General features: G+C 40.7%; 3 protein-coding genes across 3 annotated transcripts; all 3 read left to right on the forward strand.

Moving 5' to 3' along the window:
- The first annotated feature begins 238 nt into the window (after positions 1-238).
- On the forward strand, positions 239-25,322 carry fstl1b (follistatin-like 1b). The gene is made up of 11 exons (XM_078262061.1): positions 239-354; positions 466-522; positions 15,524-15,625; positions 15,799-15,928; positions 18,039-18,071; positions 18,458-18,588; positions 20,642-20,760; positions 21,152-21,264; positions 21,768-21,878; positions 21,998-22,092; positions 23,887-25,322. The coding sequence occupies exons 1-11, from the start codon at positions 352-354 to the stop codon at positions 23,926-23,928; spliced, it is 936 nt and encodes a 311-aa protein (XP_078118187.1). The 5' UTR covers positions 239-351; the 3' UTR covers positions 23,929-25,322.
- A 1,182-nt stretch (positions 25,323-26,504) lies between these two features.
- On the forward strand, positions 26,505-35,764 carry lrrc58b (leucine rich repeat containing 58b). The gene is made up of 4 exons (XM_078262062.1): positions 26,505-27,216; positions 31,109-31,237; positions 31,374-31,651; positions 33,536-35,764. Exons 1-4 carry the CDS (start codon positions 26,759-26,761, stop codon positions 33,727-33,729), a joined length of 1,059 nt encoding a protein of 352 aa, XP_078118188.1. The 5' UTR covers positions 26,505-26,758; the 3' UTR covers positions 33,730-35,764.
- Positions 35,765-41,456: 5,692 nt separating this feature from the next.
- gpr156 (G protein-coupled receptor 156) lies at positions 41,457-54,434 on the forward strand. The gene is made up of 10 exons (XM_078262063.1): positions 41,457-41,686; positions 44,099-44,254; positions 47,288-47,415; positions 47,513-47,648; positions 47,932-48,042; positions 48,590-48,715; positions 50,452-50,547; positions 50,690-50,926; positions 51,590-51,748; positions 52,519-54,434. Exons 2-10 carry the CDS (start codon positions 44,135-44,137, stop codon positions 53,869-53,871), a joined length of 2,466 nt encoding a protein of 821 aa, XP_078118189.1. The 5' UTR covers positions 41,457-41,686; positions 44,099-44,134; the 3' UTR covers positions 53,872-54,434.
- The last annotated feature ends 62 nt before the right edge of the window (positions 54,435-54,496 follow it).

Raw genomic sequence — 54,496 nt, forward strand, 5'->3', positions numbered from 1 at the left:
GGACTATGGTTTTACTAAGAACACACACACACACACACACACACACACACACACACACACACACACACACACACACACACACACACACACACACACACACACTTTCCTCGGTTCCTCCCCTCTACGCTTGTGTAATTGTCTCGGAGGTCTCTGGGCATTTTGATTGGCCGTGGCGGAAAGAGGAGGAGGCGAGACTGACGGGCTGGCACAAATTCCTCAGCGCTCCTCGAATTTCTTGAAATCACGGATCTCCTGCTCGCCTTCGTCCTGACAAACATCCAGACCAGCTCCCCTCCTCCTCCTCCTCCTCCTCCTCCGTGCACATAACCGAGCCGAGGAGCTTTAACAAAAATGGTAACGTACATTAAAAGTAGCATTTTCCTCAAGTTTCCTTAACCTGCTGAGGAACTGGTGTGGAAACGGATGGAAGTGTTAAACTCTTACTTTTTCTTTTTTCGTGTCCAGATGTTGCGAAGTGTCGCTGTGCTCCTTCTGCTGGCCGTCGCTGTCTCTAACGCTGAGGTAAGTTTAGCATAAACGGCTTTGTTTTTTACTCTTAAACTATGATCCTTTTTTGTGTGGTTTCAAATGTGTACCAAATAATGCCTTAAATATGTACTGAACACTTTTCTGTACGAAGCTATCCGTATGGAGTAACATTAACAGCAGCTTTGTTCACAAAGCTAGACGAGCTAGAAAACATCTGGAAAAGGGTCTGAGTCACTATCATCCGACACACACGGTGCAGGGGTATAAATCAGACATTTACAGATGACTATGCAGAGCCTATAGCTTGTTATAGTATTTCTCTTCTTAAGGAGAACCAATTATGTCATTATTGTTACCACTCATGCGCAATTATGAGCTCCATTGTGGAGACAAATCGACTCCCAGTTTAACTAAATTGCCACTGGGACAGTTTCTTGCAATAGGGATATCATTCTTAATCCTGACAATTATTGTGCAAATTGATGGCAGTTTGATAGGCATGTATATGTTTTTTTCTTTGGCTGTAACCTGAAACAAACACTCACATTTTGCATCCTGCTGGACCACACCAGAAATGCTCCTCCTAGTTAATTTTTTTGTTGTGGAGTTGTGAAGAACACAGCAAAAGCTGCCATAAGAACAACACAAGAGTGACAGACAGCTGTGAAAACAAAAGAAAGGAGCTGCTAGTGTTTGTGAATATCTCACATGCCCTGCTTGCCTTGGGGATTGATGGCCATCATCATCAATATTGTAGGATGCTTTGGTGCCAAACGCCCCGCCGACTGGCAGCTGCTCTAATGGCAAACACCGTGTTTGGGTGGTCAGTCAGAGAGCATGTGTGTTTGTCTGTGTACATTGGGGTGGTGAGTGTTCTCAAGAGTTGTGAGAATACTCACCTCATGGCTCTCACACTGCAGTGCTAAGTAGTCCAACCTCTGAGTAAACACAGAGATAATGTGCTGTTAGATAGGCTGGCTTGATGTCGCAGAGGGATGACCACTTCAGTCTTCTCATCGAACTCTCGGTGAGAAAGCCAATAAATGTGTTTCCCAAAATGTCAAACCATTCCTTTAAGAAAAAGAAACACACACACCAGGTGGTGGTTGATGGTCTTAACCTCACCAGACACAGCTGTTGAACACCTGGCTCTGTGTTGACTCCGCTGTTGACCTGAACAACAGTTGCATGCTGAGGAAATAAAAAGGGGGAATAGCTGTAGCCTAGAGGATAGATTTTTTTAAACAGCTATGCCAAATGTGAAACACAAGATAAACCAATTGTCTGCTGTCTAGTCTATCTTTATAGCCTTACGCAGATGGACATTAGTGACTCAACAGCCACAACATCACTCATAGCCTGACATGTGGGTCCTCCCTGCTGACCTTTCCCTACATTTGCCCGCTGGCTAGAAAATGTGCCATTGTGTGTGCCTTTATTGGATTCATGGTCGTGATCTGTGAGGTATGGCATGGTGGAGACAGAGCACACAACAGTGTCTATTGAGTGTACCCACGAAGTTAATGGGGAGGCATTAGAAAGGCATCTATTCTCAAAAGGTAATTACCCTGATAATATATGTCCTGTTGTCGTGGGAAGGGCCTGAACTGGAATTCCAGTGTACTGTCTAAAGGAGGTCAACAAGTTGGAGCAAAGCTGGAGCCTGCAGGGTGTGTATTTAGGTTATGTATAGGTGTTAGATTTACTGCATAAAAGAGCTAGAAAAACTGATGAAAACAGGAGTGTGTGTGTCTGTGTGTGTCTGTGTGTGTGTGTGTGTGTGTGTGTGTGTGTGTGTGTGTGTGTGTGTGAGAACTAATGTGTTTATTCTCTGGCGTGAGTGCAGGGTATTAAAATCTGGACACTAACTCCTGATTTATTATGAAGGAGAATGTCTGTGTGCTTCCAGAGGTGACAAATTTCGGCATTTGATGACAAGCCGCTCAGAGACGTTGTGCGGCCACGGTCTGGTGTGTGTGTGTGTGTGTGTGTGTGAGAGAGAGAGAGAGAGAGAGAGAGAGAGAGAGAGAGAGAGAGAGAGAGAGAGAGAGAGAAGACAGGAAAGAGAAATGCATCTTGTGAATAAAATGTTGATGTTTTACTCAAACATACCGGGAGCTTTAATATAAAGGAGGTCGAGATGCAGACGTAGTGAAAGTCATAAGAGTTTGCAGCCTCTGGGGACGTGTGCACACACTTGCATATAAACACAGAGAGAGAGAAGTGTTTATATTTCTGTTTTTATGGCATGCAGTATTATTGTTTATATACTGCATCATTCGCTGTGTCAGGGTGGAATGACACAGTGGTTAATTTAGTTATCTGCAGTAGCTCTGGATCTTAAAAAGCACAAATGTCAAGCGCAAGTCATTTCAACAAGGCAGCTAGACAAGCTCTCCTCTCCTTAAAGACAGTCCTAGAGTTGAGAGGAAGACAGATTGAAGAGGAGAAAAAGAAGAAGACGCCGGTACCCCTGTTGAGGTACTGGATCTGTAGCCGACCCTGATTGAGCCATAGCCTCTCTTGAACCTCGCCACGTTGCCATGTTGATGCCTGTTCTCCCTCATTCAAGGTGGGCTAAAAATATCTGCCCAGGTGGAGGGAACATGAGCATGAGGGGACGCTGTGTCCTCTGTCTGTATCAGCCTGCTCTAATTACTGTAGCCCAACATCCAGTCATGGATCCTGCGCAGGGATTGTTGAGGGCGGTGAGATAGAGTGATGTAAAACCGAAAGGAGATGGAGCCACAGTCATGCAATTATAGCAGGGGAGATTGGGGGTGAGGTAAGACTTGTGTAGTCAGACAGAAAGCGCGGGGTGTACTGTGTTTCATGTCCCTGCAGTGTGTTCTCTTCATTCTTGGCTTGGCTTAAAAGGAGTCCTCATTTAGCTTACCAGCTGTACTGGTGTCTTATCATTACCAGCACTGTGTACTCAAAGGCACTACACACATAAATTAACACACACACACACACACACACACACACACACACACACACACACACAAATGACAAAGAGCAGCACGAAAGTATACTCAAGGGGTTGTTAGTAAGACATAATGAATATGTAACATACTAAAAGTTAAAACATACGTATAGGTGCGGAGGTTTGAATCAGTTCACTCAGGAAAAGAGGCCTTCTGAATGCAGGTTATAAAGGGTGACCATTTACCATTGTTTCCCTCTTTGTAGCTCATGGCCAAAGGCAATAAATCCACAACTTTAGTGTGATATGTTAAATAATTGTTTGACACTCTGTTTTAGTTCCTTTTTAAAATTGCCTTTACAGTTTACTGATACGATAAATTGTCAAAAACGTATACTACCCATTTGCTTCCACCAGACATTGTCCTGTATCCAGCAGCTTGTGTAGAGGTTGCACCTTGAGATCAGGCCCTGCATCTGAAATGCAGTTTGCTTGGTGTAAACGGGGTCACTGTGGGATGAGATATTATTCTGTTCTCTCCAAATGTCACTGTTACATGTCTTTTACCATTAACACGACAACTGCTGTAGCTTTTAACTATGAAGGGGTTCATGTAACAAATTTAATTTTCATGTGATCTGAGATGTGTGCTATAACACAGCAGACATGCAGGAAGAATGTAAGTTAACTCACCATGTGTGTGTTGTGTAACAGACTTTTACAACAAACTGCACTACACCTGATATAATGTTTCAGTTGGTGAGTGATTTAATAATGTTGGGTACCCTTTCAGTCTTAGAGCTGAAACAATTAGTTGATTGAGTCTGTTTTGATAATCAATTAACGTTCCCTTGTTCAGCCTCCAAATTGTGAGGATTTGCTGCTTTTCTTTGTCCTGTATGATAGTGGTGGAAGAAGAACTTTGCTACTTTTAACCTTTACTTAAGTAAAAGTCGCAATAGCACGATGTACAACATTACAAGTAATAGTCTTGCATTGACAAAGTTTGTTAAGTAAAAGTGCACACGTATTATTAGCAAGATGTATCAAAAATAATAGTACTTAAAATTCAGAAAAATAGCCCCTGTGATTCAAGTCAGACTTGTGTTGGCTGGGGATCATTATTTCATACACCACATTTAGTTTCCCTCTCAAACTATTTCATTGTTTGAGCATGGAGGTTCAATCCTGACCTTTGAGAACAGTAACACAATAAGCAAAGCTCAAAGCTTCACTTACTAGCTTATGTGAGCTTTCAACCACATATCGTTGTCTTTATTTAGCGAATGGAGCTGCCTCAGATGTCTTGTTTATGAGAAATTCTAAGTAGAAGTACCAAAAATAAATGATTTAATAATATGATCAACACACAAGGTACACACATTAATATGATTACTGAGTGCTTAGGCACAATTGACACTGAATTTAGGATTGCAACCAACGAATAACTGATTCATCTTTTTGTCTGTAAATGTAAAAAGAAATAGTAAGAAATGTTCATTGTTTCCCATCTCCCAGAGGTGGCATCTTCAGTCCAAAACCTACCATATATTCAGTTTATTGCACACAACAAAGAAAAGCAACAAACCCTCATGCTTTATCCAGGAAATTTAGCATTTTTGCTGGAAAAACTGTTAATCGATTATCAAAATAGTTGCCGATTAATTATCTGTCCATCCACCAATTATTAAATAATTAATTGACTAAACGTTTTAGCTCTAATTAAATCCTGACTTTTTTGTCCATCTCATGCTTATTTGTCAAAGTTGAACCATGCATACGGGACTATGGGACAAATTAAGATACAGATTAAGGTGTATGGATCTATCATCATGGCCCCACTGACCGTCTGACATGATGAAGGTTGAAGTCTCAGAACAGATTTTAAATGGCATCACACACTAAACACATTCTCCAGTCGGTAAATGAGCCTTTTCCTTCGATAAACATGTTCCAGCCGTTAGCCCCAATACTGGCCTCAAAGAGGGCAGGGAATCTACTCATTCCCTTGGCCTTAGCCTAGCGTGGGCCCTCCCTCCCTTCCTCTCTCCTTTCCTGGCAGTGGAAAAATGCCCAGAACAGAGCAGGGGTGGGAAAGAGGGAAGGGAAAGTTGGCGAAGTGAACGGAGAGAAAAAGAGGGCAAAAGAATTTGGGGGAAATTAGGTAAGATTAGGTAGAACAGAAGAGAAAAGAAGAAAAAAAAAGCACAGTCGGTACTTTATGCAGGAAATGATAACGAGAGAGAAATAGATGTTTAGAGGATTGGATGGATAAAGGTGGGATATTTATGTATGGGATTGCCGTGGGTCAGGTGGTGGAGACATGGGACACTTTTGTCCCAGCAGTGTGACAACAGGGTGCACAGGGGAGGGGAGGCTGGGGGTGGTGCTGTGTTCATAGCATTTTATGTTCTCCGCTGACATTTTAACTGCTAGCAGATGTGTCTCTGCCCAGAATGTGACTTATTTCCTGCCTTTCTTTCGTCTCTCTCTATCTCTCTCACTTTCTCAGTTTTCTCTCTCTCTTTCTCCCTTCTTGTTTTTCTGTCAGTCTCTTTCTGTCTATCTATCTTTCTTCCTTTCATTTCTTCTTCTTTTTCTTCTTGGTTCTTTCAGGGTATAGTTGGTACATTTCACCTCTTGAATTATGGGGCCTGTGGGTGTAAAATAAGAGGCTGCAGACTGGGGTGACATCATCCTGTCCGTTGGTGCATTCCTTTCACACTGAATAAGAAACGGGGAATAATAACAGGCAGATCAGTGTAAACTGGTTTTTACTAAGGGTCCCTTTGTTTCTGCAGGTTTAATCTCAGACTTGGCTCCCCAGAGAGTGTTTGAGACCACCCATAGAGCTCTTACAAAGAGCTCATATCTTTATTACACACTCAAATTAGTCTTACTTTGGCCTCATTTTTCCAAGGACACATCATGCCAGTTCCACTATCCGCTTATTGTCATATAAATCCATGAAATTCTAAGCAGACAGTTCAAAGGAAGCATGTCATGTTGGGGTGTTGAATAAGTGTTTTTGTATGTCTGGTCTCAAGAGGCTGTCAAGTACAAGAAGAAATGAGACTCACTGAATCCGGTTTGATATGTACAAAGTGTAGCGTTGAATAGATTCAGATGGAAGAAAATGCAAGAAATTTGAGAATGGAGGCCTAAATATTGAGGGCAAATGCTATAGTAATGATTCAAAACCGGAGACGATGATAGTCTGTTATGTTTCTCCCCTGTGCGATGGATTTAGACACAAGCTTGTATTGAATTCCTTAAAGGACACTTCTCTTCTGGTAAGGCCTGGTTAGAGGGTAAAGAGACGTAGGAGGAAGGTCTTCATGGGTAGACGGAGACAAGCTTTTTGGTTTGAGCCCTCCTTGTCCGCTCGTTGCTCCTGGCATGAGTCCATGTCTCATTAAGCTGACAAGCATTGGACAATCTAGATAATCTAGAGCTGGAGAGGCAACACGGGGGGAGAGCGGGAAATGCTGGGGATGGGGGAGAGCAGGGGCACCTCTCTGACCTAGATACTGAGGAGATTTTTGGCTCAAGACGAATTCTGTCGGACCCCAGCTGAGGCCAAACAAAGCTGAGGAATGTACACCCTCTACCTCTTGATTCTGTCTCTCGTCTACATCCTTCACCTTCACATTTTATTTCACCTCCTTTACACGTTTGTCAAACAGTAGGCTGCATTTTGAGGCTGTGAGGGAGAAGTCGCCATGCTGTGCATGCATTTGTCTGTCCATCTGTCAGTCTGAGACTCTGTGTCGCGGTAGTGAAGTACGTGCTGTAGGAAATGGAATCAGTGTAATGTAGGTAAAAAACAAACACTATTAGTGTTTTGCTTTCAGCCACATGAAGTTTCTCACACACATATACCTTCTAAAAGGTGTTTATAAACTCAAACGTTTGAGGTTGTTAGAGCTTAAATATTTGGAGTAAATAAACTCAAGCCAACTCAAATATTATCAGTATACGCAACTCGAACATATCAAATTAACTTAACTGAATCATTTTAGGTATAAAAACTCAGTATTTCATATTCACTAAACTCAATATTTATTGATTTCTTGTTCAGTCATTTAATTAACTGTAACTCAACAACATCGACTTCAAAAAATAAGAGTTTACTAAACTCAACAGATAGTAGGCTATATGCTACTGGCACTCAACAGTTTTAAGTAAGTAGAACCTCTTGACAAATTTTAAGTTTACAGTACTTATTCTAATTAATTATTTTGAGCATTCGGGTTTACAGTGTACATGTGTATTCTCAAGACAAACTGCACACAACTTAAACAAATAGTTCAACATTTTGGTGAAACAGTTTTTTGGAGAACATTGATACCACAGTCATGTCCGTATGCTTTATAGAGCCAGGCTAGTTGATTTAGCCGCTTTATTGTTTCCAGGTTTTATGATAAGCTACGCTCCTAGCTGTAGCTTCATATTAACATTCATGAAAGTGGTATTGATATTCACAACTTTCTGCAAGTGAATACATGCATCTCCCAAAATATCAAACTATTCCTTTCATGCCTTATGTACATAATATCCCAGTAGCTGTAAAGACAACCATATGAAATAGTGTTCAGTATTATAATTCAGTTTTAAGCACAAAGCTTTGCTGATTATAAATGCCAGCTAGAAAAATCTCTAAATTGAGACAGACTGATGCCTTCAGGACACAGTTGGGAGCTTTCCTGCCTCATCTGCTCATGTCAGCATCATTGTTGCAACTCTCTAATGATTTCTGAAATATAATTTCTTTGATGAATAACTGTGAGTTTTGGGGGGTAAGCTACCACGTAAAACATCTGAGCAGTTTGCATTTAGTTGGTATAAAATTAAAACATGATTAACTGCTTCCATTCAGATTGTTGCTCTTTAGTCAGTTACAAAACTGAGGGAGAAGCAGTTCTGAGTGTAACAACGGAAAGGCTTTTTTCTCGGGTTTATGCTAGTGACCAGAATGAATAGAAACCGCATTACTTGTCCATATTCTTGCATCCTTCTGGGACCATTTTATTTTAATATTTCAAGTAGTCAAATAGCATAATATTTTATTCATAAAAACACTTACCAGGCTTGCTCTACCTTAGGGGAAAGAGGAAAATGTTTTGTCAAACTTATCTTTTACACTGAGCTGCCAGTTTACTAGATACATCTAGCTGCATTCAGTGAATCCAATAAAAAAGCCCTGCAACAAATCCTATCTTTATAAAGCTTATTATATTCAGTTATTGTTGAAATTGTGTCATAGGGAGACTGATGCTACGCAAGCTGAACCACCTTTCACCTTTTCATAATGCAGTACAATTCAACAGCACTGGAAAGTACACCCTCCACAATAAGCATAGCGCTGAATCAACATCTCTCTAATGCAGTCTCAAGAAATGCTCAATATGAACAGGATTTACTGCTGGGCTGTTGTATCGGATTGCATTAAATGAAGCTCTGTGTGCCCAGTAAGCCGATCGAGCTGATTAAACTGATCTTGATTGCTATAGAAAGTCATATTGTTTAGGGCTGCAACTAACGATTATTTTAATAATCGATTAATCTGTCGATTATTTTTTCGATTAATCGATGAATCGGATAAAAAAACAAAAAAGCATTAATTTACATCAACTCAATACATTTTTACTTACATACATACTTGTTGTTTTAGTTAATAGTTGTGTAAAGGTAAGTAACCCAAAGAGCAGATACAGACAACACACACACACACACACACACACACACACACACACACACACACACACACACGTTCACTTGAAGCTTATTCATTAAATTATTACCATCATTGTAGTAAGTGCAAGTTAAGTTGCACCACATTTAAACACAGCTTAAGATGACCAAGTGCTATAAAAGAACTTTAAAATTAAATTAAAAAGTACAACACACACATATATATGTCAACAATAACTGATATGGGACAAAACACAGAATATATACATGACAATAGATTGAAAAATGAATGAGCCACAAAAGGCGAGTGAATAAAAACGTGTCTTTAGTCTTGCAAATTATACCACCCCTGCTTTACTACTGTTATTAACGAGCTAACGCTAGCTTGTCATGCTTGTCAAGCTGGATAACGAGTAAATACCACACCAGCACCAGAAGAGCTACTGGAGGGACGTTACGTTCCTCACTTCAAAACGGAACAAAAGTAGGATTCTGTAGTGACTTTACCCTGCTGTTGAACTCCCTTCCGCCGCATCAAGGACTCAACATGTTTACGTTTTAGGAGGTGCTGAATCATCACCGTGGTGCGCCTGTGCCATGCCATGTCGCTTTTGCTTATCTTGCAATTAACACGTTTTCGATTTATGTAGTGTGAAATGCTCCCACACCTTGGATGACTTAGGTCATACTGATTTCTCTGCCTGTGTTTCAGAACAACGTTACGGGTCTCTCTGGTCTCTCTCCGTATTTCCTCTACCCAGCTCTGCTCTTTTTTCTTTTCTTTCACTCTGCGCCGCTCCGCATGGCACTCAACTCAATTGCTTTTATCTCCACGACTGAGTGACGAATCGATAATGAAATTTGTTGCCAACTTTTTTAATAATCGAATTTCATCGATTTTATCGATTTGTTGTTGCAGCCCTAATATTGTTGTATAATTCATTAACAGTAAAGGTTAAATGCAATATTTAATGTAGTTATTTTTTCAAGTAACATCCATTAGTCCATTGTCACTGTAGGTATATCCACGTCAGGGTGTTAACAATCCATAAATCAATGTTTTCTATGTTAATGAGGGGCAGGTGTCATTGTGGGAATGGATTCACAATGGCTCTAAAGTGACACCCACAGGAAAAAAAAAGCTGGCCTGCTAGATCAATGGAGCATCACAGACACACACACACACACACACACACACATACACATACACACACACACACACACACACACACACACACACACACACACACACGCACACAAAACACAAAACATACACTTAAGGGCGGATAAGCTCTATTACTCTACTGTTGTGTGTGCTGTATGAACAGATGCAGAAAGACATGCAAATAGATCTAATGTGTTTTCCATGTGTTAGTGTGTGCAGATTTAGCCTTGCTGCTGTTGTACTGCCTGCACCCTTATCAGCAGTAGAAGATGAAATAGGCTTTTTAATTTTTTAACTGAAGCGACAACACATTGCCCTTTACCTCCAGTCTGCCTCAGCATGAAGCCATTCAACACAGTGTAGGGGAGAAATTGACTTCAGAGCGCACACAACCCCTGTCTCTCCTCTTGTATTTTCCCCATCTACCTGTTTCTTAGTAATAGTCAGACTCTCTGTACATCTTTCTCATCCTCTTCTTCCTCTCTCTGCTCACATTTTTCCTTTATCTAGCTCTGCAAAACTGGTCTTGGATCACTGACGTGTCTTGCAGCCGTAAAAGGGCATGGCACTGAGAATAAGATGACAAGACAGGGAGAATTACAGCAGAGGAGAAATAAAAGTACACTAGACTTGAATTGAGAGGCACCACACTGAGATAGGGGAATTCAATTATGTGCTTAAGGGTTTTGAGAAATATCACGCAAAATCTTTTTATCTTCTTTAAACATTTAAATAAGTTTAATCTCCTTACTGAAAATGTGAAAGAAAAGGGCCAAGAGTCGAGGAAAATGAACAATCAGTTTTATGCTTGAGGCAGCTTTCTGTATGAAAGTCTCTGCCTAATCTGTTATGATTCACCAGTTACTTATCAGAGCTCTGGCTCCTGTGATTGGTTTTAAATGGGAGAGAAATAAATAATGGCGTCATTTGTTGGCTGTAATGAAAAATTGATAGTTGATTGTTAATTGAAGTAGGACACCCACAGCGAGTTTGTTTGTTTTCGTTTGTGCTGAGTTTGTACATTTTTTGTCTTCTCTGATGGTGATTCGGTTAATGGGTGTGTTTACATGTGCTTAAGCATCCCAGTCATGGTCGGGTTTGTGGAGAATCCTGGTTATGTGTTTATGTGTCATGTAAACATCATCATTATCATCTTAATTTCTGACACCCAAATAACCCCATATCTTGGTTTTGAGGCACCTGAATATGTTGTTAGTATGATATAAACTGGGATACTGTGGTGTTTAAACACCTTACAGTATCTAGTACTAATGACTGTATGCCATGGGTGAATGAGCGTTCATTTCTAAAACTGGTAATCTTAAATTAATACTTTAATATTTTGGTAAATGCACTTATTTGCTTTCCTGCCAAGAGAAAATTGATACCACTCGTGACTGTACTAAATATGAAGCTACCACTAGCAGTCGGTTAGCTTAGCTTAGCATAAAGACTATAAACATGGGAACAGCTGGTCTGAGTCTATCTAACACTAACAAATCTGCCTACCAGCACCTCTAAAAGTGTTAATGTAACTGTGATGTCACCAGACAACCAGCAGAGACTCCAGGAAGTCACTGCTCCCGACAAATAGTGTGGCACATAACCCCCCTAACTGCAAATTGTGGTTTACTTTTTACTTTTTTATGGACTAACATAAGCAGAGCTTGACATTCGAGCCAGGGGGGGCAAAAAAAAAAAAAAACTCATTGTGGCCTACCACTTGAGGAACACAGCACGAGCACATATGGACAAAACAAACATGCTAAATAAACATATGTTTATTTTTAAAGAAGATTTTAAATTACATTGTAACAATTTAACAACTCGCCCTTATGAAATCCAATCGCGGCACGGCTGTCTTGGAATGCAATAGACAGACGGTGGCAAACTGCCCCGACACTTCAATTCAACTAAAATGTAACAGTGAACAATCAGTGTTGGAGCTCCAGTCTGTTGAGACGGCTCACCAAACGCAGAAACCAAGCGCTCAGCGATCAGGAGATCCACTTCGCCGTTTAAATAATGTGGAATAAAACGTCTAAAAGTCCAAATCTACACAAAACGCGCAATCAATTAGTAAGTTGACAGCAAATGTATATACATGGCATTTAGGAAACCTTTATTACAACGTTGGCATGGTAAGATGTCCAGACTAGTGCAACAGTAATTTTCATTTTTTTGCATCCTGCATATGCGTCGACAAAAAAATGCGCCCTGAAAAAATATTTTTTTTACTAAAGCAGTAGGCCTATATGAAATGAGATGCATTACCTACCACTATTTAGTTGTTTTGTGTTATTTAAAATATTTATAAAATATTTGGTCATGCCATTAAACAATGCAATTACCCGCTTCAGCCACCAGGAGGGGCAGTGCTCCCCCTGCCCCCCCAAACTCCATGTATGACTAATCAAACTAAATATCATTAGTGAGCTTTAGAGGTGCTGGTAGATTTCTTTTAGGACAGAACCAGGCTAGCTGGTTCCCCCTATTTCCAGCCTTAATGCTAAACAAAGCTAACTTGATGTTGGCTTTAGCTTCATATTTAGCGAACAGATCTGAGAGTGGTAAGAAATTCTCATCTAACTCTCAGCAAGAAACGTAATAAAAGTGTTTCCCAAAATGTCAAAGCCTTTTTTTGTTTTTGTGACCATGATATGTACTGAGTGGAACAACTGGTCAGTGCTCTCTGGTGGATAAACTATATATATTGTAGGGGTTACATTGTGTCTTAATCACCTAAAACATACCTTTTTCATTCCCGTATTGCTATTTCTTGTTACTTTTTAGCCATCATATACAAAAATACAAATGCCTAACATTTAATAGCTAATATTTCTACTGTTCTAGCTCCCGGAATGAGTGGCAAGGATATGTCAGAGTTAGACGACCAGAAACCTGGATATAGTTAGAATGATATATACAGCGAGACAGCTTTTACCAGTTTCATCTAGGTTCCATGTAAAGGCCATATCCCGATTTATAATCTAAACCAGGTTAATGTACTCAATGATGATGCATAGCTGCACCGTCCTCTTCATCGTAACAATGAAGGCTCCTTGCAGGCATGATTTATGACCACATAAGGCATTCTCCTGTCCCTGGTTTGTTGAAGGTTGGTTGGGTGTCATTACAGTCGCTTTGTCGGTTGTTTTCTACAGTCTGTGTCAATCATAATTGAGTGATCTCATTATGGGGCTTGGTTCCATTTCCCTCTTTTGATTGACACCTCTGTGATCTTGCCACAACAGGAGCCTGTACATGCTCTCACCATAGCAACAATCCACTTGAATCATCTGGAAAAACAGAGCTAAATGTCAGGGATCCTCTGCTGGTTCTACTCGGAGAGAGATGGACAGACAGAGCTCTACGTTTATATCAGATTCACCAAAACAGCGCATCCATTATTCATGTTCTCATCGGAAGTTTCTACAGGTTTTAACAGGCTCCTAGCCCAGCTGTGTCTAACAAACTGAATTGTCCAACATGCTCAAAGCCACAGGGATTGCTTTGAAGATTTTCATGACCTCAACTTTGGAGTGCAAGTGTGTGTGTGTCTTTAAAGCATGCATAGAAATAAACCAAAACCCTCTCCTCTCACCACTTCGGGTTAAAGCAGCTGCACTGTGATGCTTGCATGTGACTGCCTCCCCTCTCCCAGTCCTGCATCCATCTTGTTATATTCTATCATTGGTGAGCTTATGAGAGTTAGGTCACAAGAATACAGCATCAGTTTAACCTAAATACCAGACCTTGAACTCACAAACACACACAGCAGCTTGAAAGCCAGCTCACATGCACTCGCACAGAGGGCCAACTTTCGGTCCGCTCTTACAGGAAACAGCGGGTTAAAGAGGAGGAGGGGAGTCTAGAAAAACAGGGAGGAGAAAAGATTTCAGAGCATGGGAATGGGCCCAAAGGAAAACACAGCTCAGACTCCAGATGTGGAAACACCCTGTACAGACGCAAACACAAACCCACACACACACACACACACACTTATACAAAGACATACACATAAGAAAAGGAGGAGGTAATGAGGGTCATAAAGCAGCTCTTGGAGCTCCGCTTGGCATCTTGTGATTGGTTGGTTTGTAGCTCTAGTGAACTCCATGTTTGGCAAGTCCTCTGGCAATATCTTTCAACAAACAAACAAAAGACAAAGAAACAAAGGCAAGTGTCAACAACAGAAAATGAGACTGACTAAATGTACTGGAAAAACTACAGTTTGATTGTAGTCCTGTAAGGTCTCATCATGCTTACATCATGTCTTTGTTTCCCTTAGCACACTTACACACAGAGATAATACTGTTGTCAACCCTACAGCTGTTTTAATTTGAAGCATTGCCTTGTGTAATCCACTCTAAAGACATCAGCTTTTCTAAGTGGAGTATGGTCAGCTCTCACTTCTTAGTCTGCAACATTAGTGGCAACATAAGTGGGTCTCCAGAGACCTTAATTAAAAGGGCATGCAATTAAACATGAACAGGGATAAGGCATTTACTGGAAAGCATAATAATCATAATAATCTGTTACTTTAACAACAGAAATGTTTAGATTTTAAAATGTGCAACTTGATCCAGATCTAAATTGAAATACACAATAATAGGTAAGGTAAAAATAGATAGGTAAGACCGTAGCCCTATTTTTTAGAGAATCTAAAGTCAAGCTCAAGAATATTCAGACTTTGCACAAGGATGCAATGTGTTTCAAGTGAGTCAAAGGCATAGACCACAAAGTCATGGCCATTTTAATTTATCATGTTGGTGAGGTAGCGCCACCTTGAGGGAAAATGTCATCAATCTTTGAAGGTTGGCTCAGAGTTGACATGTGCATGCATCTTTTAAATTTGCTAAAATTAAACGGTCCAAAAAGCAATTTATATTAAATAGGCCACACTTACAGTTGGATTTGGAGTTATGCAAGTATGTTAAATTATGTACCAAAATAAAAAAAAAATTGGAAAGGAGGAGTGGTGGAAAAGGTGTTGATGTATTTCCAAATGATGGAAATACTGTACATATTTAGGGAGGATATCTATAGATAAATATGTGTTAGACCAAGTAATTCAGGGGGAAATAACACAATTCAGGGGTTATAAGAAAGCAGTTCTTTATGAATGGCAACAAAAATCTAGGCAAACCATCTTTTGCCCCAGGCCTAACTTTCCACTAAATTTCTTTAAAGTCTGTTTTTGAGATATCTTGCTGCAATGGTATTTCAACAATGTGTTTACTTTCTTTCAGGAGCTGCAGAGCAAGAGCAAAGTGTGCGCCAATGTGTTCTGTGGGGCCGGCAGAGAGTGTGCTGTTACAGAGAAAGGGGAGCCCAGCTGTCTGTGTATAGAGGTAAGTGTTTGGGTGTGCAGCTCTACAGAGACTATGTGACATTACTTTCACACAAGAAAGGAGTGGTAATGTAAGAAGAAAAAAAAGACGTGATTAAATTTCCCCCTAGTTTTCACGTCTCTTCCTCCCCTCTCCCTCTCCCTCTCTCTCTCCCTCTCCCTCTCCCTTTCCAGAGTTGTAAGCCCCACAAGAGGTCAGTGTGTGGCAGCAATGGTAAGACCTACAGGAATCACTGTGAGCTCCACAGGGATGCTTGTCTGACTGGCTTGAAGATACAGGTGGCCCATGATGGACACTGCCATGGTACGAGCAGCAGCACATTACATTTTGGTTAAATCATGATAAAACTTCTCTACTAGCAGAACAGCCACCTATACTGTTTATGTAATTCATATGTACTGTATATGTATCATTTTGCAATTAACAAATGGCTCATTCAGCTTCTGTTTCAAATATGGAAAGGCTACACCAGTGCATTTGAGTGCTTCACCATCCATAAATAGCTGGCGGATAGAATGGGACCCCCTCTGGTCACCATGGTTCTCTTGTAACATATGTGTCTGTCACTCTAAGTACTGGATAAACAGATACAAGATATGAGCAAACAAGATGTCACTTTCTCTCACCACAGGGTCCACTAGGAGTTGTTATGAAGCTTTCCATTGTATCACACAATCCTTCTCAGCAGATGGAGTTTGCCCAGTGGTCATTGAATTGTAGATGTCCTTTTTTTTTCCTTCTAATCTATGTTGACCTCAAAGTTTAGATTGAAAGTTCCTTCTCAACCTCTGTAGTAGTTTTATGAGCTGCTGTTCCCATGGTCACTTTTACAATCTCAGTAAATTACACCTCCAAGTGTTATATTATGTGTAATGTTATTAATAATTAAAAAATATATTATTATCAAGGCCAACAAAGTGTTCTGATAGTCAAGGACACTTTATCTAGAGGAGTTGCCACATCTGAATAGGATAGAAGACGAGAGCACCTTGGATGGATATTTTAAACATGTTTTATACGGTGAAGCTAGCTACATTGAATAATTGAGAAACCGTGTAGCGGTTAAAAATACCCTTTTTACTGCTATTGCTTTCTGATTCCTTACCGAAATTGTGTAGTTAGGGTGACAGCAACACAGACTTACAACAACACTTGAGTAGGGACGAAGTTTTTTTCTCCTGATAACCCAGTGACCCAGCACTGATTCAATACCAATGCTCTCTTTTTTCCGAATGTACTATACCTCACTGCATAGAACTCAATAGAATACTTTTTCTGTAAGATAATATACAGACTTCTTTGGAAATAAAAACTGAGGTGGGGGCCTTTCATGACTGAATTGATCTAACTGGTAGTTAGTTACTTACTGGTAGTAACAAATTTTGAATAATTTTTTAAGGCCATTGACCAAGAAACTGCATTTATTGGAAATTGGTCACTGTAAAGGTCAGTATTGACATCAATACCAATATGGCATATCAGATCGGTGCATCCCTCTTCCTCAGTGTTCTGTATTGCGGAGTTGGGGGTCAAATACACGGTGGAAGCTCAAATATTAAAGCCAAACGTTGTTATTGTTTGGTTCTTTCACCAATGGCCCAATGTGGACAGTAAGCTCTTACGTTTATTATCCCATCATGATTTTCTATCATTTTCTATCAGACCACCCTTTAGATTAGATTTAGATTGACCCTGTATAGTGCTGATAATACTGTACACACACCGGTAGACCGGAGGGTTCGGGTGGTTCGAAAGACCCCCCCCCCACTGCCAAAGGTCCATAGTTTAAGTCCGTTTTTTGTTGTTGTTGTAATAAACAAGTGTCTTTTTAAATAACAACTGTCAATAATTCGAATCCCCCCCCCCCAAATAAAAATGATCTAAGCACCATTTCTATAAATGTGTTAACTGGCACACAACACTAAGGTCTAATGTATAAACAATCCACGCAACTAACTTTATGCACTCATAGCAAAATCTGTGAGGCCAAGGACATCAAAATGAAGTATTTGAACCTCATAATCAAATACTAAATGAGGGAAAACTGCAAAAAGGTCTACTTTATGAAAAAAGAACTGGTTGTGTGATCTCTGAACTAGCCAATATTCATTAAACTGATGTGAGGTTAAAAAGTCAACATATAAGGCCACGCACACATCACTGCAGACTCCTGTCCTGGCCTTAACTTATCTATTAATGCATCAAATTTTAGCATCTTATCTTGAGTGAACTTTCAATGTTCCCAGTGGTAGTAGTTATGTCATACTTTCCTCTGCAGACCTTTGGCCAAGTGCTCAGAGACAGCCAGAGTTTATCTCCAATAATCTATATCAAGTCAACAATGTTCAATTGATTTTTTTGTTGTTGTTGCTTCAAATGTTATATTCTTTCTTTCTTGTTTAATCACCTGTAGAGAAGAAAGCAGAGCAGGCAGCTGCCAGCCCAGGTGAGGTGTGTGTGTGTGTGTGTGTGTGTGTGTGTGTGTGTGTGTGTGTGTGTGTGTGTGTGTGTGTGTGTGTGTGTGTGTGTGTGGGTTGTATTGCATATATGTATATATTCATGTTCTGCAGGCTTGAAAGTGCTTACAATTTTAGTGAAACCGTGGATTTGAGCCATGGTTCACAGATGGGTTGTGGGTTGGTGTGGTGTTAAGATTGGTTATTATGATAATAACTGAATTGTACGGTCTAAAGGAAAGGACTTAAGGAAAATGCTAATACTGACGCATGCACAAAATGACGGGTCAATTGTGATATAGCTTGCAAGATAAATTTTACCCTTTGGATTAGTTATTATTACTTTTGACCTATGGATATGTTCCCAACCCTGCAGTGGTTTGCTACGCTGCTGACCGCAATGAGCTGAGGAGTCGTGTGATCCAGTGGCTGCAGACTGAGGTTGTCCCAGACGGCTGGTTTGCCAAGGGATCCAACTTCTCTGACATCCTGCTCAAATACTTCAAGGTGGGCTTCTTTTCTCTGAACAGGACAGAATGGACCCTGGTCTCAATTAGTGCACACAATTGATCCTACACCATTCTTTATACAGAATACCCCAGTGTATTTATTTATATTTATAGGCCTCCTCCAACCACCCTCGTGCTTAAAGCTGTGTCTAATTATTCATGTAGCAGACTTTTTCAAGCGTGTCAGCTGATGGTTCTAATTCAGTTTAATGAGGTCCTGCAGAGGAGGACCCCTGCCGCTCTATGGGCTGACATGAATGCCATTAAAGCAGAAGAGCAGATAGTTTTTTTGAACAGTTTGTGTAAACAGCAGTTTCCCACCATACAAATATGCTGCATATTTTGAGAGTATACTTACCCTTAACTTTATGTAGCATCTCATGGTCTCAAGGTCCAACTATTAGTATAACTATATAAGTATTACTGCCAAACTATTTCAAAAGCCTTGGCTAAAGTAGACCTATTATATACTGTTCAGGTTCATACTTGTACTTTGTGTTTCTACTAGCACATATTTATATGCTTTAATGTTCAACAATACTTTATTTTCTCATACTGCCCATGGCTGCTGCACCTGTATTCACCCTCTATCTGAGACGCTCTGTTAGAGGGCCTGACTTTTTAAGCCCTCCACCCGAAAAAGCCCAGTCTGCTCTGATTAGTCAGCATTTCCAGATCTCCAGAGTCTCCTCTAAAAAGATTTGTACAAAAGATTTGTTCACTGAATCGTTCAGTGCTTGACCAGAGCTCTGACTGTAGTAACCCACTCAATGAACTGAACAATGTCTGAACGTTCAGTTCAGCTCGCTAGTGAACTGGGAACGGAGAGTTTAGTCATGTACCGTTTGCAAACTGTAAGGCATGGAAAGACAGATATGAACAGAGGCAAGGCAAGGCTTTATTTGTATACATTTCAGCAACAGGGCAATTCAAAGTGCTTTACATAAAACATTAAAGAGCAGTTGAAAACAATAAAGAATATAAAAACAGATACAATACAGTGTTATAGAACGCTAGTGTGGAACAATGTATAAGCTGTTGCTCTATACACGTAATCCAACACCAATCCTTGCCGTTCCCAGAGACACCGACTGTGCGTCAAACTGCAGAATGATGAGCTCCACACAATCATTAATATCCTCCGCTCTCGTGTTTCACAGTAAAAAGATATAAATAGAAGACTAGCCGTTTGTAGAGCGGATCTAGGGTGGATAAATGAAACTGAACGTTGTCGGTACCAGTCACAAACAGGCTTGAATTGGGCTATTCAGTTCCAGTTGATTTTAGCTCACAAGGATTTCTTTTAAATACGTTCAACTTTTTATTTGAAGCTTTGGCCACATTGAAAGCTGTGGTAGGCTCTTAATTTTTGGCGCCTTTAGGCAAAAATTCCATAATAATCTTTCAGCATATTGTAATTAAAGTGGTTTGAGAGACCAGACTAGACTTCTGCACCTTCAAAGCCATCAAATTTCAATCACAGGTCATTTTCATTTTCTACTGGCTGTTCTGCGTATGCATTTACTGTGTGACAAAGAGGGGAGATGGAGAGTTGCAGGAAGAGGTCTCACTTTACTTTAAATTCTGGAGTTTTTTGCATTCGACCCACTTGGGCTTTAATATATGCATCCGACATTGTAACATTATAGATATGACGAAAAATACGGAAAACCATAATAGGTCTCCTTTAAGTCGCCTTGCAGAGACAGTATTACAGAGCATTTAGGTTAATAAGCAGCTACAATGTTAATTTAATATGAGCAATGAATATACATTCATATAAAGATGCATGCCAAAAATGACTATATGAATAGAATTCTTCATGTTCCCACACCCATTTGACTGACCTGTCCATCAGAAACAACAAGTAATATTTCCATGCACATGACACAAATCTATCACAATATAGTGGAACCCCTGAAGATGTTTGTGTAATGTTTGTATCAGGCAGTCTAAAAGTTAATTGTGAAATGTTAGTGTTATTGTTCATATTCTACTGTACATACATACCGTTAACCGTGCCTCTCTCATGTCTGTCCATGTTTCTGTAGTCGTATGACAATGGTGATTCTCAGCTGGACTCCTCAGAGCTGCTCAAATTCATCCAGCAGAATGACTCAGTTGTGGAGTTGCAGTCCTACGCAGACCAGGAGAGCAACAAGCTGCTTAGGTCAGTGTGTTTGTTTGTCGTTTTGCATGCTTACAATGGTGTTTTTGAGGGCAGGGTGGAGTAAAAAAGGCTACTGTTTGCATTCTTCCCTTAAACTCTGTGAAAAAAAATCGGTGGTAATGCTTGCACATACAGATCCAAATCTGTGTGCTGCTGTGCTATTTTAAGCTATGCAGCGAAAGTCATTGAACTCTATCTAAACAGTGCAAACTTTACTGAAGGCCTCCTATGGGAGCCTGCGCTGGCATAAACACCTGTGCTCTGTGGGATATAACACTCTAAACCAATTATCATTTCTTCTGTATGCTTATTTTCTCAGCAATGTTCTGTTGCCACTATATGGACCAGCTGATATTTATTCAATGTGTGCATGTATATTTGTGCTTCCCAGGAGCCTGTGTGTGGATGCCCTCATTGAGCTCTCTGATGAAAACGCCGACTGGAAACTGAGCTTTGATGAGTTCCTGAACTGCCTGAAGCCTGGCTTCAATCCACCAGAGAAGAGTGAGTACTTGTTTGTGTACTTTGACGTCACATAAAGTTACACACCGGTGGATATAGTGTATGGATGCATTGACATTAACTCACTCAGGCAATCCCAACACCCAGCAAACTGTGGAAATGCCTCAAATTGCTTTTCATACTAGTCAGTCTGCTCAGTCATGTGATGTCGATATATCTGGGACAACGTTCACAGGAAGCAGAGGCAACTTTTTTACATTTAGCTATGGAGCACTGAACCCTGAATTTATTTATTTATTTTTATCTCTGACACACATGCTTACTGTAAATTCTGCTTAGCGGGGGTTGTTGGTGGATTTGCTGACTTTTGATTAAGCTAAAGCTTGTGACTTTCAAATGAAGCTACTAGACAAATGATGTGGTGTTTTGAAATGCTGACAAGCCTTGGTCATGGATTACAGTGTAATGCTGTTTCTATTATCATTCTGCCAACAGTCTATTATCTGTGGTCTTGGCTGAATATTTTGCCATGTGTCTTTCTGCAGAATGCGCCTTGGAGGATGAGACATATGAGGACGGAGCAGAGACTCAAGTAGAGTGTAACCGATGTGTTTGTGCATGCGGCAACTGGGTCTGCACTGCTATGACCTGCACTGGTGAGTTGAAATACAAGATGTGACCTTTTTGCTATTTATTCTTTCGATCATTCTATTCACACACTCACACATTAAGACAAATGCCCCATGGCCATTTTTGACCATTTCGTTATCTGTAGACAAAACAGCAGCTGTGGATGAGTCAGCAGATGCTGGGGCGGAGATGACTGAGGAGGAGTGGAACCTCCGTGTGGCTGAGCTCAACAAGCACCAGGTCTGTCTTTGCCCTCTGAAAACCCCTGTAAACAATAAAAAAAATTTTAACATACTCATCATATCAGTCAACATAAATCAGAATTAGAAGTACATTCAAGATTTCTCTACAGAAAAGGACAAAACACCTAGACTTAGTCACATCTTTTAAAGTGTATTTCAAAGCTCCGTCACTGCCCACTGCTCATAAGATTCTGCTTGGTTCTGAGATCTATGAAATATCACTGACATGAACAAGTGTCTGTTTTTAGATTCCTTCAGGGTATAACCTTGATTACTTGCGATGTGTTTCTGGACAAAGAGCATTCGAATCAAACTGCTCAGCCAGCACAAAATAATTCACATGGGAATTGGTAGGGGTACATTTTTATGTGACTGTGTGTGTACCAACCTAACATAGCTCGGTGAGCCAGGGTATCAGCAGCTTTATGACTCCTGGCTTGAAAAGTGAAACAGTAAATCCAAAGCTGTGAAATAAAGAAATGTTGTTGTTGTTTTTTTTTTTAAATTAGGTCAATAAAACTATGAAATGGATATGAAATAGAAGGCAGATGGCAGAAAAAATGATCACCAACATTTTCCCTTTTATTTAAAATTTTAGAAAGGGATGTCCTTAACTAAGATTTTGTGTGGATGATTCCGAATCATAACGTATTATATAATCAGTTATTCCTAAGAGTGAATTATGTTACCTGTTGCCATCTTCTTCATGCCTTGTGGCGCATAAGGCCTTAAGAGTGAATTATACATTGCTGGAATTAGGAAAGCCAGCATCTAGCAGTCTTAAAGGGGAACACAAACGACTTTACACATCAAAGTATGCTTACAGGTCTTGTGAAGTACTACTGTGAAAAAAGTTGTATCAAGCCTTTTATGGCTACAAAGGGAGCTGTGTGAAGTCTGATAAATTGGCTGAAGTGATAAGTCAGCTCCGGTTGGGGCTGAAGACTAAAAGTTTGAAAATTAAAAAATCTGGTGGTGTGGAGTTAGAAAGAAGTGAGCTTACCAGACCACTGTAGCCAAACTGTTGATGGTCGAGTTGCATTGTGGGTAATGTCGGCACCAGGTTTTGACAAGTAAGAAGAATGTGTTGAATAACAAAACAATATGTCTGGTTTTGCTGCTTTGATTTTTTTTTTGTTCAATAGTCCATCGTGAGTCCGACAATGTTATAGGAGTGCAATACTAAATCGGTGAAGTATTACATAGCCTATTATGTGGTAGAACAATGATAGTTAAAACAGGCTACATAAAAAGCCTTAAAAAGGGCTTGGTATCACCAGGACATATTGGAATAATGCTGCCAGTGTTCATTCTAGTACCTCTCTAAACAAATTAATAGTGATCTAGAACCTCTCTAGCCCAAAAGTAAAGTTCTAGAACTTATATAGCATATACATTTCTGGAAAATCTACATTCATGATATTTTTGTGGCATGTCTACTCTTGTGTGTATGTGCTTGCTTAAATGTGTGAATTAGAGTATGAGGCTAACAAGGTAGGACTAGGGCTCTGGCTTGAGGCCATGACTGAGTCAGCAAGGCCATGTACTCTGTACTCCAGAAGGGCATGCTTATACTGCTGTTGTAAACAAATGGCTCTGTGGGAACAAGTTTGGGGTGACCAGGTGTACACTAAATTCAGTCATAAGGACCTTGCTTCAAAATACAATGTTGTTTTTAATGGATTAAATATTCAAGTGATATGGGTTCATCGAAAAATGTTAACAAAACAAAAAAGCTTATAGATACTTATACAAATATTTCTGTCAACTCTTTTCATTGTTTGAAATACAGGAAACAGTTCAGAAGATGAAGTCCAGCACAAAGGAGGCCTAAAAAAGGACGCAATGAAGGAGAGGACACGTCATCACCCTTCCTCCATACTTGATTGACCTTGCGGCCATGTGTTGATATTAGACTGACTTTTTCATGTTTCTCTGCTATTTTAATTATTATAAATTTTTTACAATGTTTAAGTGTATGTGTTGATGTTTGTTAGATTCAGGGGCTATCAACGAGTATTATAGGATCCCCTTGTGTTCAGTACTGTCATATTTGATTGTATTACTGCGCCTCTACACTAGCCCTGGGGCTATTTTTACTACAGTCCTTATATTTTTACAGTTATTATGAAAAAAACTGTCAAGTTGTCACTGTTTTGGAATATGGACGTCATTGTTTGAGAAGGTAGTGAAGTAAGGAGCTAGGAGAATCCACCTGTTGAAATGAGAGAGTTGTCGGAGTACAGAGATAGCTGACTACTTGACACCTGGTGCAGCATGTTTTTCCACGCCCTCATAGGTTTCAAGATCAGCAGCTTGGTTAAAGAAGCTGGGATAAGAGGGTATAGCTACTAGTGATTTTGATTTTGTTGCCATTCAGAACTGCCACCGTAGGCCACTACATGACCAATGCACTTCTCTTTTCTTTCTGTCTAGCTTTCTTAGGCTTTAGTTTATCACAAGCCTGAAATGTGTTTGTATCTTACTGCAAAAGTAATAATTTTGCTGCAAAATAGTTTGCTTTTATGTACAGTATGTTTATCTTGAGTTGGAACTCATCTTGTTCCTATGTTATGCTCAGGCAAGTCTCTCTGGTGCTCTGAGACTAAAGACATAGTGGTCCAGCTATCAATGTGGAGCAGCACAACTGCACCCAGATGAGACCTGATCTTTGAATATAGCATGATGAAAACTAAAACCAAAGTCTTGATGAAGTGTTTGAATGATGTACAAAATTCTCCAGGTAAAACATTACTCTGGACCCAGCAACAACACTATACCTGTGCTTTTCAAAATCACTCTTACAGAAGGACTAGCCTCACTGTCAGCTAAAGTAGCGTAGACGCATCAATAACTGAGTGCATTAATTGTGTGTGTGTGTGTGTGTGTGTGTTTTGAGGGTAGTTTGGTTTGTTAAATGTGTTTATTTGTTAAAAATCCTGTATCCTAAATTGGGAGTATTGACAAAAACAAAATCAGTGCCTTAGACCTGCAAAAAGTGTAGGTCTCTACCTTTGCCTGCACGTAGGCTATTATGCCACGTGGCATAGAATGAATGAGTGTGCTTTGCTGAAGTTTAGCAGTAAACTAGTGCTTTGTGACTCTATCCCTGATAAATGTCTGTGTGAAAGTTGCATTAGTAGGTTCAAGCCAAATCTTTATATTTCACTAGAAGTGCAGAGACTGTAAGGAATACGTATGTATGCCAATAAAAACCATACACCACAACACAGCTTTGTGCCTTTGTACGTTTATGCTTTTATCTGCCATTAGAATTCAATATTTTTGTATCAGGCGCTACATGGTGAAGTCTCTGAGTACATTCCTCAATTGTGTACACAAAGTGATTTAAAGTCTCTCCAGTCAGCTAATCAATGTGTACATGATGTTCCCATCCCCTGCTTACAGCTCATTTGTTGTCTTTGCCTCGAAACCCTAAAAGTTTCTCTCACTAATACATTATTAAAATAATTTTTTTAACAAAACTTATCAAGACTCACTTATATTGCCTTGCTTTTTTAACTTAATGTTTTTGCTTATTTTCTGTGTTATTTCTTAATTTTATTTTGTTGCCCCTGTGTGTTTGATATTGTGCTAAATGCTTTGTATTGGGAAGCACTTTAAAATTTTGTTTAGAAAAGTGCTAAATAGATATACATTTAGGCTACATACTTACTCAAGTATTTGTTGTAAGGGTAATGTAAGGGCCAGACAGTGGCATAATGCATTATCAGGTTTATCATGGTAAACTATATAGGCTAGAGATTAAGCTGGTCCAGGTGGCACAAAGCCTATTTCCACATATATAGGCTATCTAGTCGTTTTAACAGTCACAGTGCATTATAAGTATGTGTCATGTTTTGATTATAAAATCTAAGTTTATATTATCTGGTAACTATAGCAGTCAGAACCAGTTCCTCAAAAACTACAGTAGGTCTACTTAAGTAAATCTTACTTCCCCCACCTCTACAATGTGCCCTTATTCTCCTAATGGAGTTACATGAACAGAATAGAGCTGTGACAGGCATATGGATAGATCTGAATACAGTGGGAAGAACCCAGTTATCCTGTAGCCTACCTTTTTTCTCATTCTATGCACATCTTCAGCAGAGTATTGCATAATGCAACAGAAGAGGGGTGTTGCGTAATGGCAGACTGCACTCGGCAGCTGGCATGATGGATCATTGGCCTTTATTCTTCCGTTGTTGCAAGAATGGAAAGCAGCGCAATTAAACATGACAACGTGGTATTGTACAGTTATAAAAAAAAAAGTCAATAAACTATGCCATAAACGTGTTACAAATCTCTTAATTAATACTTTTGTAATATGACGGATTGGGAGACTAACCAATCAACGGTTGCGTGGGCGGGGTTTGTTTTAGAATGAGCCAATCTCTAAACATGGCAGCAAATATTCCCGTCAAAGAACGGCTATGTTGTAGGAGAGTGACACCGTATTCAATGTTCGTACATGTTGCTACAACAGCTTTTCCTTAAATTACTGACCTAGATTTTCACTAGAAATGTGGTTAAATGTTACGGGCGGTTGTATAGAAATTGTTCCCTTCTCCGTGTCAAAAATAGACAAGTCCTGGAGCTAACCTACAGCAAAACTTCTGCAAAGATTTTGTTCAGAGTTTTAATTTCACGCTAAAATTGCCAACATGGAGATTCACGAAGGGGCAGCGGTAGCAAGCGACAGCGTGCTTGACTTTTCCCGTTTGAGTCTGACCACTATCAACGTTAACAGTATCAGCGACGAGAGGAAAAGGGACACCAGACAGCTCTACCTGAACTACAACCGACTAGCCTCGCTACCCTCGTCGGTCAGCCTTTTCTGCAACCTCGAGTTTTTGGACATCAGCAACAATGGACTGTCTGCCATCTGTGAGGGCATTACGCGACTGACGAGGCTGAAAACCCTGATAGCCAAGAACAACCGCCTGGACGAGTTTTCGCTGCCCAAAGAGTTCGGCTCTCTGCAGCTGGAGGTGTTGAACTTAAGTGGGAACCGATTTGAGGAGATCCCACTTCAGTGTATGAAACTGCTGCGTCTGCAGTCGCTTTCATTCGGCGGAAACAGACTGAAAAGTATACCTGAAGAGATAGAAAATCTAACCAGGTAGGTGGTAAGGGGGCACGGTCAATTAATGTCAATGTGTATTTCTACACTCTTTGTAGTTAACGTTATAGTTGGCCTTAATCGACGATATTCCATAACGTTAATACGTTAGCTAGATAATGGACCGGGTGGTCAACGAAGAAGGAAACTAAGCTTCCTTCCGATTCTATTATTGTCCGTATTGGGGCACCTCGGAGTAAATTATCGAGTTTATACCAATGACAATTAACGTTACCGTTATCCAGATTATCTGTAGTCGGTTTAGCTCAGGTTTAGTTGGTGGTACGTTTCAGTCAACTGGTACATAGCATGGAAACCAAGTGATGTTGCAATGGTTACCTTCTTTATGAAATGCATGCATTTACATAAAATGGGGGTAAAAACTGTTGACTGGAACTTTTAACTGGCAACCACCAGCCAATCAGAATATATAACAATGGTATACGTGCAGTTTAGTGTCCCAAATTCCCCATACAATGTCCTTTATTAATTATGAACCTGCTAAACCACCTGTGCTACCCTAACCTATCCCTAACCTTAACCTGTTTCAAATAAGACCCTCATCTTTTGAGACACTCAGTTTTTGGAAAATAATTTGTGACACTAAACTGCACGTAAGCCTATAACAATTTAGACCTTAAACGATTGGTCGATTAATTGATTAGTCAACTCACATAAAATGAATGTGCTGGTTTGATAAGTAATTCATCTGAAGTCATTTGTCAAACAAATTGATTTCCTGCTTTTTCTTTGTCTTATGTAACAATAAACTGTACAGCTGAAATAAGTCAATGAATCGATAAAGCAGATCAACAAAAGGAAATCTTCAACTATTTTGATAATTGATAAATAGTTTTTAATCCCTTTTTATTTGTTTTGCACTGTGCAAAAAAAAGCAATTTAAAGGCAGGAAAATGTGACTGACATTACACATTTCTGACAGTTAATAGACCAAACGATTAATCACATAATTGAGAAAATAATCATCAGATGAAAATAATGGTTAGTTGCAGCACTACATCAACTACAATGTAGGCTAGTTAAAGTAATAAGTCAATGGCATAATGCCTATTCTGAGCATACACTCACACATTCAGTGTTATCCCTCCAGCCATCTCGGCCTGTAACCAAACACTACGTTTGGTACATTGCAAAAGGTCACCCTGGCATTTAAAATGTTTGGTGCATTCTTGGTTTACATTTGCCAGAGTCAGCTTTTATCTGTATGCTGCAGCTCATGCTCCATATGGAAAGCTTTGAATTCCCTTTTGTCAGTTGTCTTGTAGAAAGTACTGTATAACCACTTAAGTCATTCTTAACCTGCTGTTTTGCATGAGTCAAAGGAGTTGACCCACCTGTTTACTGTTCACCTGTGAACTGTTTACAGAACACGTGTCAAACTCAAAGCCCGCGGGCCAAATCCGGCCCCTCGCAGATTTATATCATATCAATTTTGGTTACAATACACTTTGGCCCACCTAGTTTTTGTCGCCTATTATTCGTTTTTGTTGCTTTTTTCAAAGTTTTTGGGCGCTTTCTTCTATGATGGCTAGGAACATTTTTGCTGACTTTTTTAGGACTTTATGTCTACCAAACTGTGAGTGAGAAGACTATACGAGACATGCAATAATACAGTCAAAGATATTTAACTTTTTGGATTAAATAAAAGCATGTCAATAAACCCGTACATGTCTGGTCCTTGATGTGATTCTCATTTTCCAGTGTGGCCCTTAGTGAAACTGAGTTTGACACCCCTGGTTTACAGTATCTATTACACAGTCACACTCGGGCAACCTGTAGAATTGTTTAAAATGTAATTTAAATATAAGTCAGTTTTTCTCTCCCTTTTCAAAATTGTATTATTTCTATGGGTTTAATGGTATTTACCATACCTCTTTTACGTCTATCCGTATGTGTCATGATCATTTCCAGGCAGTCTATCCTGTAAACATCATGATTCATAGTGTGTGTAGGATAATTGTTCACTTAAGCTGTTCCGGTAACCACCGACTGGTTTTGGAGAAACTAACAGTAGTTACTAATGACAGGAAAGTGCAGCCTGTGACAAATTTACCTTTTCCACAGAGGACATATCAGAGTTTTTCTCTCGGTTAGTGTCATAAAGCATACTTATTTTGAATCATAAAAGACTTACTCATACAGTATTCCAAGGCCTAGTCCACACGTATTTTTAAAAACAGGGGTTTCCTTTTTTCTTTATAAAAAAAAAAAAAATCCCGTCCACACATGCACTGTTAAGAAAAGTCTCCGTCCACATAAAAACACAATTGAAGCGCTGTCAAGAGCATGGCCAAGCCAATAGGTTGCGCTATAACCCCAGTCGCACGAAGAAGAAGATGTTGACCAATCATAAGCCTGAAAAAAAGCTGTTACCCGATGACTATCCACCAACTAGAAGTCCAACGCTCCAAGACTAGTGATGTGGCAGTGTTGGATTATGTAGCAGTGACCTCCGTAGCGCATACTGATGCCTCCGTTTCACAATACAATAGAAGAGTAACTATGTGTAAACTTGTACAAAAATCCTGCTAGCAAGCATGTTGCCAGCACTATTTTGGCCACGTCTGCCATTGCAAGAAATGTCGCCTCATTTGTGACGCCTCACAAAGGAGATAACGGCGCACACACTGACGTTACAAGCTTAAAACTCTGTTTTCCCTGTCTTTACGAAAACACACAAACAGCGTTTCTAAAAGACTTCACCCTGGCTGGAGTATTCCAAAACCTCCATTAACAGTGACCTAAAACACATTTTGTGTGTGGACAAAAGGCAAAAATGCATACAAAAAGCAATTAAAAAAAAATACCCATAGACTTGTGGACTAGGCCTAAGCATGGGTGAATACTATATAACTGTACAACATCTACGTGATATAATATGTCTTGATGTGTTTAGAGAAGAAACCTTGACCCAGTGTTTTTTGGGTGGAATGGCCCAGGAAAAAGGCTTAAATTGTGCTTAATTGTGAGCTTTCTATATTGTCCCTGATACACACCGTAACTATCATTTTAATCTCTGGTGGCTGATTTGTGTCAGTGAGGGCAGTGCGCAGACCCTGAATGTCTCAGTTCCCTTTACAGAGGGGGCTTGCTCAGTGCTTAGCCACCAAGGACAGTATAATGGCTTCCTGTCTCGCCGTTGCTGTGTCATCAGTTCCAGCAGGCAGATGGCCTGACAGCTTACTTTTGCTGACCAGCCATCCATTGCTCTCTCCCCGTCTCTCTTTCACTCCCAATTACCACCCTGTGTACTCCATACCTCCATTAACCTACCAGGGTCCTTTTGTTGTCTTAATACAACAAACATGTACATATCGTTTTTTTATTGTCATCTAAAATGTAAATAAGTTTATATTTGTTATAACATTAATCCAAATGCATATATATTGCATATATTATCTTTGCACACTTTGTCCTAAATCAGTGTGTCTACTGTACAAAAAAAAACAACTAAGAATCTAAGATAATTCTGGTCTCTGGGACACCAAGTGCATGCACACAAACTCTTTAGCATGAAACAATGCATCTTTAGCTCCCCCTTGTGGTTTATGTATTAGTTTTAACTTGGGATCACTCAGCTTTGTTGGGCAGAAAATTTCCCCTTTTTAGAACATCTTTACCTCTTATGAATAAACATGGCTACATTGACTCTGACACTGCAGCAAATTGTATTACAAACTGCAAATGTTGAAGCTGAAAAAAAGTATTCCCTTTTTAATTTGATATCCCATAAGATAAGAGCATCCAGAACAATAAAAAGAGTGAAATGGTGTGAAAATCACTTCTGTACTGTACTGTGCGGGATATTCAGTACTTGAGTTAAACATGGCAAACTCAAAATTGACTCTTGTCCTCCCTTTTGTTCTGTTAGTCTGGAGCTGTTGTATCTGGGTGGAAACCTCATCACAGCCATTCCCCCAGAAGTGGCTAACCTGCCCTACCTCAGCTACCTGGTCCTATGTGATAACCGCATCCAAAGTGTCCCCCCGCAGCTCACCAGGTAACTGCACATACACCACCAGTATCTTACCAGTGTAACCTGCAGTAAAAAGCCATATGTTAATGTACATTGAGGATTCCTGTCTGTAGTCATGTTTTTTTTTTGTAGGTGAAAACTTTTCTCTGTCTCACCCCAGGCTCCACTCGCTGCGATCTTTAAGTCTCCACAACAACTTGCTCACGTACCTGCCGAGGGAGATCCTCTGCCTGGTGCACCTGCAAGAGCTCAGTCTCCGTGGCAATCCACTGGTGGTGCGCTTTGTCAAGGAGATGACCTACGACCCCCCGTCACTGCTAGAGTTGGCAGGACGTACCGTCAAGAGCCGAAATATTCCCTACAACCCATACGACCTGCCGTCAAACCTGCTGCGCTACCTAGACCTGGCCAGCAAGTGCCCCAACCCCAAGTGTGCCGGTAAGACCCTTTTTTTTTCACAGTATTTGAAGAGAATGCACAGATTGATGTTATTTTTTTTAATTCTATGATGTTAGGATTTGTCTTCTTTTTTATTTATTTATTTTTTATTTATGTCATTTTTCCACCAATATGTGAAAACACTAACCTGACTCCTGGCAACTTTCCATTGGATAACTTTTGGGAAGGGGCGAAAATACTGGTTAGCTGATTGGATAAACCATCTGTCTATCACCAACATAGACGGGCCAAATCAACCAATCAGATCAACGATATATCAAACTCTTGCCGAAACCAGTCGGGAGAAGAGCAAAAACATCTTTTCCTCCGAGAAAAGCCTCCAGTGCCGTTTTTTGCTCTTCTTTCAATGAAGGAATACGTTCTAATTTGGATAAAACTTGCGCGATAGCTACGCTCATCTCATCCGTGCAAGCCGCCATGTTGTTTAGACTGAACAGTCACTTCTTGTTGCGTTACACCTAAACCCGCCCCAAAACCAACGCTGATTGGTCTGTCGTTTGGTGAACGGCTCCAAATTTTCTGTCTCAAGATGCCAGACTGATCTGCGAGTGGAAAACTGGAGCTCGCGAGATCAGGACGGTCTCATGAGGCTATGAAAAGACATGGGTTCTCAACCTTTTTTGGCTGACCCCATAAAATAAGGAATTCCTCACTTGCGACTAGGCCTGCACGATATTGGAAAAAACTTACATTGCGATATTCTTTTTCCCTGCGATATATATTGTGATATGAAAAAAAGACTAATTTTTACAAGAGGACATAAATAGCCCTATTTAGAAATACTAAATCATTCTCAACTACTGGGGTGATTTTGTAGGGGAATGCATCTACAAAGAAAATAAAAATGAAAAAGGAAATTTTCTTATGGGAACCAGTCTTTGTTGAACTTTAATGCTTTACAAAAACCAAAGCAAGTACGCGCTGCGATTACTCTTCTGAAGTGATTTAGGAGAGGAAAATTAGGAAGAAATACACTGGTTGACTGACATGACACCATTGTATTCATGTAATATCAATCCAGGCTAAAGTGAATGATATTAATAATGCATGCATGTTGCTTCCTCTAAACTTCAGGTTGTGGTCGACTAGCGGGGCCTGCTTTGGTTGTTTGATAAACTGATTAAAATTGATCATGATTGGTGGTTTGCTGTGCATGCAGAGCCTGCATGTCACACTCTTGCAACAAACTGTGTATCCAAGAGCACTTAAATCAGTGTAAATGACATTATATCAGAAACAGACTGCTGTTGTAGATTAGTGTTACGTTTCCAGCGTCGCAGTTCCGAACCATAACGTTAGTTGGGACAGCTGACGCCTTGTTTCTTTAGGCTAACTATGTTAGCTTTAGCCTGGCTGGTAGCAGCTTTCTGCGGTGAAAAATGGCCGGGTTATGTCGTCATCACGTTGCATTAATCAGGTGATTTAGTTTGTCTTTGCAGCGAACATAAAACACTGACTACTGTAGCTTCACTATCCATGGAAAAGCATGTGCATCACTGTGTCAGCGGCAGCTGCCGCTTATGGTACTTTTCTACACACGGGAGAGCCTCACTTCCCATAACATAATTTTTTTTAATGATCTGGCGACACCTTAATTTTGTCTTGTGACCCCTTATAGGGGTCCCTATCCCCAGGTTGAGAACCACTTTGATAACATATCCTGTGTTTGTTTTTCCCTTTACTGTTTCCTACCTGGGTGTACAGCTTACATCTGAGTTTATGACGATGATGTAATGTATGAATATTGTTGTACTATGTTGATAGCATTCATGTGCATACATATATCTACACAAAATAATTTCAGTCACTGACCTGCCACTTGAACCTGGCTTTGTTTTTCCTGTCACTCTCTACTTTCTCCAGGCGTCTACTTTGATTCATGTGTGCGGCAGATCAAATTCGTGGACTTCTGTGGAAAGTACCGGCTGCCCCTCATGCACTACCTGTGCTCCCCAGAGTGCACCTCTCCCTGCAGCTCCAACCCCCAGAGTGACGCGGAGTCTGAGGAAGAGAGCAGCGTGCCTGCTTACCGCCTGCAGAGGGTGCTTCTGGGATAGTATGACGTGGAGGAGCCTTTGACCCTTTGGACAAGCCCAGCCTTGTCAGTCTGTCACTGTGTTCAACATCTATACAGAGATTCAAAGTTGGCTGTCAGACTTTACTACACACATGCCTCATTTGCACTGCATGGTTCGGCTTTACTCCACTAAACTCACTTTTGGTACCAGGTGCTTTTCTCTAATTGTTTTCCACTGCGGGATAGTACCCCCTCAGTCTAGGCAGCATTCTCAGCTGATTGCCATAGCGATGCCGTGTGAAACTAGCCTAGAAATTTAGACGCACCCTATTGTATCCCGTGTAATTTGCAGCCAGGGGGTCTAGCAACTCTCCATTGGCTTGCGAGCTGGAAAAACCAAACTCACCAATCACATTGTGTATGGAGTCGGTGGGCGGGCTTAACATAATGACGGCAGAGTTGCGACGGTTCCACGTGAATTCCCTGCTACTTGGCTGCGACTCTTGAAGACTTGGAGTTAAGCTTTTCTTTGAGAAAAGAACAAAGAACGGCACTGAAGTCATTCTTAAAAAAGGAAGATGTGTACAGAGTTTTGCCGACCGGATACGTTTAATCTATCAACCTGCGTTGCTCTGGTTGGTTGTAGCGCTATCCTATTGCGTGCAGAAAGAATTTGAAAGACCACCGTTTATCCCGCCCATCGGATTGAGCCCTGCCAATGGTGAGTTCCCGGACCCAACATCTTGATGTGGTTCTGGCTTGTCAGGCTAGTGTGAAACTGCCCTGGCCTATCATCTTCAACGCGGCACTCGTGGATGTTTTCATCGGCAACGATGTCTGCACTTCGTCAATTGTACGGCGTTGTGAACATAGTGTACAACGTAGTTTTGTGGGCTGCCATTTTTTAAATCTGGGGTGAGTGAATTAAAAAAAATTGCAGTCGCTATTGACGGTAGCTTGGCTATTTAAAAATGGCGGGTATGTGCTGTTAGTGACAGTTCTCTCTGACCAATCAGTGGTCTGCAGTGTTTTAACTCCACTTTCTAGTATTGGCTCAGTTCACTTGAAATCATACTGAGGTGGTACCAAAAAAGTACCAGGTACTATTCAGAACTTTTGCAAATGGAAAACCAAAAAAGAGCGAGTTGAGTATAGCCGTGCCATACCATGCAATGGAAATGTGGCAAATAAACACACATACACACACAAACCGTAACACTGTTTAACGGTCGGTCAGCCTGTGTGGCTGTATGGAGACTGACTTCCTCCTGGGGTTCTGAAAACACGTTAACTCCCATTTTATGAAACTTTCTCTCACTACACATTACTCACATAACATGAGTAAAGTTAAACTCCTATTTCCCATGTAGCCATGCAAATCCACAGTCCGTCAGTCAAGACTTCATCAAAGTGCTGGTCTCCTGGCCCAGTATAGGGGGGCATTTGAAACTCAGTGAAGACTGATGGAGCGGCAGGGTTCTTTTCCTTTTTCAGGGCAGCTTACTTTGTCTTCCATACCACACTTTGTGCTTCTTAGTAGCAACAGCATTCTCTCAAAGTTTGGATATGAACAATGTTTTTTTTTTTTGTCCAGCTACTGGTGACACACAGTTTCATTTACATTTCTCATACCAGGTGAGCTTCAAAACTGCCATGCCAACTAGGAAAAAAAAAATCATTTTTTAAATATGTATGCAGAAACTATGACGTAGTTTTACACTACAGTGTTCTAAATTGATTCAGTATGATGTGTGAGATGGCCTTATTTACACTGTGGTCCTGCTGGGCAAAGGTTTTGTGCAGTTAAGCTGTCCCGCACAATATTAAAAAATCAAGGTTTATCTGTTTTTGTCTGCACACCAGCCTTACACAGTTTTGCCATGTTGGCATAGTTGTTTAAAATGAATCCAGAAAATGGTTTATGTGAGTATATGGAGGAAAGCCTGTGCAGGCTTAATCACAAAAAGTGGATGTGGGGTGGACCAGGGGAAACCATTCACTGTGTTGGCACTGAAACAATAGCTTTTCAGCAAAACACAGTGGCAGCCTTCATGTTTATGTTCAGGGCTTTCAGTTTTCTCTAGGTATAAGAATGTGTGTGTGAGAATGGAGCCCACAGATATTTTATTTCTGAATTGATTATTTTTAAAGTGCTCATATTATGCGTTTTGGCTTTTTCCCTTTCTTGTATGTATATATATATATATATATATATATATATATATATATATATATATATATATTATTTTTGCACGTTATAGGTTTACAAAATGAAAAAGCCCAAAGTCCACCCCAAAGGCACTTACTATCTCCAACAGAAAACACTGGTCACAAACTGCTCCAAACAGCTCTGTTGTAGTCCAGCCTTCACTTCCATGATGAACGTGCATCTGCTAGCAGTTACAAAGCATGGCATGCCCTCATACTCTGCTTCTGACTGGCTAGTAGTCCTTACCTAGCTACTGCACATGTGCGACTCCCAACAAAGATGGAACAGAAGTGAGATGTCTCACTCTGTAGCTAAAACAGAGAGCAGGGGTGAAAAGAGGAGCTGCAGCAATGTGCAGTTCCAACAAAAATATGGTGCTTTTTGAAACTCAAACCATGTAAACCTATTTTGATATAACATCTAACAATTATGAACCTGAACCTGAAAATGAGCATAATATGAGCACTTTAAGACAGAATCCTTAATTTCTAACTGGAAATGGCTGTTTCTGTTCCTGGTTACACTTCTGCTCTGCTTTCCTTGTTGTGTGGAAAGCTGGGAGATGTCATTAGCCTCCCAGAAAGGTTCTGTCCACGAGTGAGGAGGTAACAACTGGCTTCACATTAGACGTTAATGTTTTTGGCCAGGACACTCTTGAAAAAGAGATTTTTAATCTCAATGAGTCTCTTCCTGGTTAAATAAAGGTAAAAAAAAAAGAAGAAATGTTTAGAAAACAGAAGAACGCTCCTCTATGTTACAGTAACGTCTATACTAGAGCATTTAAGTGCCTTACTAATCGTGACCTCTAACAGAGTGAAACAGAGTATGAAGAAATGTGATATATGCACCCTGAAATGTGACAAGATTAACATTATGAATTAAGTCGTTTTTAATTGATTTTTGTACTCGACTTAACAGTACAAGTCTTTTTTTTTTATATAACAAAATTAAATGCTTTTATAGAAATAATTTTTCAAATGATAAACACTACATATTTAAATGACAGAAAATATATTAAGATATATTAATTGTATTTACTTGTACCCCATTCAGATAATGTAAGTAGATTGTACAGTATATAATAGCAATAATAAAGACAGATTGTAAAATCTTTCAAATGTTTGTATTGTGGCCTTTTGAGATTTGTTTAAAGCCGTAAGTGTTTTAGGAGAATGTAGAAATGATATATATTTTACTGTTTAACCTTTTTTTAAGTTTCCATCGCATTAGAAGTTTTTAATGCCAGTTGCTAAAAGGCAAGATATTTCTGAATAGAATGTGGTTTTTGTGCCCAAAAGATGCACTATTGAATATGATAACTATTGAAGAGTTTGAAGTGTGCTAACCCATAAACCAATCAATCCAACCATTTTGCAGTTTGAATGTCCCCGAGTTTCATGCATATGAAGGTGAGTTCATTCTCGAGGCTGAATACTGAGACCTTTCCTGTAACCCAGAACCAAGAGCTGCCAGGGCGAGTGCATTCTGCTTCGCACAATCTGCTAATCCTTTAACAAGCCACTAACTGCTGTGTTTCTTCTTCTCTCATTTCTTTTCACACTTCCTATCTCAGCATTTCATTCAATTCCTTTGCACCTCACTGTTTCTTTCAGCCTGGCTGGCAAGGACGGTGCTTTGAGTTTCATATATTTTGTTTGTTTTAAATGGTCTTCGACAAAGTCCCAGCTGGGTTCCAGTGTTTTTGCACGGTTTCTTTTCCCTTCTTTTTCACCATCTTTCAAACACATGCATATAGAGCCTGTCACAACAGCAGGCACCTAGGAAACTCGGCACATTGTGTGCACATGCGCTTACACTCTGCATGTTTTTGTATGTTTGACAGGAGGGTGCTTTCACAAATGCAACCCGAGATGCAACCATGATTAACTGGAAGCAATGAGTTGTGACTAGCAGATAAGGTCTCACAGAAGAACGATGTTGTCCCTGTTTTAGTCAACGTGTGTCTGTGTGCTCATATTCTCATGCATCTTGTTGTTTTCTGTTGTACTTGAGGAATAATTCCATTATATTATGTTTTTGGTTGGTGGATTTCATGGGGGCACCCGACTCTAAACCTTCACAGTGACAGTGAACAATACATTGCACCAGTTTTGTAGGCGATCTGCAGATCTAAGAGCAAAGTGCTCTGACATATGCGGTGTTTGATACTCTAAGCCTCTTATCACCCTCACGTCAAAGGCATACCAGCTCATATCAGCTCACAGTATAGCCGATGTGCATTTACATGCATGCCAGACCTCACACATGACGAGTTTCAAATTTACACTCAGTTGAGCCTTTACACACGACAGCCACACACGCTGCAGACGCCCTTACAACAATCAGACGTTGTCTTCAGAGTTGCACTGCTAATCCTACAAGGAGAAAGTCTAGTTGGAGCCCAGAGCAAGGAGGAGGTGGGGGAGGTGGTCACAGGGGGAAAGAAAAGAAGTGGTTGGCGAATAATAATCCACCACTGTGTTAACGTTTGATTGCTATGGTGAATAACTTGAAGCTTTGAAAAATGTATGCTCTCTCAGTCACTCTTGACCCAACATCATTCCCTTATTTATTCATCTCTACAAACTCTTTCACATTGTAATAACTTCACAATGTAAGAAAATGTGCTCCAGCTGTGTGATTATTTTTGGACATTTTTACATAGTGATAGTATAGAAGTAGACAAGAAATGTGGGGAGTGAATAAGACGGGTGACCAGATGGAATTGAACCTGAGATGTCGCAGTTCATATGCGTCTCAGCCTTAGCTTATGGAGGAGGATTAGGGCCGATGTGAAAATGTATTTGAGTTCTGAGTTAAAAGTCAGAATTCGGAGAAAAAGAAAAGTCAGAATCAGAATTCTGAAAAAAAGAGTAAAAAAACTTATAATGTTGGTTCAACTTCAATCTTCCTTAGCTTTTCCTCAAACTTAAATTGCATCTTTGCTCGCCTGTCATGGAGATTACACATCAAATTGATGAGAGATAAGAAATGTGGTTGAAAAGCTAGGAAGCCGGACCCTGATTTTTTTGTCTAACTAATGTTGGTGTACCTTAAGTTAAGATTTGTATTGTTTACAACATCAACAGACTTTCACACTCAAATCATTGTTAAACCTTTGACAAACTGAAGAATGCAAAGTCTCACTGTTAGTTACAAATTCAATTTAAATACTTTAAAGCTGCTTTAATCAATATCTTTAGTTCATTAGCTGGTAGCACATTGTCTATCTGCATTTAGCAGCTAAAGAGACAATATTTCCCTCAGATATTGGTGGCAATCAAAACAGAGCTCAAATTAGAGTGAATAATTTTGTACACACACAACTCCAAATAACTGCTGAGGGTGCTCTGTGTCTGTTGGATGTGTAAACAACTTCACCATATGTCAATGTCCATTGCCTCTAAGTGGCCAAAAAAATAACTAATGCAGATTTAAGTACATTCTTATGATATGTTATACATTCTGGTGTAATATGTTAAACTGCATATGAGCTTTCAACTCATTCACAGGGGGAGTCATCATAATATGTAAGCTACCTGTGGCCTTGGATCATCAGTTGCTAAGCTGCTTTTTCACCACTTAAAATCAATTTTGAAAGTAGAGTGTATAGACTGAACCTCCCTCCCTACCTTATCATTATCACTGCCTTCAGTAGAAACACTACTGGAGCCTGCAGGGGAGCTTTGATCCAGCGCTGCTAATCCAGGTCTATAGCAACACTGCAGGAGGAGCTGCAGCCTTTCAGAGAGGGATTTGTCTTTGGGTATGTTAGTGGGCAAACCTGGGCATGTCACAGGGGAGCGTCCTGGCTCTGGCAAGGACAGCGTAGGGTTGGAGGGGGGTGGAGATGCTTCACACACACAGACTGAACAATGCATTTACACCCACACTGTTTCAAACCCTTCAGAATAGTGGGACTGGATGGCGGTGTGGTCTGATGTTGATTCACGGCTGCAGATGCTTCCACGTCAGGAAACGGTGCTGCTGCCTGTCAGGAGTGGTTCAACAGGAAATGGTGTGTCACTGGCTTAAACGCTTTGCTTGTTATTTATTTTGGTTGGTGGACGTCCAGTTGATACATATGCACAATATGACAGTCCAGAAACAGATGGTGACTGTTTGTGACACCTGTATTTGTTAATTAGAACATATTGTTAGAATTGATCCCCGATAACCTCAGTAGAACATGTGTCCTGTTTCATCCAGTTCGCCCGGCCTGCCAGCTTCTCCTCTTTGACTCCTGCTTTTTGAGTTACAGCTCCGTTTCCCCAGATGAAATATTCAAACTCCCTGTAATCTGAGCATCGGTGTAGTCCACCTGCCACTGGTGCAGTCTATCTTCAACCTGATCTTGAGGGAAACCTGAGAGTGATTGCCACGCTTTGAGTGTAACAGAGCTGATAACAGTGTTTCAGTTCTTCAATGGGGGTGCTAACGTGGTGTTATTTGATCTGAAAGCACAAGTTAGTTAGTTAGTTAGTTAAAGGCTGTTTTCTTTTTCCAGAGTTTACTATTTCTGTTGCTTAGAATGTTTCATCTTTGATATGCTGATTTAATCAATCCATATTAACAGAGGATTCCACTAGTTACAGTAGCCTACATTAAATAGGATCTTGTTGTCAGGTACAGAATAGCAATTTCACTAACCTGAATATATAAATGAGGCATAAATGATATATATATATATATATAAATGATACCTGAGGCGTGATCGCTTCCAGCTCTTTACAGATTTTAAACAAAAAGTATTTTTTCTCATTTTTATACAGTAAAATTCTTCATACTGGACCTTCTCAGCGGGTTTAAACACAAAGACGTGTGTGTGTGTGTGTGTGTGTGTGTGTGTGTGTGTGTGTGTGTGTGTGTGTGAGAGAGACACACTGAATGGTGGGGTTGATGCCTAGATGAGTGAATATCCATATATTCTCTTCTCTGCTCCCCACTTGCAGCTGTCAGTGGTGACACTCCCTCATCAGGAATGACCCTGTATATGTAGGCTCACACTATAAATCTCTGTGATGTCTTAATAACACCTCTATGCTTCTTATGGCTGGCAAAACAAATGCAAAAAATGTTTCTGCTGGCTCACTGCAGTCAACCAGAAGCTCTTTTTTTTGTCTTTTGAAGTGATTTGCCTGCCAACCAACTATTTTGCCAATCTCTCTGCCATCCCTAATGGAGGCTTGCTTTTGGAAAACAAAATAGAGATGATGTGTGTTTCTCTTTCCATTAAAACAAGTGCTGTTATTCAGTGTATTTTTTGCACTGTGGACACAGAGTGTGCCGCCCTGTCCCATATGCCACCCAGTCTCCCGTGGCTCCTGCAACATGCTGCACCCTCCTGCACCACATGGGTCACATCACACTCTGAAACCCATTTTGGTGGGCAGTTGGAGCTGGAAAGCATAAAAAAAGAAAGAGAGGGAGAGCGCGCGCGCGCACACACACACACACACACACACACACACACACACACACACACACACACACACACCCAAACACACCCCTTGTCCCTGACACACACGCCTCCCTCCCTCAAAGCTCAAATGAAAACTCAGTCAGTCTGGTGAGCTTTTTCTGAGTGACAGGATCTTCTCGGGCTGTGGACTGACAGTTTGACGGACACAGTCTTGGAATTCATTACAAGTTTGCAGCCATGGGACCTTTGTAGCTATGTTAGATAACATATTATCCATTCATCCATTTTTTACTATAAAGTTTCTTGCGCGATGGAGCCTGGAGCGGGACGAGACGATTGGATCCTCTGTGCGCTTTGGAGACCGAGGTTGGCTCTTTTAAACTTTTCTTCTTTGGTTTCTTTTTCTTTCTTCATTTACTGGCCTGCGTCTTAATGTCTTCTCAAGCAATTTGATTGACAGGTTTGATATTTTACCGTGCAACTGCATCGATGCTGTCGACGGTGAGCACGTTTTTACGCATCTCTTCCGCCAAACAGGATCGCCAACATTTAATTAACCCGCTGCATAATATTATTGTAAAATTATTAAGTCTACATCGTGATCTTCCCTTATAATAGTTATGTAGGCTACTACTCCTATTTTCCATTTACCGCCAGAAGTAACATCTCCACTGTGACGCATTTCGTCAGGTGTTTTGCTTGAAATGATCACATGCAGCCCCGATGCAGACTCCCCAGATCACATCAAATATGACAAACTAGGGTGACTAATATAGAACCAGGCTGTAAAATGCACCGTGTGCCCACAAATGACGTTCCCCAGGCTTGAGGCGGGATTTCAGTGCCAGCCAATTGCATTCTAACTCAGCTTAAAGAATAAACTTTTAAACGGATTACTGACTGAGGAGGAATGTTTCAATATTGGCCCCTGAACTTGGCTTTAGGCTTTACATCTGGCAGCGCCCACTCTAATCTTAAAAGGGAAACAAAGAGACTCACAGGACAATGAATGGGCTTCACTCCATTTCTTTTATTAAAAGTTCCATGGTAAAGGCCATGTAAAACTCAATTCTGTCTAGGCACAGAGGTTGCCAGCAATGGGTAAAATATTGCAGAAAGCTATAAGCTGCACACAGGTTAGGCCCGCCCTACATTTAAGCAAGACATCCAAGACCACAGGTAGCTTAGATATTACTTGTGGTTTAGCCTTAAGGACTTCAAAAGACACTCCTCATGACTATTTTGAACTGTCAAAACATGTCCATAAAACCAAACTCAGCCTAGGAAGGGCCCTGTTCTCGCTGCTTACACAGTGACCCCCATGGCTGGATGTTTGCTGACCTTTGTTGACCTATGCAGGGTGGCGGGTTTTCTCCCAAACTGAAAGCTATGGAGGCAGGATTCTGAAAAAAAGGCGGAAATGCCTCTCTCTCTCCCGGCTCTTCCTGCGGGAAGCAGCAGAACTGTGATCTAAACTTGGAAAGTGACGACAGGACATGAACAGGAACTCCAGACATTTCCCAGATATGCTGCTCAGTGGGCTTCATTGTTCTGTTGACACCATTCATTTATGGAAATGAGTCACTGGGGCTTTATTCAATAGGCCTACACCTAGGAAATCTTTCAGAATACAGAATATCTTCATTTTATGTTGGAAGGATAAATGAATAGTTTTCGTCCAATATTCAAATCCGATTTCCCACACTGCTCTGTTTTGATTGAACCCCATAATCCAACTATCCCAGAGCGCTTTGGGTATCTTAGTCATTCTACAGACAATGACGAGATGTGTGTTGCCTAATAACATGGTAACACTCACCTGTCTGCCAATTGTATTGATACAAGTGGTTTTAGATGGACTCGACAACTTGCTGAGTCACTGCAGCGTTTACAGCGATCAGTCTGTGCTAGTTACAGCTCAGAGTATCGGGTGATACCATGCCGCATAATTAAAACTGCAACATGTCAGTGCAGCACGGATAACCTTATAAAAATGCCTGTGGCAAGAGTGACAAACAGTTGTTTGGTGATGCTTTCCAAAGTTTATGCGTTCAGTCTCAGATGCCTTAAATAAACCGACTGATTGCAGATTGTGTGGGCCTCAGTGAAATAGCAAATGGTATTGCTTTGGTATATTGCGATATTGCCTTTTACTCTGTGCACAGATGTGTGTTGCAGCAGAGTGTGTTCCTGTGTTGGCCGGTTCACCTTAGTAATGGCTGGTGGAAATTGAGGATTTAGGCAGAAAAACACAGGCTTCCTGTAATACAGGCAAAGTCCTGGCTTCTCACTTCTGTGGTGGTAAATATTTGACACTTTATCTGGCCATTTTTATACTAACCCTAATTTCATCTTAAAAAAATATGTTAACTGTTGGGTTTATTTCTGTTTATGATCTCAAGCTTTTTCCTTGGTGTAATATCAATGCATTGCAAAATCACATCCATGCTCTCCTCACTTTTCCTCTCTGAGGTTTCCGCCATAGCACCACACTGTGGTGGCTACAAGTCTTACAACTATTTTGTGAGACCTAGAAATAGAAACAGGACTTCACATCAAAATGTGTTCCCCTGGGTTCCAGTGCATTATGTTTTGAAGCTCAGTGAGTGCTCTCATTTTTAAGATATACAGTGTTAAGGTGCAGTGAAAATGTCATGACAAAGCCGGGGACCAAGGATTTATGCATATGCCCTCTGAATGGTTGTGGGTCAGTTTCGCAAAGGGTTGTGTGTTTAATTGTCAAATGTCATCATATCTGTCATATCATCTGTTCCTCAGGATGTGTGTGTGAAAGTGGACAGACTGGGGTCAGTCATGGAGCCTGAGCAGCTGAACTGCAGCTCCCAGTGTGATTCCCCTCTCTGCTTCATCCATTCAGGAGTGTACAGGCGGGAGGGCCTCGACATTCTGCAGAGACTATGCAGTCTCAGCACGGTAAACACGCACACACACACACACACACACACACACACACACACACGTTGGCAAGAGATAGTTTGATGAAATCTAGCATGGCTGACCAACAGAATATTTTTGGCCCTCCTACATTTGGTCCATCATAGTCTACATCTAGATACTTCAATTGAATATGTAGTCTTTTATTTTGACAGTGCTTGTAACAAATCAATCATATCAATGATACAAAGCTGAATTATAATATAATTGACATTTTTTTATTACTTTTAGTTAACTTACTGAACGCAGTTTTTTTGTCAACACATTCACTTCGTTGATGAATTGGGACTATAGCTAAAAACTTGAGGAATTTCTGTCACCGAAAACACCCACATAAATCAAATACATCAAATAAAAATATACTAGAAATGTGTTATATACCACTTCAGGAGTCAGTTCAATAGTAGAGATCTGGAAATGTAAAGCTGTTGACGAGTGAAGCTATGTCTAAAATCGTCTCAGTCACTGGCACTTTAAGAGGAGAGTGAGCGGAGCTCAGCAACATGAGGCGGGCACAAGAAAGTCTAATGGGACTTTCTAAATAGAAACTTAAGTAGTAGAGCCACTGTGTCAGGGAACACAAACACTTTCCTATTGACTCTTTCCCTATTGGTGCTACACCACATAAAAGTGAGGTAAGTTATCTCTTTTAATTTTTTTCATGCTTTATGATGTTAATTTATGCATTTGTTATTCTCAAAGTGCAGATACCATCTTCACCTAAGGGGGAAGGGAACACTGAGCTGCACTGTGTTTGCTTTGCTATTTGTTATGGATTATTTGACAAGATTGTATTTCAATGTACTGTTTTATTTTAATGTCCTAACAATTCCTTTTTTAATATTGTCTGTTGAACTTAGTGGACATGAAAACAGTTCAGCTAGAATGAAATATCCTTTGAAATGTAACACCATGCATATGTTACTATTTGTGGACGTAAACAGCCCACCAGGCACAACTGTTTCTAAACCTAATAGTATAGTGGGAAGAAAAAAATGCAAGGACCGGATCCAACTTCTTCCATAAAATCCCACCTGCTTTTCTTTGTGGATGTGTTCCCAGATATGGCTACTGCTGGCAGTGTGCTCACTGAAGAGCAGCTTCTTTGCCCCATCTGTCTGGATTTGTTCAACCAACCAGTCTCCACTCCTTGTGGGCACAACTTCTGCAGGGACTGCATACAAGGATACTGGCAGAGCGCTAATCTGTCGCAATGCCCCATGTGCAAGCAAAAGTTCTGCAGGAGGCCTGAGCTCAAAGTTAACACCTTCATATCGGAGGTGGCTTCTCAGTTCAAGAATTCATTGAAAACGAAAGATGAAAATGACGCCAGTACCGTGGCCCAATATTCAGGCCATAAAGATGTTGTTTTGTGTGATGTGTGTGTTGGAAAAGGAGTCAAGGCTCTTAAATCATGCCTGGACTGTTTGGCGTCCTTCTGTGAGACTCACCTGGAGCCCCATCATGTTATAGGCACCTTCAAGAACCACCACCTGATCAACCCCATGATGAACATACAAGACAGAGTGTGTAAGAAGCACGACAAACTCCTGCACCTGTTTTGTAAAACTGACCAGACGTATGTGTGCCAGATCTGCATTAAGGGAGACCACAATGCTCATCACACTGTACCTATAGAGGATGAGAGCAGAGACAGGAAAGCTCAAATTGGAAGGATAAATGCAGAGTTGGAAGAAATGATCCACGGCCGACTCGAGAATATCAGCGAAATCAATCAAACCGTTGAGCTCAGCAGAGAAAACACAGAAAGAGAGATTGAGGAGAGTTTGCAAGTCTTCAACAATCTGCTCCACTTTGTCCAGAGAGGTCAAGCTGAGGTGGTGGAGCTGATTCGTGCAAAGCAGAGGCAAGTTGAAGGCAGGGCCAGGGGACTTATCATGGAGCTGGAGCAGGAGATCGATGAGCTGGGGCGGAGAAACGCTGAGCTGGAGCAGCTCTCCCACACCAAAGACAACCTCTACCTTATCTGGAGCTTTTCAGCTTTATCCACACTGCCAGCAACCAAAGACTGGTCTGACACCTGCGTAGAGAGTGTTGTGTATGTGGGCACGGTGAGGAGAGCATTCAGGAGAGTAGGGTGTCAGCTGGAGGAGATTGTAAAGGCTGAGGTGAAGAGGCTATGTAAGACTGAATTTCAGAGGGCTCAGCAGTATGCTGTGGATGTGACTCTGGACCCTGATACAGCTCATCCCAAACTGATTCTGTCTGAAAACAAGAAACAGGTCTATCATGGTGATGTAGCGCTGAACCTCCCCGACAACCCAGAGAGATTTTATCCCGGTGTCAGTGTTTTGGGAAAGGAGGGTTTCTCCTCTGGAAGGTTGTACTTTGAGGTCCAGGTGAAGGGCAAGACAGAGTGGGATATTGGAGTTGGGCTTCAATCCATCAACAGAAAAGGAGGGAATACACTAAACCCTGAAACAGGCTACTGGGCCCTGGGGATGAGAAAGGACAAAAGCTACTGGGCCCTCAGCAGCACTCCTACCCGTGTGCCGCTGGTTGAGAAGCCCCAGAGACTCGGGGTGTATGTAGATATGGAGTGGGGGCAGGTTTCTTTTTACGATGTGGACTCTGCTTCACATATCTACTCATTCACTGGATACTCATTCAATGAAAAACTGTTCCCCTACTTTAACCCTCGGCGTAATCATGGCGGAGTCAATTCTGCTCCTCTGATCATCTTGCCTGTCAACGCCTGAAATCTGGCTTTTCATCTCTTCCTGTTGCCTGAATGCTTTCAACTACTTTTTTTTTAATCATTTGTCATCTTCAAATAAAAAGTTAGCAAAGGTCCAGCGTGATGTTTGCGGCTCTGTTTGCTTTAATAAAGTTTGTTTACTTATTTGAATCCTGTGTACTTATTTTTGTTGTTTGTTGTTTGCTTATCTATCATTTACAAAACTGAGCAATGAAATAATGCACATGTATATGAGCTACACTACACCTGTAATATTTTAGACTTGATTTTAAGGGGTTTGCGTGTGTTTGCAGATGGCAGTGGAGCTCCCAAGGCGGTCTCTGTCCCCAGTGTTAAGTGCTGTGGTGTGGACGCTGCTCTCCTGTGGAATCCTGCTGGCTTTCTGCTTCCTGCTCTTCACCCTGCGCTTCAAAAACAACAGGTAGACCACAAAGTGAAACACATCTATAAACATGAAAGATATGTTTACTGAATGATTTGATCAATTGTGCATATGTTTGCACATGTTGTATTATCAGGATAGTGAAGATGTCCAGTCCCAACCTGAATGTCCTGACTCTCTTTGGAAGTGTCCTCACCTACAGCAGCGGCTTCCTGTTTGCCGTTGGTGAACGATCACACTCACAAGGTGGAGCATCCACAGCCGTGCTACAAGTAAGCCCCACAATCTCCCCACAGTGGCAAGGAGTTTTTCCTTGCCACTGTCGCATTTATGCATTTATGCATTTATGCATGCTCTTGTGGGAAATCATTGGAATTGAATTGTCTTTGTAAATTATAGAGTGTGGTCTAGACCTACTCTATCTGTAAAGTGTCCTGAGATAATTCCTGTTATGATTTGATACTATAAATAAAATTGAATTGAATTGAATTAAATACTTCATTATATTGTTAAATAAATCATTGTTGGATAATTATGCAGTGCTCTTTCCTACAGGCTCGAGTGTGGACTCTTTGTGTCGGCAGTACCCTGGTGTTTGGTCCAATTTTGGGGAAGACGTGGAGACTGTACAGAGTGTTCACCCAGCGAGTACCTGACAAGAGAGTGGTAGGCATGCTCCCCCGGCCTCCTGGTGGTTGTGTGTGAAATCTTCTACTTATTACATCCACCTAGGATGTCATATTTTTGGTGTCGCTTGTTTGTGTGTATGTTTCAGGATATCTAGAAATAATGTTATGAGATATCAGTGAAGATGTAGGCCATGGGCCAAAGTCGTTAGCTTTTGGTTTGGATTATTTCTTTAAAAAAATATTTTTTAATTTATGTTATATCTTCACTAACTACTGCTGTCATTTAGATAAAAAAAAAAGTCTGGCACAGGTATCCCAGTATTTTGTATTTTGATGCAAAACTGGATCTACAAAACATACAGAATGATTTTGAGGATTTACCAATTTAGAGCATTGCTAAGCCTTAGTGCATGCTTATATGTTCTTTCTATAACTTCCTTTTATGAACCACTTCCATATGAGCCTTACAGTGTTCCCTAACTGGTGTTTTCCAGTGATATGGATGAAAATGCGGAATAATTATTAAATTTGTTTTCGTAGTTGTAGGACATTGACGTGATTGGTGACTTTACTTTCTGTCTCAGATCATCCGAGACATTCAGCTGATGGGCATGGTGGCTCTGTTGATCATGGTGGACATGCTGGTTCTCACCGCCTGGAACCTCACAGACCCCATCCGGTGTTCACAATCTGTTGGAGCTGTTGTCAAGGTAGAATTTAATGAGAGCCGAAAAGCAAGTTGTAAAACAGGTTGTTTTCTTTGAATGTGTATTGGTCAAATTACGAAAGTTTGAAATTGCAAGTAAGTTTGGTTTTGTGACTTCAAAATCACAAACTCCCTCACCCTTCTATCTTACAGTTTTTTTGCGATTGCTATGACAATTTTTTCAAAACTTGTAACAACTTAACATCTGTCTTTGTAGGCTATACAATTAACACAGTTCTTGTTGTTTTGACACAAAATGCATACAGTTAACACTAATTTAAAATGCTTGAACTTCTTTTACACACAAGCTCAACCAAGACCAAAACAATGGATCTTTACTGCCAAATTTACAAATGCTTTCACTCTGTATGTCAGAACAGATAACAACATGTTCTAAACCTAACGTGTAGGCTAAAGTCAAAGTGAACAGCTGTTCATATTGTAAATTGAAACACAAATATATCCCCTGGATTTTGTTGCATTGCTACTGAGAAACAGCTGATTGAAGTTATGCAAATAGATGGATCACAGCTGATTGATATCTAGGAAACACACTCAGGTGTTGAGGTTCTTTCAATCGCATGATCATATGGTAGTACATACAGTAAAAGAGGTGCTATTTGAACAATATAGATGAACACAAAGAAAGGAGGAAAATGCCTGCACGAGGGAGAGGAAGACGAGTACTAGGACAATTCTGTCTGTCTTCTTTTTTTCATAGACCGTACATTCTACAAAGCTACTCTGAGATGGGTCATTCATTTTCAGTATTGAATTTCTGCAGCAAAAGAAACAAAATGCATGCATTTACTAAACCCAACAAAACAAAAATGTAGAGAGGCTTCAAGAGAAACTGCAGTGCAAAACACAATCTATGGTAAATACACAATATACTATTGTCTATTATTATTGTATAAGGGCAGACCTGACCCATATAAAATAATGCAGTTTCTGTAATTCCATGTGATTTTAGTGTTTTGTATGACGTTGTGCTATGATTGACTAAATGTTTATGTTGGAAGAGAACATGTGTTAGTGTTTTGGAAGAATTATTTGATTTTGTGACATGATTGCATTGTTTTGGTAGACATAGTACATTGTGTAAGTGTATTATTGTATTTTGAAAATAAGTGTTGGAGTTTAGTTTACAATGTGTGATTTTGAGAATGAAATGAACTGTTTTGCCAATTGTGTATTGTAGGTGTGTTGGTGCGTTAAGAGTTTAGAAAAGCTGTTAAAAGAACTGAAAAATCTGTCATAGCGATCATATAAAACTGTAATGTAATTAAAGCTTTAGTGTGTAACTTTTTGATATTAATGAATGTCTGTTACATTCAAGCCATTGCCAAATGAGTTAATACAAAGCTAATTAAGACTATCAGCTCCACACAACTCTCTCTGTGTTTCTCAGTATGGCTATGTTCAGAAGAATGTGGCGTCCGGTGACTTTCCTGCGCAAAATAATTTGAGTGAAGATAATTACCTCTTCTGAACAGTCCATTATGTTTTTTTAATCCTCCATTTCCTCTTTGGCTACTAGCAGCTGTGTGGAGGCGGGGGGGGCAGTGCGTGGTCATGGAAGGCTTGTATCATGTGGCCGCGCCAACAGTTTTGTTGTAATTACTAAGAATTCCTCATGGGGGCGGCAGAAACTACACACTATAGCTTTATAGACTTGTTCATGACATAGCCAAATATATTCAGGTTTCAACTCACTGATACAGTTTTTTCCTGATCTAGGTGGTGGAGAGAGACATTTCCTACTCTTTGTCTCAGCTGGACACCTGCTCCTCTGTATACTCAGATCTATGGGTTATCATTATTGCTGTTCAGAAGGTAAGTAATCTCTATTCTATTGAAATTATAAACAAAAAAAACAAAAAAAAGACTGCTTTGAGTTCCTTCTTGTTATGGATTTGTTGATTAACATTTTTTTTTGTGGCCTTTGTCTTTACTTTGTCCCCGCATTTCTTCTTAGGGTTGTCTTCTCCTCTATGGGACTTATCTAGCTGGGCTGACCAGCAACGTCAGCCACCCTCCCGTCAACCAGTCTCCCACCATTATAACAACCGTCACTTTGGTCACCCTCTTCTCGGTGGTGGCCGTCCCTGTGTCCATCTTCCTGCAGGCCTGGCCCAACCTTGTCTACAGCACTGTGGCTGGAGCCATTTTCATCTGCACACTTGCCACCAACTGCATGCTGTTTGTGCCTCAGGTAAGGAAAAATGGCTCAAGATACACATACAAGATGCATCAGACAAAAAAATAAAAAAAGTTTATAGTTGCAAGTTTTGGAGTAGTGCAGGATTTCTTCTTTATCCTCTGACATCTCCTTATTTCTGGTAATGATGACACTGGCACTTTTGGAGTATCTCTAAAGCAGAAACCACGAGGGAGGGGGATTGTCATCTAATCATAGGATACTATGTCTGGAAACCTGTATTAAAAACAGTCAGACTAAAACTCTAGATAGACAGATACATGACAGACGTATGACTTTCTCTCTTTGTTTTGACAAAAGCAATAAATTCTATCAGTGACTATGGTGTCCACACCTCTGTTCCAGAGTTTTATGCGTGTCAATTTGCCATGTCTATCAGTGGAGTGTGACTCACACAGAATGAGTCAAAACTACGAAGGATGTTGCAAACAGGTTTATGACTCTCTAAGTGTCTGGCAGTGGGTTTATGGCACAATAAAGGAATGCATCTTCAGTGGAAAGGAAGGAAATACCTGGGTAGTGAGCAATATGCTCAAACACACCTGATCAAAGGCCCTGTGTCAAATGGCCGTGGTTACATTTCTTACTGGTGTGTGTGTGTGTGTAATGTATCTATAGTTAAAAGTTAGCATGACATACTGTTTCACCGTCACACAGCTGACCCAGTGGCGGCAGTTTGAAGAGGACCAGAACAACCCAAGTCAGATGGCCAAGTATTTCAGCAGCCCCAGTAAGAGCCAGCCCTCGGTGTACAGCCAGGATGAGATGTACTACCTGCTGGGAGAGAACAACTCCATGAAAAAACTCCTTAACGAGGTACTGTATTGTTTTTTTGTTTTTGTTTTTGTTTTTAACAAAAACTACCATTCAATAAGAACATTTTGTAAAACATTCAGTATAATTATTTACGGTCCTAGGTCTTGAATCCTCTCTAATGCGATGATGATACAGATATTTGTTTTGGCCTAAATTATTATGTTGTTAATTTGCCTACTTAATATTTCTGGTGTTTTCTACACATAGAAAGTATAGATGGAAATAACAGAGCACTTTTTATTAAATACAAAACACAACTTTCATGGTATTATGTTTAGAAATGAGCTTTTTAGGCTTTATTGTGCTTTAATCCTCAGATACTGTAACTACTGCTGAGTTATTCTGTATTTTTAGTCATCAGATACATTTAGTCAATTCATTTCTCCAGACTTAAGCTAGATAATTCATTAGACTTGATACCTTTTCAAGTGAAGCCAACAGTGGTCTCAAACTGGCAACAATCCCTCAAAAACAATGTTGCCGGACAGATTTTACTTTTATTAGGGGTGTCTGTTAGCTGTGTGTTAGATGTGCATATAACCATCAAATTGCAATGGCAATGGAAATTAGCTGACAACATTGTAATTTTAACAGGCTAAATAATAATAACTCCGGCTGTTTAATAATATGTGACCATTTTCTCCCAGAGCTTGACTGTGCTGTTTGTGTCGATTTAAAACATCCAAAGGTAGCAGACATGCAAACTTTTTTTAATGCCATTTTTCTCCGTGTCGGAGTGTTAAAGTTGTGTTTTCTGTTGCAATTTCCAGAAGAACGCTGTGATTGACAGCCTGCAGGAGCAGGTGCACAACGCCAAGGATAAACTCATGCGACTCATGTCAGCCAGCCGGCCACATGAGGACCAGGACATGGACTCTTCCAACACCAACCTCAACTCCTCCTCCACTCAGACCACAGAGCTTCAGTCTGACGGCCCCTCTTCTTCTTCTCTACCTCAGAAAGACACTAAATCCCAACTCTTGCCCCCACATCTCTCCTCTCACCTCGCTGCTGCTGCTGTTATGCTGTCCTCTGAGCCTCCCGCTGCTACAAGCTCCCCATCCCCCATTTCTGCTTCCTCTCCTCTCCCGGATGATATTTATAATACTGAAAACCAGAAAGGTGTCTCTGCCGCTTGCCCTACAGCCAGAGACACAGCTGATAGGGGAACAGGGGAGGATCTCAAACAGCATGTGTCCCTTCAGTCCCCTGGCTCACTCAGGACAACAGAAGAGACAGTTCACTTTGTCACTTCCCTACAATCCCGTAGAGGGTTAAACCCCTCTCAGGTTGAAACTTTGAACAATCAGAGTGGGCTAACATCCCGGTTGGGAACAAATGCCAGACCGACTGGTTTTGTTAGCAGCGAGCAGTTGCAGGAGATCCTCCAGGAGCTGAGTGTGGATGCAGTCATGGAAATCGCACTTCGATCACCCGGTCAGACATCCAGAACGCCCTCTCAGCTCAAATTTACTGAAGCCTCTGCACTTTCCCCTCTCTCCCTGCGGACACCACGCTTCCCTCATCCACCTGTTCTCTTCCGTTACCCCAGCATCTCCCCCTACACGATGAGGAAACGTCGGCCACCCTTCCACTCCCCCAGAAGAGGGTTGGCCCCTCCCTGCTTCTACGCAGGGTCAGAGGCTGCTGGTTGTGAACACCAAAATCCAGGCAAGCACACCGACGGTGTCACTGTGGATGGTACCCTCCACCAGGTTCACAACACTGACCTTGAGCTGGAGGAGGAGGAGGAGGAGGAGGATGCGGAAGGGAATGAATGGATAAGAAAAGGTCGGAGGCGCATTTCAAGGTTCCACAGATGTTCAGTCTTGCCCTGTGCAAATTACAAAGCACCAGCTGATGTGGAAGCGGGTGGTGATAAGGAGCAGCACCATAGACACATTAGAGACTCCTGTGGGTACTGGGACTCTGACTCTAGCAGCTCAACAGACTACTGTTACTACCATCGGCCCTACTGTGACTCCTGCCTGCAGCGAGGCTCGCTGCTGTCCTCAGACAGCTCCTCAGACTCCTGTGACAGCGAGTATGAAGGCTACACCAGCCTGTACCGCACCCCACACCCTGTGGTATTCAAAGAAGACATCAAACCCACCTTTGTCTAAGCACAGGTTCACTGCACTTTACATGTTTATCCTTTTCCACCACTTGAATTCATGTCCTAAGAAAGGTTGCACAAAATTAGCTTTTAGGATAAAGCAGGTGCAAAGCTCATTGTGCATAATGTGCAGCTCTAATGGGAGATCATTTGACTGAAGCTTTCAGTAGGAATGTGTTTTGCTGTCTGAGAAGAGCGTTGGTATTCTTGAATCTTGCATCGTGGGACAGAGTGGCTCTTTTATTAGATATATGAAAACTTTTGTAGCTCAGAAGCACACAATGCTGTTTACTTTTTAATGTTACTTATGGCATTATTTGTATATTTCCGCTGTCAGATGAAATCCCTTACATTCCAAAAGGTCTAAGTCTGACATTTAGAGTAACAAATAAAAAGCAATCAAAGTCAAAGGTTTTCACAGAACAGTTGAAACATAAGCTATTGTGTAATAGCTGTATTTATTTTAATATTTATAACAAGGTGTTTTGGTGTACATAATTACTTTCTGTCCACTTTTTTATTGTTTTGCATTGTCATACACATTCCTTAAAGTGTTGTTATGTCATTTTATTATATTGTCTGCGTTTTGTTCGAGTTTTTTTATTCTCCTACATTGCCAATGCTCAACATTT

This window comes from Sander vitreus, chromosome 11, assembly GCF_031162955.1.
Source record: "Sander vitreus isolate 19-12246 chromosome 11, sanVit1, whole genome shotgun sequence".
Lineage (NCBI taxonomy): Eukaryota > Metazoa > Chordata > Actinopteri > Perciformes > Percidae > Sander > Sander vitreus.

Bases quoted from the DNA above. Each gene is read 5' to 3' on its own strand.
- fstl1b (XM_078262061.1), top strand. The intron at 15,626-15,798 runs GTAAGTGTTTGG...CTCCCTTTCCAG, and splicing joins CCAGCTGTCTGTGTATAGAG to AGTTGTAAGCCCCACAAGAG. The intron at 20,761-21,151 runs GTCAGTGTGTTT...TGTGCTTCCCAG, and splicing joins GAGAGCAACAAGCTGCTTAG to GAGCCTGTGTGTGGATGCCC.
- lrrc58b (XM_078262062.1), top strand. From the start codon at position 26,759: ATGGAGATTCACGAAGGGGCAGCGGTAGCAAGCGACAGCGTGCTTGAC. The intron at 27,217-31,108 runs GTAGGTGGTAAG...TTGTTCTGTTAG, and splicing joins GAGATAGAAAATCTAACCAG to TCTGGAGCTGTTGTATCTGG. The intron at 31,238-31,373 runs GTAACTGCACAT...GTCTCACCCCAG, and splicing joins GTCCCCCCGCAGCTCACCAG to GCTCCACTCGCTGCGATCTT.
- gpr156 (XM_078262063.1), top strand. From the start codon at position 44,135: ATGGAGCCTGAGCAGCTGAACTGCAGCTCCCAGTGTGATTCCCCTCTC. The intron at 44,255-47,287 runs GTAAACACGCAC...GTGTGTTTGCAG, and splicing joins GACTATGCAGTCTCAGCACG to ATGGCAGTGGAGCTCCCAAG. The intron at 50,927-51,589 runs GTAAGGAAAAAT...ACCGTCACACAG, and splicing joins GCATGCTGTTTGTGCCTCAG to CTGACCCAGTGGCGGCAGTT.